A 72,089-nucleotide genomic window follows, 5' to 3' on the forward strand; every position below is an offset into this window, starting at 1 on the left:
TTGCATTGCATAATATGTTGTTGATGTGGATGAATGTTGAATGATCCATTAGCCCTCATATGTTATGACATGATGATATGATATGGAAGTCCAGGTGTGGCCTGCACTACACCCCTGGCACTATGTAAGAGAAAGACCGGATGTGGCCTGCACTACGCCCCCGGCACCATTGGTTATGTATGTTATGTTATGTATAAGAGAAAGACCAGGTGTGGCCTGCACTACGCCCCTGGCACGATTGGAATATGTAGAGGCCTAAATGGTGACAAGTTCATCCTTGATATGATTAGTTGTGATGTGATGCATTTCATGATAACATGTGTTTGAAATGCTTTATTATTCTGCTCACTGGGCTCTAGTAGCTCACTCTTTCCCCTTATCCCCCAGGTTTGCAGGTACAGGGTAGACCAGGAGGTCAGCAGGAGTAAAGTCTGTTTGTATGTGATAGTTAGAAGTTGTGGACATGATGAATTTGTAATGTAATGTCTTATGTAGTCATGATATGTAATAATGATATTGAGGATTAGAGGTTGTGCTTGACCCTATGTATATGGTTATCCCTTCTGATACATGATCCTAGATCTTTTAGGATATTTATGTAAACCAACTCAACATATGTTGTATCGCCCTTTGGGGCATTGATGAGATCCCACAGAGGGGTCATGGTTATGATTATGAGTATGTATTGTGCATGCACAGGTTGAGTTTGGTGTATGAATGAATAGAAAAGTTTTAATTTTTACGTATGTTCTTGATCATGTATGGGATTAAACAGGTTTACAGGTTGTATGTTGGGCTTGCTACGGGTCCCGGCGGCTTTAAGCCGACCTGGATCGTAGAGCCGGTAGCGGTCCGATTTTCGGGTTGTTACAGAATGGTATCAGAGCCCTAGGTTCATATGGTCGGACCTAGAGTGTTGGGCTCATAGATGTTATAGAAGGTCAAGCACAATAGGAAAGATCATGTCCACTAGGATAGGATGTGGAGTCCTGTCTTGTATAATGGTGTGAAATGCCATGATAATATGCATGTGCATTAATGTTGTGATTGTTATGTGATGTATGTGATGCGGGTTCATGTGTTCCCACATGAACCATATGATGCTAATGTTTATGTATTTTGTGCTGTTTCTCAGAAAACAGGATGAGAGGAACTCGTCGATCTGCACGATTGACTGGAGTACCACCTGAGGATGAGGGCATGAGCGCCCGTCCTCCTACATTGCCTAGGGCAATGTCTAGTAGGTCTAACAGAGAAAGAGCAGTAAGAGACCCTAGAAGGTCTCTGGATCTGGGTAGAAGCAGATCAGTGAGGGGAACAGTTCAGGGAGGAATGTCAGAGGACATGGGGGATGATATGGATGTAGAGCAGAGGAGGGATGACAGTCTGGGAGTTAGCATGTCCGAAGAGGGAATGGGAGAGTCCCAAGGAGGCACTCAGGCCTCGGGATTTGTTCAGCCACCCCACTACCCACACTTCTCCCAAAATCCCGGGTATTCGATGGGAGGTACATCGGATTACTCTAGCTTTACCCCTTATCCCACACACATGCCATACCCACCCTACTACCCACCATACTCACAATACCCAATGTATCCACCCCCACCTCACTATCCAAATCCAGCAAACCCTACCTCAGAAAATGTTGCACCTCCTCCACCACCAGCAGCCCCCACTGTCCCTATGACCCAAGACCCCAAGCCTAGCTCATCTGGTGGGAGCAAGGTCAAGATGACCGACTATATGAAGCTGGGTGCTCCCCAGTTTGAAACCGGTGATGACCCGTTTGTGTACCTTGAGAGAGTCAAAACAATTATAGATGAGATAGGAGCTGATGACAACAGAGCCATTCAGATGGCTGAGTTCAAACTCAAATGCAAAAAGGGTCGTGAGTGGTTTAAGAACTATGTGAGCCCAAGGTTGGACAACCTATCATGGGAGGAGTTTGCAAATGAATTTGCAGGATGGGCTTTTCCTGACAGTTCAAGAGAATTGAAGATGATTGAGTTTGAACAGTTGAGGTAGACAGAGGAAATGAGTGTAGAGGAGTACACCGACAAGTTCTTGGAGCTGTTGCCATTTGCAGGGCAAACTCTTGACACAGACCAGAAGAAGTCAAGGAGGTATATCATGAAACTTCACTCCAGCTATTCCTCCTTGATCCAGTCCGCAGATAGGGAGAGCTTCCATGCCATAGTGGATATGGCTAGGAGGATGGAGGCTAGTGCTATCATCGAGGGGAAAGTCAAGCAGTCAGTGGCACAGCCTTCTGGTTCTAAGACCCCAGGCTTTTCTTCTATGAGTGCAGCAGCTTCAGGTAGTAAAAAGTGGGACAAAGGCTCTAGGAAGTCTAAGAAGAACAAGTTCTGGAACAAGGTTAAGTCCAGTATGGGATTTGGAGGTGGCTCAAGCTCTGGTGTGGATAATGCAGTTTGTGCAAGGTGTGGTAAGCCACACAGGGGAGTATGTCGGTTTGGGACGACAGCCTGTTACAGATGTGGTTAGGAGGGGCATATGTCTCGAGAATGTCCAAGAGCAGCCCCGATGGCACAGTCCCAGCAGACAGCTTCAGGTAGTGTAGCGCAGCCAGCAGCTCCAGCCACGACTCAGGCCAGTGGCAGAGGCAGAGGGAGAGGGGCAGCCTCTTCTTTGGCGGGTTTCAGAGGTGAAGGTCCATCAGCTCCAGCACGGATCTTCACAATGACACATCAGGAGGCAGATGCATCTAACACCGTGGTGGCAGGTAATTTAGTCATTGGTTGTTCAGATGTGTATGCCTTGATGGACCCTGGTGCATCTCATTCCTTTGTTGCTCCGAGAGCCGTCGAGAGGTTGGGTCTGATGATCTTTGGGTTAGAGTGTCCTCTCTGGGTCAGTGGACCCAAGTATGATCCATCGGTGGCAGAGTCAGTCTGCCAGTGTAGTCCTGTGTTTGTTGAGGGAAGATGCTTGTCCGCCGATCTGGTGGTTCTAGATTTGATAGACTTTGACGTCATTCTAGGGATGGACTGGCTATCTACCCATGGTGCTACCTTGGACTGCAGGGACAAGGTAGTCAGGTTCAGAGGTCAGGATGGGTCAGAGGTCGTCTTCAGGGGAGACAGGAGGGGTACACCTAGAGGTCTGATATCAGCTCTTCAGGCTCGTAGGTTGCTTAGGAAGGGATGTCAGGGGTATTTGGCTCATGTGAGAGAGCTTAGCAGTCAGGTTAGAGAGCCCGCCTCGGTGCCAGTGTTTAGAGAGTTTCTAGACGTCTTTCCAGACGAGCTGCCAGGTTTACCACCTGCTAGGGAGATAGAGTTCGAGATAGAACTGATGCCTGGAACCCGACCGATCTCTATCCCTCCCTACAGGATGGCTCCAGCCGAGTTGAAAGAATTGAAGTAATAGTTGCAAGAGCTGGTAGAAAAGGACTTCATCCGACCGAGCACCTCACCTAGGGGTGCACCAGTTTTGTTTGTGAGAAAGAAGGATGGATCCCTTAGACTTTGTATCGACTACAGGCAGTTGAACAAAGTCACTACCAAGAATAGGTACCCATTGCCAAGGATCGACGATCTATTTGACCAGCTAGCCGGAGCGGGTTATTTCTCCAAAATAGATCTGAGATCTGGGTATCATCAGCTGAGGATCAGGGAAGAAGATGTGCCAAAGACAGCTTTCAGGACCAGATATGGGCATTTTGAGTTCCTTGTAATGCCGTTCGGGTTAACCAACACTCCTGCAGCATTCATGGCTCTCATGAACAGAGTGTTTAGCCGATACCTGGATCACTTTGTTATTGTCTTCATAGATGATATCTTGGTGTATTCCAGGAATGCAGAGGAGCATGCCCATCATCTGAGGTTGGTTCTGCAGACCTTGAGGGAACATGGCTTGTATGCCAAGTTCTCTAAGTGTGAGTTCTGGCTGAGGAGCATTTCATTCTTGGGGCATGTAGTGTCAGAGAACAGGATAGAGGTGGACCCCAAGAAGGTAGAAGCTGTGGCTAACTGGCCTAGACCCACTTCAGTGTCAGAGATCAGAAGTTTCTTGGGTTTGGCAGGTTACTACAGGAGGTTCGTTCAGGACTTCTTGAAAATTGCATCTCCTCTGACCAGGTTAACCAGGAAGAATCAGAAGTTTATGTGGACCGACCAGTGCGAAGAGAGTTTTGAAGAGCTTAAGAAGAGGTTGACTTCAGCACCAATGTTAACTCTGCCATCTAGTGATGAAGACTTTACAGTCTTTTGTGATGCGTCCCATGTGGGACTGGGCTGTGTGCTAATGCAGAATGAAAGGGTAATTGCTTATGCTTCTAGACAGCTGAAGAAGCACGAGTTGAATTACCCCACACATGACCTAGAGATGGCAGCAGTAATCTTTGCACTCAAGATGTGGAGGCACTACCTCTATGGGGTAAAATGTGAGATCTTTACAGATCATAAGAGCCTGCAGTACATCCTGAGTCAAAGAGATTTGAACTTGAGACAGAGAAGATGGGTAGAGCTGCTGAGTGACTATGATTGCAAGATTCAGTATCATCCGGGTAAGGCGAATGTCGTGGCAGACGCCCTAAGCCGGAAGTCAATAGGTAGCCTATCCCACATCATGGCAGAGAGGAGACCAGTGGTGAAGGAGTTTTACAGGCTCATTGATGAAGGTCTACAGTTGGAGTTGTCTGGTACAGGTGCTTTGGTAGCCCAGATGAGAGTGGCACCCGTGTTTCTGGAGCAGGTGGCTCAGAAACAGCATGAGGACCCAGAATTAGTGAAGATTGCCAGGACTGTTCAGTCAGGCAAAGACAGCGAGTTCAGATTCGACAGTAAGGGGATCCTCCGCTATGGGAGTCGATTGTGTGTACCAAATGACATAGGGCTAAAAGGAGACATTATGAGGGAGGCTCATAATGCAAGATACAACGTTCACCCCGGAGCCACCAAGATGTATCAAGATCTGAAAAAGGTTTACTGGTGGCCAGCGATGAAGAAAGAAGTGGCACAGTTTGTGTCAGCCTGCGAAGTGTGTTAGAGGGTGAAGCTGGAACATCAGAAGCCGGCTGGAATGCTTAATCCACTACCTATTCCAGAGTGGAAATGGGAGAATATAGCTATGGACTTCGTGGTGGGGTTACCGGCGACGTCCAACAGATTGGACTCCATATGGGTGATTGTGGACAGACTCACCAAATCTGCTCACTTCATCCCTGTCAGGAGTGGCTATTCTGTGGATAAGTTGGCGCAGGTGTATGTAGATGAGATCATCAGACTGCATGGGGTTCCTTTTTCAATAGTATCCGATAGAGGGCCCCAGTTCACCTCCAGGTTTTGGCAGAGTCTGCAGAATGCCATGGGTACCAGGTTGGATTTCAGTACTGCCTTCCATCCACAGACGGACGGACAATCAGAGAGGACCATCCAGACCATAGAGGATATGCTTAGAATGTGTGTGCTGGACTTTGGCGGTTCTTGGAGGCAGCATCTACCCTTGGTGGAGTTTGCCTACAATAACAGCCATCATGCTAGCATCGGGATGGCTCCATATGAAGCTTTGTATGGGAGGAAGTGCAGATCACCTGTATGCTGGGAAGAAGTTGGAGAAAAGGCCTTGGCAGGGCCTGAGCTAGTAGAGATCACCAGCAGGGTGGTACCCATAATCAGAGAAAGGATCAAGACTGCTCCAAGCAGACAGAAGAGTTATGCAGACATCCGCAGAAGACTGGTAGAGTTTCAGGAGGGGGATCTGGTATTGCTCAAGGTGTCTCCTATGAAAGGAGTGGTTCGCTTTGGGAAGAAAGGTAAACTAGCCCCACGATACATCGGACCCTTTGAAATCTTGCAAAAGATTGGGAATGTGTCGTACAAGCTGGATTTACCTACTTCAATGGAAAGAATCCATCCGGTTTTCCATGTTTCTATGTTGAGGAAATTTGTGTCAGATCCGGGCAAGGTTCTTAGTGAGCCTGATGTGGAGATCCAAGAGGATCTCACCTATGTTGAGCAGCCAGTGCGGATCATAGACACCCAGATCAGGAAGCTTAGAAACAAGGAAATCCAGATGGTGAAAGTCTTGTGGAACCACCACAATATGGAAGAGTGCACCTGGGAGACACGGGAGTCCATGCTCCATCAATACCCTTATCTTTTCTGAGGTTAGTCTCTTGTGAGTTCTATGTGCTTTGTATGTACGTTATGTGTATGCCATGCTATGTGCTAGTTGAGGAACATTCGGGGACGAATGTTCTTAAAGGGGGAAAATGTAATATCCGGCTAGACTCTGGTATCGGAATTCCTACCGTCCGGTGGAATCTCGGATGTCGGAGACCTCTAGAAGGGTAAAACCATGTTTTCATAAAATGTTTTAATGTGTTCTATGATTTTAAGTAAAAAGGAAAATGGGTTTTGAATGAAAATATCCTTGGAGGGAAACTCAGGTTCGGCCGCCGAACATGCATGCACTTCGGGTGTGCCTTAGGCCCCCGAAAGCATACGTGAGGGAACATGGCATGCATGCGGAGGCACGTTCGGCCCCCGAACCTCAAGTTCGGCCGCCGAACATGGCATGCATGCGGAGGCACGTTCGGCCCCCGAACGTGCCCTGGCCAGCCACTATAAATAGGTTTATGCATGATTGGAAAGTTTGGGAGGCGTATATGCATAGAAGAGCTGAGTTTCTGCCACAAAGGGAGAAACCAGGTTCGGCAGCCGAAGGAACTTTCGGCCAACGAACATGCTTGTGGATGCAGCCTTCGGCTGCCGAAGCTTGCCCCCGAAAGAGGACTTTCGCCTCTGTCTGGGAGTTTCGGCCGCCGAAAGTGCCGCCGAACATGCATGAGTTTCGCCTCTGTCTGGCAGTTTCGGCCGCCGAAGGTGCCGCCGAACCTGCCTGACTTTCGGCTCTGAAGAGACTTTCGGCCGCCGAACCTGCCGCCGAAAGTGCCCTGTCTAGCCCTCTTTTGCATGTTTTTCTATGATTGTTTCATGATGTTTTAGGGGGTTTTTGGGGATATTTTTAGAGTTATGTTCTAGTTGTTTGGTCCCTCATTTGAGTCCACCTGTGTAGGTTCGGACCCGAAGAACCGAGGACCCCAGCAGTGAGTTCAGCTGCTTCTGAGTCAGTAGAGCTTCAGCCAGAGGTGAGTGGAATAACTTTCTATGCTTTAAAATAAATAAATCAGTTTTAGCATGATTCACGCATCATGAATGCCATGTGATATTTTAGGTTGTTTGCATTAGAAATCACGAACATGTTGCATTGCATAATATGTTGTTGATGTGGATGAATGTTGAATGATCCATTAGCCCTCATATGTTATGACATGATGATATGATATGGAAGTCCAGGTGTGGCCTGCACTACGCCCCTGGCACTATGTAAGAGAAAGACCGGATGTGGCCTGCACTACGCCCCCGGCACCATTGGTTATGTATGTTATGTTATGTATAAGAGAAAGACCAGGTGTGGCCTGCACTACGCCCCTGGCACGATTGGAATATGTAGAGGGCTAAATGGTGACAAGTTCATCCTTGATATGATTAGTTGTGATGTGATGCATTTCATGATAACATGTGTTTTAACTGCTTTATTATTCTATTCACTGGGCTCTAGTAGCTCACCCTTTCCCCTTATCCCCCAGGTTTGCAGGTACAGGGTAGACCAGGAGGTCAGCAGGAGTAAAGTCTGTTTGTATGTGATAGTTAGAAGTTGTGGACATGATGAATTTGTAATGTAATGTCTTATGTAGTCATGATATGTAATAATGATATTGAGGATTAGAGGTTGTGCTTGACCCTATGTATATGGTTATCTCTTCTGATACATGATCCTAGATCTTTTAGGATGTTTATGTAAACCAACTCAACATATGTTGTATCGCCCATTGGGGCATTGATGAGATCCCACAGAGGGGTCATGGTTATGATTATGAGTATGTATTGTGCATGCACAGGTTGAGTTTGGTGTATGAATGAATAGAAAAGTTTTAATTTTTACGTATGTTCTTGATCATGTATGGGATTAAACAGGTTTACAGGTTGTATGTTGGGCTTGCTACGGGTCCCGGCGGCCTTAAGCCGACTTGGATCCTTGCGCCGGTAGCGGTCCGATTTTCGGGTCGTTACACAGGCAGAGTCCAGTGAAAGGCAGAAACAGCAATCAGCAGAAAAATTCAAGGTACCTCCCCCCTTTCCCAAAAGATTTGCAAGATCTCAAAAAGAAAAAGAGGAGAAAGAGATACTTGAGACACTCCGCAAGGTGGAAATCAATATACCTCTACTTGATGCTATCAAACAAATACCAAGGTATGCTAAATTTCTCAAAGAGCTATGCACCAATAGGAGAAAACTTGCTGAACATGAAAAGGTAAGTGTGGGGGAGTCTGTCTCATCTGTCATTCAAAGGAAACTTCCCACCAAGTGCAAGGATAGAGGAATGTTCACTGTTTCATGCAAAATAGGCAACGTTGGGATAAAGAAGGCCATGTACGACCTTGGGGCATCAATCAATGTTATGCCACTTTCCATCTTTAACTTGTTGAATGCAGGTACACTCAAAGGCACCAGCATAGTAATCCAATTGGCCGACCGATCGGTTATTTACCCCAAGGGAGTCCTAGAAGATGTGTTAGTACAAGTTGACCAACTAGTCTTCCCAGCAGATTTTTATGTGATTGACATGGAGGAGGATAAGGGCAACATCACCTCTAACATCCTACTTGGAAGACCATTGTAATACCCGGCTAGACCTCGGTATCGGAATTCCTACCGTCCGGTGGAATCTCGGATGTTGGAAGCCTCTAGTAGGGTAGAATCATGTTTTCATAAAAGGTTTTAAGGTATTTTATGGTTTTGAAGTAAAATGGAAATGAGTTTTTACATGAAAACAACCTTGAAGGAAAACTCAGGTTCGGCCGCCGAACCTTAAGTTCGGCCGCCGAACATGCATGCCTTCGGGAGCGCCTTTAGGCCCCCGAAAGCATAGGTTGAGGAAAGTCCAGGTTCGGCCGCCGAACATGGCATGCATGCGGAGGCACGTTCGGCCCCCGAACGTGGCCTGGCCAGCCACTATAAAAGGGTCCCTTAGCCGAAAACGGGCGAGCTTTTTCCCCATTTCCGGCCAAGGTGAGTTCTCCGCCACCCCTCACCGATCTTGAGTCTTTTCCTTCAGATCTTTCAAGTTTTTCACTAGTTTTCATCTTGTTTTGAAGATTTCCGAGTTTTGAGCAAGTTTTGGAGCTTTGAGGTTCAAGAACTCAAATCTCTTCCAACCCCAAGTTAGATCGCCTCCACCCTCGATCTTCAAGAGGTAAGAGTCGATCTCTAGCTTACATTATGTTTTAAACAAGTTTTATGCAAGTTCATGGGGTAGAAAATGCATGTGTAGCTTATGTTGAGTTTATGGGTTTTTGATGTGATTTTGAACAATGTGGCTTGCAAATGTATGTTGAATGTGTTATAGATGGGGTTTTAGCTAGTTGATGCCCCTAAGAACTTGTATGCTTGTGTATGAGTGTTGTAGATTAGGTTTATGCATGTTTGGATGAGATTGGAGGCATAAATGCATAAGGGAGCTGAGTTTCTGCCATTCTGGGAGAAACCAGGTTCGGCAGCCGAAGGAACTTTCGGCCGCCGAACGTGCTTGTGGAGGCAGCCTTCGGCTGCCGAAGCTTGCCCCCGAAAGGAGACTTTCGTCTCTGTCTGGGAGTTTCGGCCGCCGAAGGTGCCGCCGAACCTGCCTGACTTTCGGCTCTGGAGGGACTTTCGGCCGCCGAACCTGCCGCCGAAAGTGCCCTGTCCAGCCCTTTCTTGCATGTTTTTCTATGGTTATTCCATGATGTTTTAGGGGGTTTTTGGGGAATAGTTTAGAGTTATGTTCATGGATGTTTGGTCCCTCATTTGAGTCCACCTGTGTAGGTTCGGACCCGAGGAACCGAGGACCCCAGCAGTGAGTCTGTTGCCCCAGTGTCTGGTTAGAGCTACCCAGAGGTGAGTGGAATAACTTATTATGTTTTAAAGCAAATAATGGACTTTTCAGCATGTTTCACGCATCATGAATGCCATGTGATGAATTAGGTTGCTTGCATTAGAATTCACGAATATGTTGCATTGCATATTTTAAATGTTGATGTGGATGAACGTTGGATGATCCATAGCCCTCGATCTATGATATGACGATGTGATATGTACGGTACGGAAAGTAAGACCAGTGGGACCCATTCTACGTTCGCTGGCACTATGTAAGAGAAAGACCAGGACCCATTCTACGTTCTGGCACAGTTGGACCATGTTATGTTATGCTATGTAAGGGAAAGACCAGGACCCATTCTACGTTCTGGCACAGTTGGACCATGTAGAGGGCTATTGGTGACAGGTTCATCCTTGATTGTGATTAGCTGTGATGTGATGCATTCCATGATCCATATGATTTAAATATTTTTATCATTCTGCTCACTGGGCTCTAGTAGCTCACCCCTCTCCCAATTTTCCCAGGATTGCAGGTACAGGGTAGACCAGGAGGTTTACAAGAGTAATGAAGTCATGTGAATGTAATAGATAGTGTGGACATGATAAATGTATTAATGTTATGTAAAAGTACAGTTTCAGTCATGTAATGATATTGAGGATTAGAGATTGTGCTTGACATTATGTATGAGGTATCCCTTTTAATACATGATCTTGGATGTTTTATAATGTTTATGAAAGCCAACTCATCTTATGATGTATCGCCCATTGGGGCATTGATGAGATCCCACAGAGGGGTCATGATTATGATTATGAGTATGTTCAGTGCATGTTCAGGTTGAGTTTGGCTTATGAGTGAAAGAAAAGTTTTAAATTCTTATGTATGTTGTTGATCATGTATGGGATTAAACAGGTTTCCAGGATGAATGTCAGGCTTGCTACGGGTCTTGGCGGCCTTAAGCCGACCCGGATCCTAGCACCGGTAGCGGTCCGATTTTCGGGTAGTTACAGAATGGTATCAGAGCCCTAGGTTCATAGGATCGGACCTAGAGTGTCGGGCTCATAGATGTTCTAGAAGGTCAAGCACAATAGGAAGATCATGTCCACTAGGATAGGATGTGGAGTCCTGTCTTGTATGATGATGTGAAATGCCATGATTATATGCATGTGCATTGATGATATGATATGAATGATGTATATGTGATGCGGGTTCATGTGTGCCCACATGAACCATATGATGCTAATGTTGTGTGATGTGTACTGTTTTTCAGAAAACAGGATGAGAGGAACCCGTCGATCTGCAAGATTGACTGGAGTGCCACCTGAGGATGAGGGCACGAGCGCCCGTCCTCCTACATTGCCTAGGGCAATGTCTTGTAGAGCCAACAGAGAAAGAGTGTCAAGGGACCCTAGAAGGTCTTTTGACGCTAGCAGAAGGGGGACAGATAGAGGAGGAAGTTCTTCAGATGTGAGGGAGGTTATGGAAGAGGATCAGAGGAGGGATGGGAACCTGGATGTGAGCATGGAGGAAGAAGGGACAGGGGAGTCTCAGGGAGGCGTTCAGGCCTCGGGGTATGGTTTTCCACCCCATTATCCACCCTTTCCACAGGGTTCAGGGTATCCGATGGGAGGTACATCGGACTATTCCAGCTTTAACCCCTACCCTACCTACATGCCTTATCCACCTTTCTATCCACCTTATACACAGTACCCAGCTTATCCACCTCACCCTTCTATCCTAACCCGGCAAACCCCACCTCGGGGAATGCTGCACCCCTACCTCCACCACCCACAGAACCAGCAGCCCCAGTTACTCAACCTCCTAGACCTAGCTCAGTCGATGGGAGCAAAGTGAAGATGACAGATTACCTCAAGCTGGATGCTCCCAAGTACAAGTCAGGGGATGACCCCTTTGAGTATCTGAGAGTAGTGAAGACAATAACTGATGAGCTATGTAATACTCGGCAGATTCAGACATCGGAATGTCTACCGTCCGGTGGAATTCAGAGATGTCAGAGGTTCTCGAAGGGTAAAAGGAAGTTGTTTCTACACTGTGAAAATGTTTTCAGCTTTTGATTTAGAAACAGGTTGAGTTTTGTGGAGAATTGGCCAAAGGAGTTTCTGTCATGTTCGGCCCCCGAAGGTTAAGTTCGGCCGCCGAAAGTGCCCAATGTTCGGCCCCCGAAAGTTGCATGGTTTTGCATGCAGTTTCGGCAGCCGAAGCTGAGGTGATCGGTTAGTTGTGCACACTCCTCAGTCCGTGGTTTGGCCAGGTGTTCACCTCCAGATCATGACCAGAGGTTAGGCCACGTCTCCCTTGACTCATCTGCAAGCTTTTATCAGCTTATGCAGAAGGTTGAGTGTGTTTCACCGAGTTTTGAAGGTTTTGAGAGAAAAGAGAGGTTTTGGTGGTTTGAAGCTTGTAAAGGGGATTTGCTGAGTTCAAGTTGTTCCTCTTCTAGTTTCAGGAGGTAAGAGAGTGCTTGCTACTTGTTTTAGTGGTTTTAACAACTTTGAAAGAGGTTAAGGGTAGAGTTGCAAGTTTAGGTTTTAGAGTTTAGGTTTGATGTTTTAATGGTGAAAGCATGATTGTGTGTCTTGTGAGCTTGTTTTTGTTGGAGTTTACGTTGTTTTAAGCTCCTTTATGCTTGTTAAAGTGTTTATGCATGTTTTAGAGGGGTTACATGTATGTATTAAGGGCTGAGCAGGTGATGGAGGGACTGGCAGGCGTCCTTGTGCACGAAACTGAGTTCTGGATGAACTCAGGTTCGGCCGCCGAAAGTCCAAGTTAGGCCGCCGAACATGCCTGACTTTCGTCTCTGGAGGAGACATTCGGCCGCCGAAGGTGCTGCCGAAGGTGCCCTGTCCAGCTTTTCTTTGCTTGTTTTGCATGCATGTTTTGAGATGTTTTAGAGGGGTTTTGGGAAGGTGTATAAGAGATGTTTATCTGTTGTATAGTGTATGTTTGGTACCTCATTTAAGTCCTCCATTGTAGGATTGGACCCAAGAAAACAAGGTGTTTAGCAGTCTTCAGAGTTAGAGTTGGTCCAGAGCTAGTTAGCCTAGAGTTAGCCAAGCAGAGGCTACAGGTGAGTGGAACTACACTTTATAATTTTAAATGCAGAAATGACATACTTCTAGCATGTTCCATGCATCATAAAATGCCATGTTTTATATTAGGTTGTCTTGCATTCGTTTCACGAATTTGATGCATTGCATAAGATGATATTTGTATGGATGAATGTTGGATGATCCTTAGCCCTTGATAGAGCACAGAGTACAGATACAGAGTTATGGCATGAGGTAGCCATACCAGGTCGCTCCTGGATAGGCCAGGTCGCTCCTGGTACTATGAGTTAGACAGACAGTCTGTCATATCAGAGATCAGAGTAGTCCAGGTGAGGCCTAATCGCCCCTGGCACAGTTGGACCTGTTATGATATGAGTTATTTCAAAGTAGTCCAGGTGAGGCCTAATCGCCCCTGGCACAGTTGGACATACTATTATGTATGTAGAGGGCTATGGTGACAAGTTCATCCTTGAGGTGATATGTTTGTGATGTGATACATTTCATGAAAGCATGTAATTAATGAACTGTTTACTGTTCCTTCTCACTGGGCTGTAGTAGCTCATCCCACTCCCTTAACCCCAGTTTTGCAGGTTCTGAGATAGCTATGGGAAGTCAAAGTCAGCAAGAGTACAGAGAACAGTGTTGTCATGTAATGTATCGATATGTACTGTCAGTTACTGGATAGACTTGTGCTTTCTCTAGTGTCTTTGCCATAGTGTGATGTATGATTAATCCCTTTGTACATGCATCCTGTTTTACGTTTCTTGATGAGAAATGTGTGAGTTGGGCTTAACGTATGGCTTTGATGAGATACCAATGGGATGTGTTACAGATTAAAAGGGTTTCAATCCCTTGACCCACAGTAGATAGTAGTCCCTGGTATAAGCCCTGAGGGCCATTTCAGATTGACATATCTGAGTAGCAGCAGTTAAGCCTACAGAGTTTTACAGGATTGTTGAGTCGTTTTGTATCATGTATGGGATTTATCAGGTACACAGAGAGTATAGTTGGCTGACTACGGGTCCCGGCGGCCTTAAGCCGATCTGGATCCTAGTGCCAGTGATGGTTCGGACCGTTACTAAGGGGTACCGGTTTCCGGGTCATTACAAGCTAGGGGCAAATGACAGCAGGGCCATTCAGATGGCAGGGTTCACCTTAAATTGCAAGAAGGCACGGGAATGGTTCAAGTGTTATGTGGACCCGAGACTAGACGGCATGACATGGGAGGAATTTGCGAATGAGTTCGCTGGATGGGCTTTTCCAGACAGTTCCAGAGAACTGAAAATGATTGAGTTTGAGCAACTGAGGCAGACAGAACACATGAGTGTGGAGGAGTTCACGGATAAATTCTTAGAGATATTGCCTTTTTCAGGGCAAGCTCTAGATTCAGATACGAAGAAAGCCAAGAGGTATGTTATGAAGCTGCATTCTAGGTACTCCTCGTTGATTCAGTCCGTTGAGAGGGAAAGTTTCCACATTGTGGTGGATATGGCTCGAAGCATGGAGGCGAGTGCCATAGTTGAGGGGTCAGTGAAGCAGTCAGTGACCCAGTCTTCAGGGGTTAAGACCCCAGGCAGAGGAGGGCCAGGTCTCTCTTCTCAGAGCTCAGGTAAGAAGAGGTGGGACAACACCACTAAGAAGCTGAAGAAGAATAAGTTTTGGAATAAGCTGAAGTCCGGTCTGGGATTTGGAGGTGGCTCGAGCTCAGGCTCAGATGGTACAGAATGCCAGAGATGTGGAAGACTGCACAGGGGAGTGTGTCGAGCTGGGACTAATTCATGTTTCAGATGTTGACAGGAGGGACACATAGCTCGGGAGTGTCCTAGAGCACCTTTTATGGGCCAGCCCCAGCAGACAGCTTCTGGTAGTGTGGCACAGCCAGCAGCTCCAGCCACAACTCAGGGCAATGGCAGAGGTAGAGGGAGAGGGGCAGCCTCTTCTTCTGGTTCCCGAGGTGAAGGTCCATCAGCTCCAGCCAGGATCTTCACCATGACTCAGCAGGAGGCTAACACATCCAACACCGTGGTGTCAGGTAATCTCGTCATTGGGTGTTCTGATGTGTATGCTTTAATGGACCCGGGTGCATCTCATTCATTTATTGCTCTGAGAGCCGTCGAGAGGTTGGGTCTGATAGTCTCTGGGTTAGAGTGTCCCCTATGGGTCAGTGGACCCAAGTGTGACCCGTCAGTGGCAGTGTCAGTTTGCCAGTACAGTCCAGTTTTTGTTGAGGGAAGATGCCTCTCCGCCGACCTTGTGGTTCTAGATTTGACAGACTTTGACGTCATTCTAGGGATGGATTGGCTATCTACCCATGGTGCTACCTTGGACTGCAGGGACAAGGTAGTCAGGTTCAGAGATCAGAACGGGTCAGAGGTCGTCTTCAGAGGAGACAAGAGGGGCACACCTAGAGGTCTGATATCAGCTCTTCAGGCTCGTAGGTTGCTTAGGAAGGGATGTCAGGGGTATTTGGCTCATGTGAGAGAGCTTAGTAGTCAGGTCAGGGAGCCAGCCTTGGTGCCAGTTGTTAGAGAGTTTCAGGATGTCTTTCCAGACGAGCTTCCAAGTTTACCACCTGCTAGGGAGATAGAGTTCGAGATAGAGTTGATGCCTGGAACTAGACCGATCTCTATCCCTCCCTACAGGATGGCCCCAGCCGAGTTGAAAGAGTTGAAAGAACAGTTGCAAGAGCTGGTAGAAAAGGGTTTCATCCGACAGAGTACCTCGCCTTGGGGTGCTCCAGTCTTGTTTGTAAGGAAGAAGGATGGGTCCCTTAGACTTTGTATCGACTACAGGCAGTTGAACAAAGTCACTACCAAAAATAGGTACCCTTTGCCAAGGATCGACGATCTATTCGACCAGCTAGCCGGAGCGGGTTGTTTCTCCAAAATAGATCTGAGATCTGGGTACCATCAGCTGAGGATAAGGGATGAAGACGTGCCAAAGACAGCTTTCAGGACCAGATATGGGCATTTTGAGTTCCTTGTAATGCCGTTCAGGTTAACCAACGCCCCTGTAGCATTCATGGATCTCAAGAACAGAGTGTTTAGCCAATACCTGGATCACTTCGTTATTGTCTTCACAGATGATATCTTAGTGTATTCTAGGAATGCAGAGGAGCATGCCCATCATCTGCGGTTGGTCTTGCAGACCTTGAGGGAACATGGCTTGTATGCCAAGTTCTCTAAATGTAAGTTCTGGCTGAGGAGCATTTCGTTCTTGGGGCATGTAGTGTCAGAGAATGGGATTGAGGTGGACCCCAAGAAGACAGAAACTGTGGCTAACTGGCCTAGACCCACTTCAGTGACGGAGATCAGGAGTTTCTTGGGTTTGGCAGGTTACTACAGGAGGTTCGTTCAGGACTTCTCAAAGATAGCAGCTCCTCTGACCAGACTAACCAGGAAGAATCAGAAGTTTGTGTGGACCGACCAGTGCGAAGAGAGTTTTGAAGAGCTTAAGAGGAGGTTGACTTCAGCACCAGTTTTAGCTCTGCCATCTAGTGATGAGGACTTTACAGTCTTTTGTGATGCGTCCCGTGTGGGACTGGGTTGTGTACTAATGCAGAATGAGAGGGTGATCGCTTATGCTTCTAGGCAGCTGAAGAAGCATGAGTTGAATTACCCCACACATGACCTTGAGATGGCAGCAGTAATCTTTGCACTCAAGATGTGGAGGCACTACCTCTATAGGGTAAAATATGAGATCTTCACAGATCATAAAAGCCTGCAGTACATCCTGAGTCAAAGAGACTTGAACTTGAGACAGAGGAGATGGGTAGAGCTGCTGAGTGACTATGATTGCAAGATTCAGTATCATCTGGGTAAGGTGAATGTCGTGGCAGACGCCCTAAGCCGGAAGTCACTAGGCAGTCTATCCCACATCACGGCAGAGAGGAGACCAGTGGTGAATGAGTTTTACAAGCTCATTGAGGAAGGTCTACAGATAGAGTTACCTGGTACAGGTGCCTTGGTGGCCTAGATGAGAGTGGCACCCGTGTTTCTGGAGCAGGTGGCTCAGAAACAGCATGAGGACCCGGAGTTAGTGAAGATTGCCAGGACTGTTCAGTCAGGCAATGATAGTGAGTTCAGATTTGACAGCAAGGGGATCCTCCGCTATGGGAGCAGACTATGTGTACTAGATGACATAGGGCTAAAAGTAGACATTATGAGAGAGGCTCATAATGTAAGATACAACATTCACCCCGGAGCCACCAAGATGTATCAAGATTTGAAGAAGGTTTATTGGTGGCCAGCTATGAAGAAAGAAGTGGCACAGTTTGTGTTAGCCTGCGAAGTGTGTCAGAGGGTGAAGCTGGAATGCTTAACCCGCTACTTATTCCAGAATGGAAATGGGAAAATATAGCTATGGACTTCGTAGTTGTAACGACCCGGAAACCGGTACCCCTCAGTAACGGTCCGAACCATCACTGGCACTAGGATCCAGATCGGCTTAAGGCCGCCGGGACCCGTAGTCAGCCAACTAGACTCTCTGTGTACCTGATAAATCCCATACATGATACAAAACGACTCAACAATCCTGTAAAACTCTGTAGGCTTAACTGCTGCTACTCAGATATGTCAATCTGAAATGGCCCTCAGGGCTTATACCAGGGACTACTATCTGCTGTGGGTTAAGGGATTGAAACCCTTTTAGTAACACATCCCATTGGTATCTCATCAAAGCCATACGTTAAGCCCAACTCACACATTTCTCATCAAGAAACGTAGAACAGGATGCATGTACAAAGGGATTAATCATACATCACACTATGGCAAAGACACTAGAGAAAGCACAAGTCTATCCAGTCAATGACAGTACATATCGATACATTACATGACAACTAATCTTTTAATTACATCATGTCCACTATGCTATTACAAACATACATTCATGCATCACTGTTCTCTGTACTCTTGCTGACTTTGACTTCCCATAGCTATCTCAGAACCTGCAAAACTGGGGTTAAGGGAGTGGGATGAGCTACTACAGCCCAGTGAGAAGGAACAGTAAACAGTTCATTAATTACATGCTTTCATGAAATGTATCACATCACAAACATATCACCTCAAGGATGAACTTGTCACCATAGCCCTCTACATACATAATAGTATGTCCAACTGTGCCAGGGGCGATTAGGCCTCACCTGGACTACTCTGAAGTCACTTATATCATAACATGTCCAACTGTGCCAGGGGCGATTAGGCCTCACCTGGACTACTCTGAAGTCTGATCTGACAGACTGTCTGTCTAACTCATAGTACCAGGAGCGACCTGGCCTATCCAGGAGCGACCTGGTATGGCTACCTCATGCCATAACTATGTATCTGTACTCTGTGCTCTATTAAGGGCTAAGGATCATCCAACATTCATCCATACAAATATCATCTTATGCAATGCATCAAATTCGTGAAACGAATGCAATACAACCTAATATAAAACATGGCATTTTATGATGCATGGAACATGCTAGAAGTATGTCATTTCTGAATTTAAAATTATAAAGTGTAGTTCCACTCACCTGTAGCCTCTGCTTGGCTAACTCTGGGCTAACTAGCTCTGGACCAACTCTAACTCTGAAGCAGCTACTACTGCTAAACACCTCGTTTTCTCGGGTCCAATCCTACAATGGAGGACTTAAATGAGGTACCAAACATACTCTATACAACAGATAAACATCTCTTATACACCTTCCCAAAACCCCTCTAAAATACCTCAAAACAGGCATGCAAAACAAGCAAAGGAAGGCTGGACAGGGCACCTTCGGCAGCACCTTCGGCGGCCGAATGTCTCCTCCAGAGACGAAAGTCAGGCATGTTCGGCGGCCTAACTTGGACTTTCGGCGGCCGAACCTGAGTTCATCCAGAACTCAGTTTCATGCATGAACAAGCCTGCCAAGCACTAACTCCACTCCACAAGAGGTTCGGCGGCCGAATCTTCACTTCGGCGGCCGAAGCTGGGTTCTCCAGAAGGCAGAACCTTGCTTCCTCTCATGCACAACGTCTCCAACACACTCTTAACATGTATAATCTCACATATACACAAAGGGGTCCAAAACTACCTATTAACCCCAACAAAACAACTAACACAACACATAATCATGCTTTCACCATTAAAACATCAAACCTAAACTCTAACACCTAAACATGCAACTCTACCCTTAACCTCTTTCAAAGCTGGTAAAACCCATAAAACAAGTATAAAGCCCTCTCTTACCTCCTGAATCTAGAAGAGGAACAACTTGAACTTAGCAAATCCCCTTCACAAGCTTCAAACCACCAAAACCTCTCTTTTCTCTCAAAACCTTCAAAACTCGTTGAAACACACTCAACCTTCTGCATAAGCTGATAAAAGCTTGCAGATGAGTCAAGGGAGACGTGGCCTAACCTCTGGTCATGATCTGGAGGTGAACACCTGGCCAAACCACGGACTGAGGAGCGTGCACAACTAACCGACCACCTCAGCTTCGGCTGCCGAAACTGCATGCAAAACCATGCAACTTTCGGGGGCCGAACATAACCTTCGGGGGCCGAACATTGGGCACTTTCGGCGGCCGAACTTAACCTTCGGGGGCCGAACATGACAGAAACTCCTTTGGCCAATTCTCCACAAAACTCAACTTTTTTCTTAATCAAAAGCTTAAAACATTTTCAAACATTTTAGAAACAACTTACGTTTACCCTTCTAGAACCTCTGACATCGCTGAATTCCACCGGACGGTAGCAATTCTGATGTCGGCAGTAGCAATTCCGATGTCTGAATCTGCCGGGTATTACAGTAGTGGGGTTACCGGCGGCGTCCAACAGATTGGACTCCATATGGGTGATTGTGGACAGACTCACCAAATCTGCTCACTTCATTCCTGTCAGGAGTGGCTATTCTGTGGACAAGTTGGCGCAGGTGTATGTTGACGAGATCGTCAGGCTGCATGGGGTTCCTGTTTCGATAGTGTCAGATAGAGGGCCCCAGTTCACCTCCAGATTTTGGCTGAGTCTACAGAATGCCATGGGTACTAGGTTGGATTTCAGTACTGCCTTCCACCCACAGACGGACGGACAATCAGAAAGGACCATCCAGACCATAGAGGATATGCTCAGAATGTGTGTGCTGGACTTTAGCGGTTCTTGGAGGCAGCATCTACCTTTGGTGGAGCTTGCCTACAATAACAGCCATCATGCTAGCATCGGGATGGCTCCATATGAAGCTTTATATGGAAGGAAGTGCAGATCACCTGTTTTCTGGGAAGAGGTTGGAGAAAAGGCCTTGGCAGGGCCTGAGCTAGTAGAGATTACCAGCAGGGTAGTACCTATAATCAGAGAAAGGATCAAGACTGCTACAAGCAGACAGAAGAGTTATGCAGACATCCGCAGAAGGCAGTTAGAGTTTCAGGAGGGGGATCTGGTATTGCTCAAGGTGTCTCCTATGAAAGGAGTGGTTCGCTTTGGGAAGAAAGGTAAACTAGCCCCACGATACATCGGACCCTTTGAAATCTTGCAAAAGATTGGGAATGTGTTGTACAAGCTGGATTTACCTGCTTCAATGGAAAGAATCCATCCGGTTTTCCATGTTTCAATGTTGAGGAAGTTTGTGTCAGATCCGAGCAAGGTTCTTAGTGAGCCTGATGTGGAGGTCCAAGAGGATCTCACCTATGTTGAACAGCCAGTACGGATCATAGACACCCAGATCAGAAAGTTAAGGAACAAGGAAATCCCGATGGTGAAAGTCTTGTGGAACCACCACAATTTGGAGGAATGCACTTGGGAGACACGGGAGTCTATGCTCCAGCAGTACCCTCATCTCTTTTAAGATTAGATCTCTATGTGTTTATGTGTTATGTATGTATGTTATGTTTTATGCCATGCTATGTGCTAGTTGAGGAACATTCGGGGACGAATGTTCTTAAGGGGGGGAGAATGTAATACCCGGCTAGACTCCGGTATCGGAATCCCTACCGTCCGGTGGAATCTCGGATGTCGGAAGCCTCTAGTAGGGTAGAATCATGTTTTCATAAAAGGTTTTAAGGTATTTTATGGTTTTGAAGTAAAATGGAAATGAGTTTTTACATGAAAACAACCTTGAAGGAAAACTCAGGTTTGGCCGCCGAACCTCAAGTTCGGGCGCCGAACATGCATGCCTTCGGGAGCGCCTTTAGGCCCCCGAAAGCATAGGTTGAGGAAAGTCCAGGTTTGGCCGCCGAACCTCAAGTTCGGCCGCCGAACATGGCATGCATGCGGAGGCACGTTCGGCCCCCGAACGTGGCCTGGCCAGCCACTATAAAAGGGTCCCTTAGCCGAAAACGGGCGAGCTTTTTCCCCATTTCCGGCCAAGGTGAGTTCTCCGCCACCCCTCACCGATCTTGAGTCTTTTCCTTCAGATCTTTCAAGTTTTTCACTAGTTTTCATCTTGTTTTGAAGATTTTCGAGTTTTGAGCAAGTTTTGGAGCTTTGAGGTTCAAGAACTCAAATCTCTTCCAACCCCAAGTTAGATCGCCTCCACCCTCGATCTTCAAGAGGTAAGAGTCGATCTCTAGCTTACATTATGTTTTAAACAAGTTTTATGCAAGTTCATGGGGTAGAAAATGCATGTGTAGCTTATGTTGAGTTTATGGGTTTTTGATGTGATTTTGAACAATGTGGCTTGCAAATGTATGTTGAATGTGTTATAGATGGGGTTTTAGCTAGTTGATGCCCCTAGGAACTTGTATGCTTGTGTATGAGTGTTGTAGATTAGGTTTATGCATGTTTGGATGAGATTGGAGGCATAAATGCATAAGGGAGCTGAGTTTCTGCCATTCTGGGAGAAACCAGGTTCGGCAGCCGAAGGAACTTTCGGCCGCCGAACGTGCTTGTGGAGGCAGCCTTCGGCTGCCGAAGCTTGCCCCCGAAAGGAGACTTTCGTCTCTGTCTGGGAGTTTCGGCCGCCGAAGGTGCCGCCGAACCTGCCTGACTTTCGGCTCTGGAGGGACTTTCGGCCGCCGAACCTGCCGCCGAAAGTGCCCTGTCCAGCCCTTTCTTGCATGTTTTTCTATGGTTATTCCATGATGTTTTAGGGGGTTTTTGGGGAATAGTTTAGAGTTATGTTCATGGATGTTTGGTCCCTCATTTGAGTCCACCTGTGTAGGTTCGGACCCGAGGAACCGAGGACCCCAGCAGTGAGTCTGTTGCCCCAGTGTCTGGTCAGAGCTACCCAGAGGTGAGTGGAATAACTTATTATGTTTTAAAGCAAATAATGGACTTTTCAGCATGTTTCACGCATCATGAATGCCATGTGATGAATTAGGTTGCTTGCATTAGAATTCACGAATATGTTGCATTGCATATTTTAAATGTTGATGTGGATGAACGTTGGATGATCCATAGCCCTCGATCTATGATATGACGATGTGATATGTACGGTACGGAAAGTAAGACCAGTGGGACCCATTCTACGTTCGCTGGCACTATGTAAGAGAAAGACCAGGACCCATTCTACGTTCTGGCACAGTTGGACCATGTTATGTTATGCTATGTAAGGGAAAGACCAGGACCCATTCTACGTTCTGGCACAGTTGGACCATGTAGAGGGCTATTGGTGACAGGTTCATCCTTGATTGTGATTAGCTGTGATGTGATGCATTCCATGATCCATATGATTTAAATATTTTTATCATTCTGCTCACTGGGCTCTAGTAGCTCACCCCTCTCCCAATTTCCCCAGGATTGCAGGTACAGGGTAGACCAGGAGGTTTACAAGAGTAATGAAGTCATGTGAATGTAATAGATAGTGTGGACATGATAAATGTATTAATGTTATGTAAAAGTACAGTTTCAGTCATGTAATGATATTGAGGATTAGAGATTGTGCTTGACATTATGTATGAGGTATCCCTTTTAATACATGATCTTGGATGTTTTATAATGTTTATGAAAGCCAACTCATCTTATGATGTATCGCCCATTGGGGCATTGATGAGATCCCACAGAGGGGTCATGATTATGATTATGAGTATGTTCAGTGCATGTTCAGGTTGAGTTTGGCTTATGAGTGAAAGAAAAGTTTTAAATTCTTATGTATGTTGTTGATCATGTATGGGATTAAACAGGTTTCCAGGATGAATGTCAGGCTTGCTACGGGTCTTGGCGGCCTTAAGCCGACCCGGATCCTAGCGCCGGTAGCGGTCCGATTTTCGGGTCGTTACAACCATTCTTGAGCATGGCTAGAACAAAAATTGATGTGCATGATGGCACATTAACCATGGAGTTTGAAGGGGAGATTATCAAATTTAATGTTTATGATACCATGAAATTCCCCAATGATGTTTCTCCTGTTTATGGCCTTGATGTTATTGATGATTTAAGTCAAAAAAATCTTTGATTTTGATCTAGATAACTCACTTAATGCTGATTTATGCAGATCTGAAAAAATGGACAGCACCAGCACCAGCACCGAAAAAGACACAGACCAAACAGTTATTTAGGCAGTTTCTGCGAGTGATTTGCCCAAATCACCTAAGCAAACAGACCCCGTCTCGCCCAAGTCACTGGAGCAGACAGACTTGACAGATAGTGATTTGCCCAGATCACCAGATGATTTGCTCAAATCAACACTAAATCTGCCCCCATCAGCAAGCAGACAGCAAGCAAACCAGCAGACAGAAAATGCACCAGATCTGAAGCCCTTACCAGAACACCTCAAATATGCCTACTTGGGAGCTGGAAATATACTTCCAGTAATTATTTCTAACCAGCTCAGCCAAGGAGAAGAGGAAAAACTCCTAAAGGTGTTGAGGAAGCACAAAGAAGCAATTGGGTGGACCTTGGAGGACATAAAAGGCACCTCAAGACCATTTGGTGGAGGCTCATCTCATCAGAATCAAGGACAGAATGCAGCATATAGAGCACTTGATGCAGCTGCTGGTGGACCATTTTCTGCCCCACCACCATGACAGACAGTGATTTGGCGAGTGATTTGCCCAAATCACTGGCCAAATCACCCCCAGGCCAGGAAGTCTCTTTCCCTTTCCTTCTTAAATTTTTTATATAAATGTTTAACCATTGAGGACAATGTTTGGGATAGGTGTGAGGGTATTTACTGTTAGGTTATATTTTTTTTCGTTTACATTATCTTTTTACTCTCTTTTTGTTTCTTTTTGCATTTTTTTGCCCCATAAACACACACCAAAATTTTTTCACACATTTTTCACTTTTTGCACACACACACAGAATTTTGACTTAGCTTTTGCTCTACTCAGCATAGCTAACAAGGTTAAAAGAGCTTCCTATCTCATGACCCCATTGATTTTCCACCCCTTTAGGCCTAAATTGAATCAATTATAGTGTGCTACCTTCACTTTGGAAGTTCTTTTCTTGAATTGAATCTCTAAATTTGCATTGGTCAAGGGAAATAAAAATATAAATACATGCAAATAAAAAGTTAGTGTAACTCCTTATGAGGTGAATTGCCCAAACTATCATAAAAGAAAAGAAAAAGAAAAACCAGCACAAAAGAACAAATCATAAAACCTGTTCCTATGGCCAAATAAGCTATGAACAGAGCTAGTAGCCACTTGAACAAGTGACTAACTGAGTAACCGGGGGTGGGTATCACCAATATGCACCTTCGCGTAAAAAGGTTAGTGACTTTTTCAGGCAAGAATAAAAAAGTGCTGCTGAATAAAATAAAATGCTCAAAGAAGGGCAAGTCACTTTTAGAGGTTGCATTGAGCTTATACAAAGAGAATAAGCATGATTGAACCAAAAACCTTTCTCTTGGCCATGGTAGGTGAAGGGAAACAAGGTAAAGAGAGAACAACCTTAGTGCATGTAATCTACACTGTGTTGCTTCAATTTAGGAGTCTAGGGGGGCTGATTAAGTGGTACTTAGGCTCAAAAGAAAAAGGAGCTTGATTGACTAAGTTGTTTGTTGCTTGAGGACAAGCAAAAAGCTAGGTGTGGGGGTATTTGATCAAGCATAATTTAGCCACATTTTTATTATATTTATTACTGTTTATTTACACATTTTTCTAGCTTAATTTGTGTTTTTGTTATGTTTTTACAGAAAAGGAAGAAATTGGAAAGTTGGAGAAAAGTGATTGGGTCAGAGTGATTTGGCCAAATCACTCGCAGAAACTGGCCAAATCACTCGCAGATACAGAGACAGAAACTAGACTGAATCCCAGAGAGCGATTGGGCAGATCGAGCAAGTGATCTGCCCAAATCACCTTGACAGCAGAAATTGACAGCAGAGGCGGAAAAACAGCAGGAAACTGAATTTCGAATTTTCAGAAGTCCAAATCCAACTCAATCACTACCAACACAATTTCAAGAGCCACGAAAGAGTTTCTCACCTAAGGAATTCCAGTTGCAATTAAATTCAACATCAAAAGAGGAATCACAAGCCAAATTAAAAAGGGATTTCAAAACCCTAGAAGGATGGAATTCTTCAGCTATAAAAGGGCAGCCTCCAAACCAGCAAGGGGCATCTCTTCTTCATCTGCCATTCTTGGCAAACCTGCAGAAATCCAGCAGACTCCTCTCCTTTTCCTTTTTTTCATTCTTTTGTGTATTTTTGTCCACCATGAGTGGCTAAACTCCATTATTTTCTAGTTGAAGTTGGAAATTACAGATTTGTGATGAATTGGGAGATTTAAAACTCCATTGTTAAACTCTTATTTGATTTCAATATTTATGCAACATTGATCATTCTATAATTATTGCTTTGCTTTTAGAATCAATAAGGGCCCATTGCTTTTAAATTGCTTGACAAATAAATTGTTTGAATAATTTAGGTCCGTAATTGCTTAGATTATTTAAGCACACATTTAATCAAGTTTCATAATCTAGACTTGACCACGCGGTTGGCAAGGATAGAATTGGGTTTCTCTAAGTCTTAATGCAGTCAACAGTTGCTCGATACTAAATGCCCCAAGGACGTTCCTTGGCAATTTGTTGATTAGTGTTTGATTAGCGAATGTTTCCTAATCGAACTAGAACTAAGGAGGAATTTGGATTGTGAGAAGCGTCTTCCACATCCTAAACTAGTTTATTGAATTAAAATAGGAGTACTAAATAATCAATGATCAATTCTGAACAAACTGAAATAGATCCATGCTTCAACTAGAATTCTTCTCCCATTGAAATTCTCATTAATTTAAATTATTGCTTTGTCTTGCTCTTTAAGATTTAATCATCAAAACAAAACCCCCTCTTTTATTTATTTGCTATTTATTTACCTAGTCATTATTAGGAAAATCTTTGGTGTCAAGTCCCTGTGGTTCGACCCTATTGCCACTATCTGCAAATTAATTGTTGATTGTCTAATAGGTTTATTTTTTACGGCTTCGACAACCGCTATAAAAAATGTATACTATTCTTTAAATCTTTTAAATCTTCTGATTTAGATTTTATTATGGAATTTATTTCCATTGTCCTAATGGAATGTGCCTTGATCAGGTTTAAAGTTTTTCTCTTAGGCTTTTCTATGAAGTCTATTTTAATCCTTTTACCATTTGTTTTAACTTCTATACAATCTTCTTTTACCAAATAGGGTGTTATTAGATTTATAAATGGGGTTCCGAGTATTACTGTATGGTTTATCTGTTGTGATAATAAAAATACAGTTTTTTATTTCTAAATCCTGATTTATAATTAATGCTTCTGTCTTTTCTAAGATATTTAAACTAGTTTTATTTGCTGTTTTTAATTTTTCTTTGGTCTCTTGCCAAAACCTTTTAGGTACTAAGCTTGACTTTATACAATTTAGGTCTGCTCCTGTATCAAACAGTGCTATAGTATTTATTTTAAAGTCTTCTGATAATTTAATTGTTAATTTTATCAAATATTTTCTAGAAGTTATTTCCTGTAATAATAATATAAAATTATTATCTATTTCTTCACTCTCCAACTGATTTATTTTATCATCTTCTTCCTCATCCTCATTCTCCTCATTAGTCGAAGATGATTCAGAAATTAATTGTTCTTCTAAAAATTTTATTCTCTTCGAATCCTTTTGAAGTTGATTCTTTAATTCTTTTACTTCACTTTTTATTATCCTGATTTCCTTTTGCAAATCTTCTATAGAGGTTGTTTCCTTTGGTTTTTTGTTTTTACTTAATATTTTAATTTAAATAAATTTAAATTATAAGATTATTAAGAGACTTCTAAATTAAATTTTTTTATTTAATTGAAATCTCTCAAACCCAAAACTAATGAAAAAGAATGTAAAAGGGTTGTAAAATAGAAAAATATATTAAAAAATAACAGATTTAGTTATATTGAGGAACAAGTAGCAAAATGTTTATACATTTTAGGTCATAATGAAAAAAAAAATTATGTTGTGAATTTCTTCTTTCAACATAGTGGAGAGACGGTGAGTCATTATTTTTACAATGTTTGAGGGCAATTATCTCTCTAGATGATGAGTTTTTACTACAATCAGATGGTTATACAATCTCTTCAGAAATAATACATAGTGGAGAAAGATTTTATCCCTATTTTGAGATTAGTAACTTTAGGATTATGAGCTTAATTTTTTTATTTATTATATTTATTTTATTAATATTTTTATACAATTAGTTTCATAATCTAAAACTGCATTGGTGCTATTGATGGAACTTATAGTCGTGTTAAAGTTTCAAAAGCAAATGTGTTTAAGATATAGAGAAAGGAAAGGATTTTCCACCATTCACTCATGTGTTACCAGGTTGGGAAGGATTAGCTTCAGATTTACACATATTAGAAAATACTTTAACTATGGGAAGATATACTGAAAATTTCACGAGATAAATATTGAATACAATTTAATAAATTTATTTATTCATCATTACATGAAAGTTAAATTAAATGAATATTTTTTACTTTACGGTGTAGGCAAATTTTACTTAGTAGATGTTGGTTATCCACTGAGGTCTGGTCTCATAATTTCATACAGAAGTACTAGATATCACTTGAAAGAGTATTCATATTGTGCTCTTTAAAATATAAAAGAATAGTTCAATATTCAGCATTCATCATTACGTAATGCAATTGAGAGAGCTTAAAAAGATATTTTCCATTATAGCTAGTAGAATAGAAGCACATTATGGTGTTGATACAGTTTCAAAAAGTGTGCTTGTGTGGTGCATTTTGCATAATTATCTTATGATGTATGATCCAAATGAAGATATTTTATGCCAAGTTAATTATGGGCTAATGCAAAATCCTATAGAAAAAATTCATAGTGTTGAACGCATAGTTAGAGATATAGATGCTAGACAAGGAGAGAAAATAATAAATAATATGGCTTCTTATATGTGGAATGATCATGTATTGCAATCTTAGGTTAATATATGTGGTTGACAATTATATTAGAGAAGCATTAATATTTTAGGATATGTATTGCCACTATTTTATTTTGTTTAATGTAAATCACTAAATATTGAATATAATTATTTTGTTTTTCAATATATTTATATCGTTAATATATGGAATCACCACTTCAAGAAAAAGTTGAACTTATCAACAATTCTATTAGAAAAACGGACAAGTTTTACAAGTGGCAAAAAAAAAGGATCAACTTTTGTTTGATCTTTTAAAAGAAAAAGAAAAAAGAAAAAGGAAACAAAGACTAGAAAAAATTTAATAGAAGAGCTTGGAATACTGTTATCATCGCTCTTAACAATGAGTTTAAAAAGTTGGAAAAGTTATTGACAAGGCAAAAGCTATTAACAGGTTAAAACTATCCAAAAGCAAATAGGCTTAACTATTGAGATATTGGATAAAAAAAAAAAAGTGGTTTGGCATGGAATAATGTAGCCAAAAAAATTGAAGCTACACCAACCGTGTGGGAAAGTGTTATTAAGGTATTATATGGTTTTTTTAATTTAATAGAGTTAAATTGTAGAATTTATATAGCAATATAGATAAACATGATATAAATGTTATTATGTAAGTAAAGCATGATTACAAGTTAGTTTGTGATAAAGAGCTATATTTTTACGAAGCTGCTCAAAAATTATTTGAAAAAGATAGTGCAAATGGAGATAGTGCTGAAAGTACATGGGAGAAAGTTTGCAAGTGGCAAGCAGAACATGATATAAGCATTGATAATATTGATGATATGTAAATGAATAATTCAGTGTTACAAATGAATAATACAGTGCCATCGTCAACAGTTCAAGATTCATCAATGAATCAAAATAATGTTTCATCGATTAGTACACAATCAAAAACTAATTCTAGAGGAGTTAAAAGGAAAAAGTATGATGCAATTATTAAGGAAATAACAAAGATGACTATTTCAATAAAAGAGATTATACAAGCTATAACAAATAGTATTAGAAGGATATATACAACTATTAAAATTACTACATAGCTCAAAAATTAAGCTTGAATAAGTGGGAGGTTATGAAGGCACTTGATATCTTAAAAGATAATGAACATTTGGTTGAGAGATTTTTTGCATAAGATAACGATATCAAACCCCATTGATTAAAGAAGAAAATGGAAACGACAAATTAGCTATCTATCTATTTTGCTATTAACGTGTCTAGAACATTATTTAAAGTATCTTATTTTTATCTTAGTTTTATAATACCCAAATTAACTTATCATGCATCTAGTAATGGAGTTCTTATATTATTTATAAATTTCTAAAATCATGAGACATGTTAATTTATTTTGATTTTATCAATATATTATTAGTGGTTTTATATGTTTCTTAGTAATGAATTTCCTTTAATTTTACTATTAAGGATAGGTTAGGAATTGAGAAAAATAAAATTTTAATTATGAAATTAAATCAAATAGAAATTTTATGGAATTCAATTGAATTGTATATTTTAAATTATATCAAACCAAACAGTGGAATTTATTTCAAATGAACTCTATCTGGAATTCAATTGAATTTTACATAATTCTAATCATAGAATTGAACAAAAAACTATGTAAAAAACTTGTTCTTTATCTAATAAACTATAATATTGTTGTAGGGCATTAACATACATCTATTTACTATAAAAAGAACCATCCCCACAATATTATTGCATCTTTTTTTTACATATGACAATCTAGTCTTAAAAGTATTTTTAATATCCTTAGCCTAATCCAAAAGAATACAAGAATGGTGATGTAAATATCCAAAAAATGGAAGAGAAATACCTCTTTGTCAACCATTTTGCACGATCTCACGACACCCAGCTTCTAATAACCAACAATGTTCGAACTTAAGAGAGATGCTATAATAGTTCACAATCAGATTTTGTTTTAGAAGAAGAGCAACACGGTTAAAACAATCTATTTGGAAAGTGTGGACTTTAGATTATGGAAATAAACCTCTTTAAGAACTATTTCCAAAATAGCGATCAAGGTGTTCTCAAATCTAATGACTAGTACCCTTGCTATGCTCCCATGTAAAGGCATTTCCAACATACACCAAATCAATTAAACCACACTTGGAAATGGCATCACAAAAACCTGTAAGCAACCACCGAGGATGAGGAAGCCTTTCGTTAGCATGGAGAATGTCATTGAAGTCAATAATCACACACCATGGAAGGTTTGACCTATCAAAAAGAGAAGGCAACAAGTCCCATGATTCCTGATGATGTTGCCTTTCAGGGAACCCATAGAAGCAGGTTAGCCACCATTGTTGCATTCTCTCCATACTCACAACTGCATCAATAAAGTGCAAGGAATAATTAAGCAGCCATACAAAACATCCTTATATTGCCAAAGAAGAGCTAAGCCTTCTACCATGACCAACCGGACCTGGAACAAAAAGACCATCAAAACCAATATGCCTTTTTAACATACTCTAACTTCAAATGAGGAACTATAGTTTATTAGAAAAACAAATAAGAGACGATAATCAGAAACAAGATCCTTCGATACCTAAATTATATGTGGGTTCTTTAGCTGATAATCCTAATGATATAAGAAAATTAATAAATAATGGATGAATATTGATTCCTTTCAATAAAAAATATTCTTAATTTTAATTATAATAACAATTATGAGTATATGTAAACTCTAGAAAGTTTTACATGGTATATAATCTGATATCTTATTTGTTTATGCTTTCTATAGAAAAAATTTTATGAGTTAATGGCAAAAAAAAAGCATGCTGCAATTACACTCTATACTTTTTTTTTTATCAATTAAAATTTGACTTTTTAAAGTTGCTCCAATTGTACTCTGCTATTACTTGTGCCGTTAGAAAACTAATGACATTGCTACGTCAACGCCACGTCACTACACCATGTCATTACGCCATGTCAGCAAAGTTTAGAATTAATCGCAAAAATATTTTGTACTTTACTTTTGTTGCAATTTCAGCCTATATTTTTTATTTTCTACCAATTAAACTCTGTTCTTTTAATGTCTGACCAAATACATTCTATCGTTACTATATTAGAAACTTACAAAATTATCAAGTTACTCTTTTTCACTATTAAATATATTTAAAAATTACTATTTTATTATTCCTCAATTTATTTTTTAATTTATATAAGTAATTTTATAATAATAATTTATCTTTGATCTTATTTTGACTAAAATTATTATCAATAGATTTTTTTTAAAATTTGTCTAATATGCTTGCTATTTAACATTATTTTTAAAATTATCGTTAAGAAAATAACCTTATTAAATACATTAGTTATAAAGTATTAAAAAATAATTTAAAATAATATCTAACATGATTCAGTTTGAAAATATTAAAAATAATAAAATACTTTTTTTTTAATTTTTTTAAACTCCCAAGTACAATACTAATCCACCATATTTTTCTAAATTATATTAATATTTAGAGTGAATTTAAAAAAATTAATAATATATAAATTAAATATTTAATTATCTAATTTGACTCGATTAAGTGGTTAAAAGAATATATAATTCATCTAAAATTATAAATTCAATTTTCGTTCCTTCATTTTCTAAAAAAATTATTAATAAAATAAATAATTATCAAAAAAATCCTATACTTTTAGTTTTGTTATAATTCTACCCTAAATTTTTAAATTATTATCAATTTTACTTTAAAATTTACTGATGTGACATGCTAATGTGGCATTGACGTGGCGAGTGACCTATTAATTCTGTTAGTTTTTAACGGCACAAATAACGACAGAATATTATTGAAACAATTTAAAAAAGTCAGATTTTAATTGATAAAAAAAAAATATAAAACTTTTTTTAATTATTAACTCAAATTTTATTCAATCAAAAATTGAATACAAATAGAAATGTATAATTATACATAATTGCACTCACATTATTAACCTGATGGTAAGTGCATCTAAATAAATATAAGCATCTAAATAAATATAAGAGATTTCAGGTTCTACACCCCAATTCCCAAATTCCCATTTTAAAAAAAAAAAATACATAATTATAGCTATTTCTATATATGTTTAATAAACTTCTTTTTATGCACTTCAACTCTTTTTCATTGCTTGCCAGTTGATGGCTTTTTATGCACTTACAACTCTTTTTCATTGCTTGCCAGTTGATGGCTTTAGAAGTAGGGAACATACCCACTATACACCATTTAAAACCTTCATCCTTAGAGCCAACACGTTGTGGATCACCTTCAAAATATTTTCGCACATTGCATGAAGCGGGAAATGGTAGTTACCATGACTTTGCCTTCCCTTTTAATTCCAGTGCATATTTAGGCTTAAACCATTTTGACATGTTTGCAAGTTCCCACACACACCTCTCATATCCAGAAATATTCCTTCCACGTCGATGTATTTTTCTGAAATTTGATGCAAAAACAGACCAAAGATAATTTAATTTCCTAGGTAAGCATCAATTAAAACAACAATCCCTAGCAGAAAACGAATTCCTTCAGCCATTCCATATTCACACTAAATATAAACAATCAGAGTCACCCAATTGATTTACAATATTTAAAATTTGAAGATGAAGAAAACAAGTTAACCGGAAATTAGTAATCGTTGCAAGCTCGTGCTTTCCGCAAACAAACAGGATGTCATGATTGTGTCCGAATATCCCCTTCGCAGAACTTCCATGAACCATCGTCTTGCCTTCTAAGAACATAATGAGTTTTGTAGGTGCTGCATGGTGAATCAAAAGTTTAGAACAAAAATTTGTCAAAAGAAATAATGATATTAAATACCAACTTTGATTTCTGAGAAAAGAAGTTTACTGAAACAAATTATATAAGAACCATGCAAGATACTTATTTAGGAATACTATTAGATAGGCAAAATTGTTGCACCCTCATACTATTGTCATTAGAATGTATACAGTTACCTATGATAGTTTGGATTCTTTTGCTGAGATTCATCAACAAGCTGAGCTGCTTCCTCAAGAAGGGCTTCAATTTCTGCCATTTCCACACCATATTCATCTAATAGAATGTCTGCTTGCAGCACTGATAATTGCAGCAAAACAAATCTCCAATAACAGGACTTGGATTTTGCTGCATTAGCCAAAACTTGCCACTGCAATCAAAAAACCGAACGAAGTTGATTTGTTAACAGCTTGAAACTTCAGGAATTAAAATTAGTAGAAAGTAGTAGAAACTCAACATTTGCAGTGTACTCATGTATTACTCCATACTTTGTCCGTCAAAGGTGGAGGTCTTTTTTATAGAATCATTCTAGTAATAACTAACAAACAATTCAAAAATTGCAGGGGCTCAAAAGCAGATGAGGATCTACCAATGAAACATAACAGTCAGGTAACTGAACCGACCAATTGTCTTCACTTACAATAAGACAAACCCTTCCCTCTGATTTTCTCATCAAATATTGTCATCCCATAGCAACACTAATGAAACCTAGAAAATGGCTCAAGAGAACACCCCTGTTGCTACACATGAATGCCAAAAGCTGCATCAGCATCTGCAGCTCCCATCTCTGTTACTGTCTTCTCTCCTTCACTTTGACACAGGCTTAGTTTTAACAATCATAATAGCAGCTTGCTCAATTAGCTCAGTTCCACTCCCACATCAATCTGTCTCTGATTCTAGTTGGTGGGCAGCAGTGCAATGATCTTCTTGCTGGTTTATTAAATATTTTAAGGGCTTATATGGTTATTAATGTGGGATATACGGTTAAAGAGTAAAGGAGAACTATCAGAGAGGAAGAGGGTGAGACTCTGTGAAGAGGAGAGGTAAAGAGAGATGAAGTTTAGTTGCCGCCAAAACAACAGTCCCACTATATTGGATCACATATTAAAACAAGAAGTTAACTAAACATGCACTAATCTTGCCGATTTGTAAGTCCTAGATTATGAGAAATAATAGCCCAAAAACTAAAAGAACCAACAGAACATTTTTGCATGAAGCTTTTGAGGCACCACTTGTAACAGCAAACCATGTGTTTTAATGTCAAATCACTATTTTGAAGCTAAAACTTTAATCTAGAGGACTGAAATGAAAGAAGTGGACAAAATGGCTTAAAGCTCTTAGGTGAAAATAAGGTTGTCAGAATTTTTTCAATTTAAAAATTGTAGTAGTTGTTCTTTATATCAAGCAACAACCAATACAGCCGCTATTAATCAGTGTACTGGACCACCATCTTACAACTAACCAACCAAAGTTGTCTTGAAGCCATTTACTCAACTTTTCCAAATTATGATATAGGCAACTCAAAAATAGAATGATGTTACAGCAATCCATATATTTTACCTGAGCTAGCATTGACTCATCAAGGACTTCAGAGAGGCTATGTACTTGGTGATTAGGCCCCAAAGCTTCAGCTTTAATTGCTTGCCATTGCAGAACAAGTGCTTCAGCTTCTTCAATAGGCATCTCCTTCCTAGATACTGTTGTCATACGAGATGACTGATTGGCAACAAGCCCTGAGCTGTGCAATTTTCTATGATTTGATTGTTTCTGGAACTGCTTCCTAATCGTTGCCAACAGTTTTTTCATCCTTCCAGTAATGCTTCTTCCGGAAATACAAGCAGGCTCTACATTGCACTCAAAAGAGAGATCTGTTGTGCAATCAAGGAATCTACTATTCATACTAGGTTTACTGAAGGGCAAATTAGATGCAATCCTCATCCTTTTCAAATTCATGCCAGACAACTTGAAGACAAAAAACACAATGAAGCTCAGTACTCCAACGAAAGTAATCTTTCCAACAACATCACTATAGGTTAACCATCTTTCCCAACCTCTAGCATTTTGCACACCAAGATTCCTTTTCAATTGAACTGATGCTTCACTAACATTGCCTCCACTAACATTCTTCTCCAATATCAATGAGCTTTGCAGATCAGTTGGAGCCAACTGCTTAACAGTGGAACTGAGCTGTTGAGTAGAATTCATATTTGGAAGAGATTCCCTGCGCTCCATTTGTTTCAATGCAATAGCAGACAATGGTTTGTGGTCTAGAGCAGGTGTCATTTGCGGATATACTTTCTTTTTTTTGCTTGCAAGAGTTCTTTTTTCATCACCAAAAAACTTCACCTGTTGAAATGTGATTTTTGTAAGCTAAAACTCCTGCTAAAAATGGAAGTCATTTATTCGTTTATGGTCCATATTCAGGCATCTCACCAAAGACGGAGAGCAATCTCTAGTATCTGGAAAGATAGAAAGCACAGCATCCTTCAACCATGTTTCCTGGTCAAGTTCACCATGCATTCTGACATGAGAAAGTGTCAAACATTCAAAAGAAGCATCATGCACATAAGTGTACAACTGTAGTTTTGAAAGGGCAGTGTATATATACATGTATAGTAAACTGAACAGTTTATATTTTAAAATACATTGCACAACACTAAATTGTTTCATCAATTCATTAATCCACCATGATTAGGATCAGTGGTAAAACATAGTCCTTTATCAAACAGGGTAAGTTACATGAAGAAGAGAAAATCAAACAAGGTCTATTCAGTAAAGACACGTACTTAGGCAGGATAAATAAAATGATATCCAACATAGTTTGCAGGCACCACAGTTCAATCATAATAAAGATTCATTAAATAATTTCCAGATGAAACTTATTGCGTTACATTGTTACAAGCAATAACAACCCCTTTACATATCATTGATCACCAGCCAGAACAGCTTCAAAAGGGCACCAGGCAACAAAGAACCTGGAGAAAATGCACACTGCATCCCAAAATTACTCTTACCATTCTACCACCATCTATCATCCAACAAGGAACTCCAACTATATTACTGTGATGGTATCTTAATTCTATTATCTTTGCAATGAAACCATGAAAAAAAAAAAAAAAAAAAGATAATACACACACACACACAAAACATATGTGTGTGTGTGTGTGTGTGTGTGAGATAGCACAGTAAACTGCAGGCCTTTTATTTAACAATACTTTTTATCGCACTATATGGTTTCATCAATTCATTAATCAACCATGATTGAGAGCAGTGATAAAACATAATGCCTTATCAAACAGAGTAAGTTACATGAAACAAGGTCCATTCAGTCAAGACACATACTTAGGAAGGATAAATACAACAATAGCCAAAATAGTTTACAGGCACCATAGTTCAATCATAATAAAGATTCAGTAAATAATTTCCAGATGCAACTTATTGCATTACATTGTTACAAGGAAATGAAAGCTTAAGCAATTTCCTTAAGAAGCCATAAACTCAAGTAAACCCAAGCTCAGGCTCCCTGTATACACTAATCACCCCTTTCACATATCATTGATCACCAGCCAGAACAGACTCAAATGAGCACCAGGCAACAAAGAACCTGAAGCAAATGCACACTGCATCCCAAAACTAGCCTCTTACCATTCTAGCACTTCGAAAACCTAAAAGCTTAAATTAGTATGTTTAAACATACATAAAGTAATCAATGCAATACCATCGTATATAACCACAGTAGAATCCTTAAATACTCTACAGAACATAATACATCAGCAAGCTATAATACTGGTTGAAGGAGCCAAAATAGTCGCGTTACAAAAATAAGACTTGAGCTAAGACACTTTAACATAAACATAAACAGATTATAAATGCAGCTGGACACAAAGTAGTATTAAAATATTAACATGCACCGAATACTATTGCAAGAGTGGCACACTCTTAGCAATCAAGCTCTCAACCTAAAGTTGTTTCAAATGCATGTGTAAATGGACAACTAATATTTCCAATATATAAGAAAGATGTACCAATGATGGCTTTACACCAGAGACATCTGTAATCTCCTTTCCTGGAAGTAGACTCCGTGAAGCAGGATTTGAGTTTAATTCTAGCTGATGAAGCTTTTCAACAGCTTGGGACTCATTACCCTGCAAATCAATATGAAAAATTCCTTGAGCGTAATAAATAATTATAGAAAGGAATACCAAGTGAATAAAAAATTATATGAATGGCACAAGTGAAAAACCCAGATATACTTCTGAAATGAACTAGAATGGTAGCATACCTGGCCAAGAAGAAACAGGCACAGCGCTTCCTCAAATTTTAGATCAATACCTTCAGAGGTCATCAAACACTCGCACAAAATCTTTGCTTTGTTGATCTATACAATGAAAAGAAATTTGGCATCAGCAAGGTCAAACATTCAAACAGGAATATCACTGTTTATACATCACAAACTTGAAATATCAAAACAAAGGTACATTTATCTATTATACCAATTCTGTTCGCCTGCTTGAAAAACCAACAGCAATATGAGCTATTAGTGATAAGTAGAAGCAGTTGAAGTCGATCACAACCCTTTGGTTCTGTGATTCAAGTGATTTCTTATTCTTCCGTACAAGGGCTAAATCATCCCAGGGAATAAGATCAACTATTTCTACAGCCATGAGCCTATTAAGTGCTTGGCTCAGAAAAGCTGGCCAGTCTTGAACTCTGCATGAGGTTTCCACATCAAGGCCCTGCCTGAGCAACTCACGCAGCGCTGCTATTGCTCCTCGTCTCCGTTCAGCATTTTCAGGAGAGTGCGGCAAGCCTAATAATTCCAATGTGCAAGCAGGCGCAAGCTCCTCAAGAGATTCTTCTATCTGTCAACCAAGAAAAGAACAATAAAACAGACAGTAGATAATGAGAAAGTAGTGTTCTATGACAAGAAATTATTTTTTGATTTGAATTTTACAGTTTTCACTGTTCACTTCTCTTTATAAAATTTCTAGAACTAAAGATGCAAATTTATACTTTCCTTTTTCTAGAACTATAAACCAGAGTAAAATTTATTGCCGATTTGGTTTGAACTCCAAAATCAGGATTAGTATCCAGGGAATCAGAAACAAAATGAATAAATTCCTAGGTGTTTGGTTCAACAAAGAATCGGAATTTGATTCCCTTTGGGGTGTTTTTTTCCTTGATTATTGGAATTGGAATGAATACTAAAATATGAAGTTTCATTGAAATCCATATAATTCATTTTTTTTGTATAATTTGATAATTGAAATTTATTTATCCTTCCTAAGATATCCTTGATAGTAAAACCACACTGTCATCTATCAAAATGTTTGACTGTCAAACCAGGGTTTTGAAGTTGATACAGAGGTAATGCTTTTGTCAAATTGTTTCTGTCAAACTATTGATTATGATGTCAAGCTGCAAAATCGAAATTGATTAACAGAGGAACAGGGTGAGACATGGTTTTAAATCGCGGTCGCAGCCACGTTCGCAGTCGTGGTTGTCGCGGATAATGGAAATAGACCCATAACGGCGTAACATAATGGTAACAGCCTGACACTACGCAAATTTTTTAAAAAAATTTGCAAAGTTCATAAATAAATTGATATTGATTAGATTTCATTCTGAACAATGTATATAAATGCCTAATAAACATAAATATATAAAATATAAATTATTTAACTTAAGTTAAACATCATATAGTTTAAAATATAAAAAATCAACATAATCTTTATAGATCGAGTAAACTAATAGCTCAAAATACAATTTTAACTCCAAACTAACACTTTAATCCATAAAAACTTACAAAAAAAAAAAGGAAAAAAAAACAACAATTAAAAACTAAAATAGATAGAATTTAACTAACTTTTTAGAAGAAATAAGCTTAAAAATAGAGTAGTTTATAATGGATCTAAGTTTATACGAGAAATATGCAAGGAAAGATTGAAATTTGAAAGAAAAAGAGAAGATAAAACTTAAAAAATATAGTTTTTGAAGCTATTGAAAAGTGTAGAAACTAATGAAAATGAGAATAGAGAGCAGAAGATAAAGGATATAAAAGAATTTTAATGGTCGGTAACAGCCGTTACCATTACGTAACGACCATAACGGCCGTTACGCTTGCAAATCAGGAGGGGCCGTTGTATAACGGGGATTAACGGGTAACGACCCCCCCCAAAACCCATTACGTAACGGCCATTATTTAAAACCATGGGGTGAAATGAACCAATTTCCTTTCCAAGGTTTTCATTTTAATTTTTGCCCAACAAAACACCACATTCTATTTCCTGGGTGCTTTTAACTCTCATTCCTTGGTGTCTTTTCTCCCAACCAAAAGGGTCAACTACTTTTTTCTTCCTTCAGGGAAAACCAAAACAAAAACAAAAGCAAAACAACAAAACTTGACCGTTTCAGTTAGAACTTCATAACCACCATCTTTGGCACAAGCAACATAGAAACATGCCTCACATGTAGAATCAATCAACATGTTTAGATCCTGTGATAAAATGTACAAATACCTCATATAACAACGCCATCTTCTCAAGAGAGATTTTGCTCCTAAGGAGGCATTGAGCCCGAGCAAGAGCTTCAAATCCATGGGACACTTTATTCTTCTCAAAACCAATCTTAGCAATCGCACACTTCAAGAAAGCACCTATGATAAGAAAAGGAGAAATAACAGGACTGCTACTGCAATTTGCTTCAACTTACTGACCTCTTAGCTTGTTTGTCTTACCTCTGCTAATGCCATAGATAGAAGCAAATCATGGATATATGGCTTAGCATCAGGATGGTGGAGAGCTGATCGGCCAATATCCAACACTAATTTGTCTTCTCCAGCCTGGATTAGAGATATATAGATTTTATCATATTTATTCCCGAAACCTAGTCCTCTAGGAAGGAAGATGTTTACTACAAGAACAATAAATATGAAGAAAAGGATGCTAGATTGGAGTCAGAAATCATGAAAAAGAAACAATTGATGCAGAAGCAAAATGACAGGTTGGTGAAGCCAAAGATCTAGCAAAAAAAGCAACCTCCACTAAAAGTGAATTATTGACTCAAAGCACAAAAATTACCTGTAGCAAATAACTAAATATAACAATAGAGGCTTGTACCTCTAGAAGCAGACAGAGAGCACCAGACAACCAAGCCCATGGAATTCGAAGAGAAGCTTTAGGTGGGATCTTCTCCCTCACATTCCCAGCATATTCAGGTTCAAAAAGTAGCTTGTCCCTTACATCCATTAGAAGATCCTGAAAACAAAAATATGAGAAAAAAGGTGAAGTCAAAATTCAGCTTCTAACTCACCAAAAGACAATTCTGTGGAATCAACATAAATTACCAAAAAAACAAGTTTCAATCTCAAGTCTCTACCTGACGAGCTATAACAGCTTCCATGGTATAACCTTCTTCTACATCAGCGCTTTTCAATTGCATCACTGACTTAACGATCTCATCTTTCTCTGCTTGATCAGGAACCCCGACAAGCTGTAAATTTAATCATTTAACAGCAGGTGACTAACTAAGCATAGTTCGGAACCGAATTGCTAAGAGTTGAATGAGATTACATAAGTAGAAATTCACATGTTACTTAAATTTTTGAATGTTCCTGCATAAAGCTAACTGGTAACAAAAAAATTCTAATAAACTTGGTAGCTAGAGCAGGACGTTCAAGATAACAAGTCCAGTAAAGAGAACCACACGCGTTCATAATTTGTATTAATTGTCAAACAGATCCTTCTAATGTATGAGAAGCAAAAATGCCAAGTGACTTTGGATCGGCTAAAAAGACAATTGTAATGCCAAGGAAAATTGTGCAATGGAGAATATTTTCCATAAGAAGTCATCAAACCCATTGGTCTAATTCTCCAAATTAGATAAATGACAATCCCAAATACGCAAGTTAAAAATATTCTTCAGGTGGATGGATAAATTAACTTGACTGTTGAGACATTTATAAGAAATGGGAAAAATGCTTCGAGTATGAAATACCAATTATTTACAAAAGACTAAGGAAATTAAAAGAAAGCGACCCTTAAAATGAGTAATAGATCCATAGACATCCGAGAAAGATTATAACCTGGTAACAAGTGACCGGGATTTCCACGGTGAAGGTAGTGGTGGTGAGAGTCGGAGCGGGGACATTGTCGACAATGCGAGTGACGGCAGCGTGCAAAATGGATCGGGTAAGCGTGAAATCACCACTGTCGAAAACCCTAGAAAGAGAAATTGAAATTCTTGGATTGGAAAAACCATAAGGGAAAACATGTTTCAGAAATCTGGTGGTGGAATGGGAAGGAGGAGTAGAAGGAAGAAGAATTGGTAGGGATTTTGCAGGAGCCAAAGCCATTTTGGCACAGAAACCTCACATTGAACTAACTGCTTTCGGCCGTTGGGTAAGTATCAGAAACAGAGTGAGGAGTTCCTTTTTGTTGCATTATAAAATCGTTTGAATCGTTGCTCTTTTTTCCTTTTCACATGCGCTGTTCCCTGGTCCAAGCAGTTCCTTTAATCGCGAAAATAATTTATATGCAATAAATATTTTTTAAAAATATTACAATAATTTATATTTAATTATTTTGCTGTAATTTTAAAATTATATATATATATATAAGTATTAATAAATTAATAAAAATCTTAAATATAGAAAATAATTTTTAACTTAAAAAGTAAATTCATTTCCCTATTAAAAAAAAAGTAAAAGGCATATTTTTAGCTCTTGAACTGTAGGTCAAATACCATATAAGTGCTTAAACTTTTTTAATCCCAAATAAACCTTACAATTATTAAAACAGATCAATTAAAATCTTTAAATTTTGGCCAAATTTCACTTACAATCTTTCAATTTTAGATATTGTTTAATGACCGTCTCTGAATTTTAATTTCATTTACAAAAGTATTGTGAGTTTAATTTCTTTCTAAAGTTCATAATACTATATTCTTGAAATATCTCCACGTTGGAGCTCACATATATATGCCGATATAGATAAAAGTTATTAAATTTTTTTTTTCTCTCTCATGAGGCAAAAAACCTTTTCTCTCTCCTTCATGCATGAGACCTCTTCTCTCGCTCTTATTTTAGTTCTCAAGAATTCTTTGATATTGTAATCTAATTTTCTCTCCTTCTCCAACCTTAAAACCCTAGCCCAGGCAAAGTTTTGACTACTACAGATAAAAGTAGAGGTTTATATAGCTTGAAAGGTATAATATTTTCGTTTACGATTTATTAATACTAGTTGGTTTGACCTTATTATTTTAAATCTTCTTCTCTATCAACATCGATGGTAGGAAGAGGAACCACAACTGGAGCAAGCTTTTGAGAAGTAAAAGAGAACATAATAGTGTGCAGACAAGACAAAAAATCTATAAACCCATGTTCCACAATCTCACAATTGGCACTCTACATCCAATAACACATATACATTATTTTAAAATTTATTGTTGTATGTGTTGTAAATACAAGTGGAAGTAAATATTTAGTAGATATTATAATTAGAATAATGTTTTTAGAATACATGCACATCTTGACATTGAGTTAAACTAATGACAATGGCATGAGATAGGTCTTTTACTATACTATGGCATGTTAAAGGGAAGAGGCAGATTGGGCCTACTAGGATGGAGTAATTTTGCACATTTCCAAGTGTTCGAAAGATAGATTATTATTAGTTAATAGTGATGGATATTGTCAAGAGGTTGAAAATGAATGGTATATTTAAATACTATTGAAGTGTCCTTAGTATGCCTTATAAGGAAAGATTGAGGCCATTTGGTTCAAATGGTGATGTTTTAGAATAGGAGAGGAAGTAGAAAGGATTGGTGAAATTGATATTTATATTGAACAATTAAATATTGATGATTTGAGAAGAGAAATTGATGCATGTATGAAAGAACAATAAAGAATTATGAATAGAAAGGGTATGATTACTGAAGAGATAGTTGTTGGAACACCTAATAAGTCTAAAACTAGTGGGAGGAGGTGTAATCAATTAGTTTTGACATGTGTCAAAGATGTAGGAAATGTAAGAATTATATATGATAATACTCGGGTAGAAAATGTGGTACCACCTATTGATAATGTCGTAGAATATTTTGTTCACCAAATTGAGGAAACACTAGTTATTGAATATACTAAAACACATGTGCACATACTTGAAAATGTGGATACCATTAATGAACCAACTGAAACACATAAGCACAAACCTGAAAATGCAAACTTTTAAATGCCAAGTGATAAGTTTTTTATGGATAAATGAGGTTTTAGAGAATATTTTGTAGCAAAATGCTGATACTGTAGCATAAATTGTTAAGGAACTATTGAATGAAAATATAGCATATGTATCCACATGTTTTGAGTTTCAATCACAAGATTTGGGCGAGTCAACATTATTTTTGGTAGAACCTAAACCACATGATAATAGAGGTTGATGTTAGTTCAAGTGAAAATAATTTAGATGATCAAGACTCTAATATGGAGGTAGGTGATGATGATGTGTAAGTGATTTTGGAGGAAATAAATGTTGGCTTAAATAAATCTATACCTGATACAACTAGAAATAATAAAAAAATATAAACTAAATTATGAATGTGGTAGGTGGAGTTAGGAAGACTTGAAGATTTGAAATTGTAGGTTCTAATTATGAATATGGTGATTCAAATGAGTCATATATTGAACTAAATTCTGATAGTGAAGACGGTATGAGATTCCTTTAATTTAATATTGAGAGGAACATTAGAGATATGACATTCAAAATAGGCATGTATTCTCAAATTAAAAAAAAGTTTAAAGATGCTTGCATGGCTTATGAATCAAGCATAAGTATCAATTTTACTTCCCCAAAAATGAAAAAATAAGTGTCCAAACTAGATGTTTTAAGGAGTATAGATAGAATATTTGAACTAGCACAATGTACTCAAAGGATCCATATGATCTTACCATGCAAATCAAGACAGGGTGCTTTTGGTAGTTTCGAATAAATTATATACTAACTCTCTTTCTCTAAAATTATATATATATAAAAAGGAATTTGCGTACTAATATCTGCCGTACAAGGGCAAGCCAAGATAATTAAGGTAAAATATTTAATAACTTCCATGTCACCTTCAAGTGGATAGTATAACACCCTTTACTCTGTTTAGGTGTAGACTGAGCAAAAATTATCACAAGCTATATTATTCTACACTACAAGAATTTTTAAAAATACTAACAGAAATTTCCGTTAGTAAACAATAATATTCCGTTAGTAAAATATTTTACTAATAAATCAGTGACGGATTAATTCTGTTGTAAAAAACCTCATTGGTAAATTATTCACCAACGGAATTTAATTCCATTAGTGTCACTAACGGATCACCAATGGATTTGTCTGTTAGCGTCACTAATGGATACTATGTTCGTTAGTATTGGAATAGAATTTTTACATATGCTTCACTAACGGAATTTACTTTAGTAATCCGTTAGTGAATATAAAATGGTGTTGTTTTCCTTTACGATGGAATTGTTCCGTTTGTAATACCAATGGAAATTCTGTTGGTAATCCGTTAGTAAATCATATAATTACAAAATCATCCCTATATTTTTAAATATTATCAAATACACTATGTACCTGTACCCTGTACATTCATTCGTATATATCCATCATCACCCTGTACATTATTCAACTTGTACATTATTAACTATATACGTAAAAAATCAAATCAATCATTATATAAAGTAAAATATATTTAAAACTTAAAGATTTCATAATTACATATACTAATTTTGTACAACAGTTATAAATTAAAAATAAAATTACCAACTGGTCAGAACAAAAGATACATACTAAACTAAACTAGCAAGCTCAGCATTTGTATCATCATCACTCTCTATATGATGATCACCAATGACAGGGGCATCATCATGCTGCTGCTGTGGAGACGGAGCTGGAGGTGTTGGAGGAGCAGATGTTTGAGTGGATGTCCCAACACCCTGTTGTACCATCATCCTATGCATAAACGCCTGCAACTCCTCCACCACTGTGTTAAGTTGACCATTCTCTATCTCTAACCGATCAATTTTATTATGCATCCTTTTCATTGCTTCAATGGTAGGAGGATCCACTTGGGGTGCAGATGTGTATTGTAATACCCGGCTAGACTCCGGTATCGGAATTCCTACCATCCGGTGGAATCTCGGATGTCGGAAGCCTCTAGTAGGGTGGAAACATATTTTCATGAAATGTTTTAAGGTATTTCATGGTTTTAAGTAAAATGGAAATGAGTTTTTGCATAAAAACAACCTTGGAGGAAAACTCAGGTTCGGCCGCCGAACCTCAAGTTCGGCCGCCGAACATGCATGCCTTCGGGAGCGCCTTTAGGCCCCCGAAAGCATAAGTGAGGAAAGTCCAGGTTCGGCCGCCGAACATGGCATGCATGCGGAGGCACGTTCGGCCCCCGAACGTGGCCTGGCCAGCCACTATAAAAGGGTCCCTTAGCCGAAAACGGGCAAGCTTTTTCCCCATTTTCGGCCAAGGTGAGCTCTCCGCCGTCCCTCACCAATCTTGAGTTCTTTCCTTCCAATCCTACTCGATTTTCATGAGTTTTTACTTTGTTTTGAAGATTTTCAAACTTTGAGCAAAGTTTTGGAGCTTTGAGATTCAAGGGAACTCAACCCCTCCCATCTCCAAGTTTAGGTCGTCTCTCTCTCGATCTCCACGAGGTAAGAGCCGATCTTAAGCTCATTGCATGTTTTAAGTAGGTTTTAAGTGGATCTATGGGGTAGAATGCATGTTTAGCTCATGGTTAGGTTTATGGGTTTTATATGTGTTTATGAACAATGTGAGTTGATTGTTGTGTTGTAGTTGGGGTTTTTGTTGGTTTGATGCCCCTAGGAACTTGTATGCTTGGTTGTGTATGTTTGGGAATGTTGTAGAATAGGTTTAGGCATGATTGGGTAGTTTTGGAGGCAATGTGTGTAGAAGAGCTGAGTTTCTGCCACTAAGGGAGAAACTAGGTTCGGCAGCCGAAGGAACTTTCGGCCACCGAACATGCTTGTGGAGGCAGCCTTCGGCAGCCGAAGCTTGCCCTCGAAAGGAGACTTTCGTCTCTGTCTGGGAGTTTCGGCCGCCGAAAGTGCCGCCGAACATGCATGAGTTTCGCCTCTGTCTGGGAGTTTCGGCCGCCGAAGGTGCCGCCGAACCTGCCTGACTTTCGGCTCTGGAGGGACTTTCGGCCGCCGAACCTGCCGCCGAAAGTGCCCTGTCCAGCCCTCTCTTGCATGTTTTTCTATGATTGTTTCATGATGTTTTAGGGGGTTTTTGGGGAGTAGTTTAGAGTTATGTTCATGTCTGTTTGGTCCCTCATTTGAGTCCACCTGTGTAGGTTCGGACCCGAGGAATCGAGGACCCCAGCAGTGAGTCAGCTGCTCCAGTCTCTGGTCAGAGCTATCCGGAGGTGAGTGGAATAACTCATTATGTTTTAAAGCAAATAATGGACTTTTTAGCATGTTTCACGCATCATGAATGCCATGAGATGTACTAGGTTGTTTGCATTAGAATTCACGAATATGTCACATTGCATACTTTATTGTTGATTGATGTGGATGAATGTTGGATGATCCAAAGCCCTCGATCTATGATATGACGATGTGATATGTACAGTACGGAATGTAAGACCAGTGGGACCCATTCTACGTTCGCTGGCACCATGTAAGGGAAAGACCAGGACCCATTCTACGTTCTGGCACAGTTGGACTGTTATGTTATGCTATGTTATGTAAGAGAAAGACCAGGACCCATTCTACGTTCTGGCACAGTTGGACTATGTAGAGGGCTATTGGTGACAAGTTCATCCTTGATGTGATTAGTTGTGATGTGATGCATTGCATGATGCCATATGATTTAAATGTTTTTATTATTCTGCTCACTGGGCTCTAGTAGCTCACCCCTCTCCCATTTTCCCCAGGATTGCAGGTACAGGGTAGACCAGGAGGTCCATAAGAGTAATGAGGTCATGTGTATGTAATAGATAGTGTGGACATGATAAATGTATTAATGTTATAAAAAAGTACAGTTTTAATCATGTAATGACTTTGAGGATTAGAGGTTGTGCTTGACTATATGTATAAGATATCCCTTTTAGTACATGATCTTAGATATTTTATGATGATTATGCAAACCAACTCAACTTACGATGTATCACCCATTGGGGCATTGATGAGATCCCACAGAGGGGTCATGATTATGATTATGTTTATGTATAGTGCATGCACAGGTTGAGTTTGGTGTATGAACGAAAGAAAAGTTTTAAATTTTTATGTATTTTCTTGATCATGTATGGGATTAATCAGGTTTTCAGGTTGCATGTTAGGCTTGCTGCGGGTCCCGGCGGCCTTAAGCCGACCTGGATCCTAGCGCCGGTAGCGGTCCGATTTTCGGGTCGTTACAGAATGGTATCAGAGCCCTAGGTTCATAGGATCGGACCTAGAGTGTAACGACCCGAAAATCGGACCGTTACCGGCGCTAGGATCCGGGTCGGCTTAAGGCCGCCAAGACCCGTAGCAAGCCTGACATTCATCCTGAAAACCTGTTTAATCCCATACATGATCAACAACATACATAAAATTTTAAAACTTTTCCTTCAAACATCCAACTCAACCTGAACATACACTGTACAAAGTCATAATCATAATCATGACCCCTCTGTGGGATCTCATCAATGCCCCAATGGGCGATACATCATAAGATGAGTTGGCTTTCATAAACATTATAAGACATTTTTTATCATGTAATAAAAGGGATACCACAAACATAATGTCAAGCACAATATCTAATCCTCAATATCAATACATGACAGAAACTGTACTTTTACATAACATTAATACATTTATCATGTCCACACTAACTATTACATACACGTGACTTCATTACTCTTGTAAACCTCCTGGTCTACCCTGTACCTGCAAACTTGGGGAAGTTGGGAGAGGGGTGAGCTACTAGAGCCCAGTGAGAAGAATAATAAAAACATTTAAATCATATGGATCATGGAATGCATCACATCACAGCTAATCACATCAAGGATGAACTTGTCACCAATAGCCCTCTACATGGTCCAACTGTGCCAGAACGTAGAATGGGTCCTGGTCTTTCCCTTACATATCATAACATAACAGTGTCCAACTGTGCCAAAACGTAGAATGGGTCCTGGTCTTTCTCTTACATAGTGCCAGCGAACGTAGAATGGGTCCCACTGGTCTTACTTTCCGTACCGTACATATCACATCGTCATATCATAGATCGAGGGCTATGGATCATCCAACATTCATCCACATCAACATAAAAATATGCAATGCAACATATTCGTGAATTCTAATGCAAGCAACCTAATTCATCACATGGCATTCATGATGCGTGAAACATGCTAAAAAGTTCATTCTTTGCTTTAAAACATAATAAATTATTCCACTCACCTCTGGATAGCTCTGACCAGACACTGGGGCAACAGACTCACTGCTGGGGTCCTCGGTTCCTCGGGTTCGAACCTACACAGGTGGACTCAAATGAGGGACCAAACACACATGAACATAACTCTAAACTATCCCCCAAAACCCCCTAAAACATCATGGAATAAACATAGAAAAACATGCAAGAAAGGGCTGGACAGGGCACTTTCGGCGGCAGGTTCGGCGGCCGAAAGTCCCTCCAGAGCCGAAAGTCAGGCAGGTTCGGCGGCACCTTCGGCGGCCGAAACTCCCAGACAGAGGCGAAACTCATGCATGTTCGGCGGCACTTTCGGCGGCCGAAACTCCTAGACAGAGACGAAAGTCTCCTTTCGGGGGCAAGCTTCGGCAGCCGAAGGCTGCCTCCACAAGCACGTTCGGCGGCCGAAAGTTCCTTCGGCTGCCGAACCTGGTTTCTCCCAGAATGGCAGAAACTCAGCTCCCTTATGCATTTGTGCCTCCAAACTCAAACCAACATGCATTTAGCTCAACCAAAACATGCATTCAAGCTCCTAGGGGTCTCAAACTACCTTAAGCCCCAACTACAACACATCAAACACACATTACAAGCCACATTGCTCAAGGACATACATTTATACCCATAAACATAACTATAACCTAAACATGCATTCTACCCCCATGAACTTCATAAAACTTACTTAAAACATACTATAAGCTAGAGATCGACTCTTACCTCTTGAAGATCGAGAGTAGAGGCGACCAAACTTGGAGTTGGAAGAGATTCGAGTTCTTAGACCTCAAAGCTCCCAAAACTTTGCTCAAAAGCTCAAATCTTCAAAACGAAGTTAAAACAAATGAAAAACTTGAAAGATCTAGAGGAAAAACATCAAAGATCGGTGAGGGGCGGCGGAAAGCTCACCTTGGCTGAAAATGGGGAAAAGCTCACCCGTTTTCGGCTAAAGGACCCTTTTATAGTGGCTGGCCAGGCCACGTTCGGGGGCCGAATGTGCCTCCGCATGCATGCCATGTTCGGTGGCCGAACTTGAGGTTCGGCGGCCGAACCTGGACTTCCCTCACTTGTGCTTTCGGGGGCCTAAAGGCGCTCCCGAAGGCATGCATGTTCGGCGGCCGAACTTGAGGTTCGGCGGCCGAACCTGAGTTTTCCTCCAGGGTTGTTTTAATGCAAAAACTCATCTCCATTTTACTTAAAACCATGAAATACCTTAAAACATTTTATGAAAGCATGTTTCTACCCTACTAGAGGCTTCCGACATCCGAGATTCCACCGGACGGTAGGAATTCCGATACCGGAGTCTAGCCGGGTATTACATAGAGTGTCGGGCTCATAGATGTTATAGAAGGTCAAGCACAATAGGAAAGATCATGTCCACTAGGATAGGATGTGGAGTCCTGTCTTGTATGATGATGTGAAATGCCATGATTATATACATGTGTATTGATGCTATGATATGAACGATGTCTATGTGATGAGGGTTCATGTGTGCCCACATGAACCATCTGATGCTAATGTTTTTGTGATGTGTACTGTTTTTCACAAAACAGGATGAGAGGAACTCATCGATCTACACGATTGACTGGAGTACCACCTAAGGATGAGGGCACGAGCGCCCGTCCTCCTACATTGCCTAGGGCAATGTCCTGTAGAGCAAACAGAGAAAGAGTGTCAAGGGACCCTAGAAGGTCTTTTGATGCTAGCAGAAGGGGGACAGATAGAGGAGGAAGTTCTTCAGATGTGAGGGAGGTTATGGAAGAGGATTAGAGGAGGGATGGGAATCTGGATGTTAGCATGGAGGAAGAGGGGACAGGGGAGTCGCAGGGAGGCGTTCAGGCCTTGGGGTATGGTTTTCCACCCCATTATCCACCCTTCCCACAGGGTTCAGGGTATCCGATGGGAGGAACATCGGATTATTCCAGCTTTAACCCCTACCCTACCTACATGCCTTATCCACCTTTCTATCCACCTTACACGCAGTACCCAGCTTATCCACCCTCACCCTTCTATCCAAACCCGGCAAACCCCATCTCGGGGAATGCTGCACCCCCACCTCCACCACCTACAGAACCAGCAGCCCCAGTTACTCAACCTTTTAGACCTAGCTCAGCCGGTGGGAGCAAGGTAAAGATGACAGATTACCTTAAGCTGGATGCTCCCAAATACAAGTCAGGGGATGACCCCTTTGAGTATCTGAGAGTAGTGAAGACAATAACTGATGAGCTAGGGGCGGATGATAGCAGGGCCATTCAGATGGCAGGGTTCACCTTAAAGTGCAAGAAGGCACGGGAATGGTTCAAGTGTTATGTGGACCCGAGACTAGACGGCATGACATGGGAAGAATTTGCAAATGAGTTCGCTGGATGGGCTTTTCCAGACAGTTCTAGAGAACTGAAGATGATTGAGTTTGAACAGCTGAGGCAGACAGAACACATGAGTGTGGAGGAGTTCACGAATAAATTCTTGGAGCTATTGCCTTTTTCAGGGCAAGCTCTAGATACCGATTCGAAGAAAGCCAAGAGATATGTTATGAAGCTGCATTCCAGGTACTCCTCGTTGATTCAGTCAGTTGAGAGGGAAAGTTTCCACACTGTGGTGGATATGGCTCGAAGGATGGAGGCGAGTGCTATAGTTGAGGGGTCAGTGAAGCAGTCAGTGACCCAGTCTTCAGGGGTTAAGACCCCAGGCAGAGGAGGGCCAGGTCTCTCTTCTCAGGGCTCAAGTAGTAAGAGGTGGAATAACACCACCAAGAAACCGAAGAAGAACAAGTTTTGGAGTAAGTTGAAATCCGGTCTGGGATTCGGCGGTGGCTCGAGCTCAGGTTCAGACGGTACAGAATGCCAAAGGTGTGGGAGGCCGCACAAAGGAGTGTGTCGAGCTGGGACTAATTCATGTTTCAGATGTGGACAGGAGGGACACATGGCTCGAGAGTGTCCTAGAGCACCTTTTATGGGTCAGCCCCAGCAGACAGCTTCTGGTAGTGTGGCACAGCCAGTAGCTCCAGCCACAACTCAGGGCAGTGGCAGAGGTAGAGGGAGAGGGGCAGCCTCTTCTTCTGGTTCCCGAGGTGAAGGTCCATCAGCTCCAGCCAGGATCTTCACCATGACTCAGCAGGAGGCTAACACATCCAACACCGTGGTGTCAAGTAATCTCGTCATTGGGTGTTCTGATGTGTATGCTTTAATGGACCCGGGTGCATCTCATTCATTTATTGCTCTGAGAGCCGTTGAGAGGTTGGGTCTGATAGTCTCTGGGTTAGAGTGTCCCCTATGGGTTAGTGGACCCAAGTGTGACCCGTCAGTGGCAGAGTCAGTCTGCCAGTACAGTCCAATTTTTGTTGAGGGAAGATGCCTCTCCGCCGACCTTGTGGTTCTAGATTTGACAGACTTTGACGTCATTCTAGGGATGGATTGGCTATCTACCCATGGTGCTACCTTGGACTGTAGGGACAAGGTAGTCAGGTTCAGAGATCAGAACGGGTCAGAGGTCGTCTTCAGAGGAGACAAGAGGGGTACACCTAGAGGTCTGATATCAGCTCTTCAGGCTCGTAGGTTGCTTAGGAAGGGATGTCAGGGGTATTTGGCTCATGTGAGAGAGCTTAGTAGTCAGGTCAGGGAGCCAGCCTCGGTGCCAGTTGTCAGAGAGTTTCAGGATGTCTTTCCAGACGAGCTTCCAAGTTTACCACCTGCTAGGGAGATAGAGTTCGAGATAGAGTTGGTGCCTGGAACTAGACCGATCTCTATCCCTCCCTACAGGATGGCCCCAGCCAAGTTGAAGGAGTTGAAAGAGCAGTTGCAAGAGCTGGTAGAAAAGGGCTTCATCCGACAGAGTACCTCACCTTGGGGTGCTCCAGTCTTGTCTGTAAAGAAGAAGGATGGGTCCCTCAGACTTTGTATCGACTATAGGCAGTTGAACAAAGTCACTACCAAGAATAGGTACCCTCTGCCAAGGATCAACGATCTATTCGACCAGCTAGGCGGAGCGGGTTGTTTCTCCAAAATAGATCTAAGATCGGGGTACCATCAGCTCAGGATAAGGGATGAAGATGTGCCAAAGACAGCTTTCAGGACCAGATATGGGCATTTTGAGTTCCTTGTGATGCCGTTCGGGTTAACCAACGCCCCTGCAGCATTCATAGATCTCATGAACAGAGTAATTAGCCAATACCTGGATCACTTTGTTATTGTCTTCATAGATGATATCTTAGTGTATTCCAGGAACGCAGAGGAGCATGCCCATCATCTGAGGTTGGTTCTGCAGACCTTGAGGGAACATGGCTTGTATGCCAAGTTCTCTAAGTGTGAGTTCTGGCTGAGGAGCATTTCATTCTTGGAGCATGTAGTGTCAGAGAATGGAATAGAGGTGGACCCCAAGAAGGTAGAAGCCGTGGCTAACTGGCCTAGACCCACGACAGTGACAGAAATCAGGAGTTTCTTGGGTTTGGCAGGTTACTACAGGAGGTTCGTTCAGGACTTCTCAAAGATTGCAGCTCCTCTGACCAGGTTAACCAGAAAGAATCAGAAGTTTGTGTGGACCGACCAGTGCAAAGAGAGTTTTGAAGAGCTTAAGAGGAGGTTGACTTCGGCACCAGTGTTAGCTTTGCCAGCTAGCAGTGAGGACTTCACGGTCTTTTGTGATGCATCCCGAGTGGGACTGGGTTGTGTGTTAATGCAGATGAAAGGGTGATTGCTTATGCTTCTAGGCAGCTGAAGAAGCATGAGTTGAATTACCCCACACATGACCTAGAGATGGCAGCAGTAATCTTTGCACTCAAGATGTGGAGACACTACCTCTATGGGGTTAAATGTGAGATCTTTACAGATCATAAGAGCCTGCAGTACATCCTGAGTCAAAGAGATTTGAACTTAAGACAGAGAAGATGGGTGGAGCTGCTGAGTGACTATGATTGCAAGATTCAGTACCATCCAGGTAAGGCGAATGTTGTGGCGGACGCCTTAAGCCGGAAATCACTCGGCAGTTTATTCCACATATCGGCAGAGAGGAGGCCAGTGGTGAAGGAGTTTTACAAGCTCGTTGAGGAAGGTCTTCAGTTGGAGTTGTCTGGTACAGGTGCTTTGGTAGCCCAGATGAGAGTGGCACCCGTGTTTCTGGAGCAGGTGGCTCAGAAACAGCATGAGGATCTAGAGTTAGTGAAGATTGCCAGGACTGTTCAGTCAGGCAAAGATAGTGAGTTCAGATTCGACAGCAAAGGGATCCTCCGCTATGGGAGCAGACTATGTGTACCAGATGACATAGGGCTAAAAGGAGACATTATGAGAGAGGCTCATAATGCAAGATACATCGTTCACCCCGGAGCCACCAAGATGTATCAAGATCTGAAGAAGGTTTATTGGTGGCCAGCTATGAAGAAAGAAGTGACACAGTTTGTGTCAGCCTGCGAAGTGTGTCAGAGGGTGAAGCTGGAACACCAGAAGCCGGCTGGAATGCTTAACCCGCTACCTATTCTAGAGTGGAAATGGGAAAATATAGCTATGGACTTCGTAGTGGGGTTACTGGCGACGTCCAACAGATTGGACTCCATATGGGTGATTGTGGACAGACTCACCAAATCTGCTCACTTCATCCCTGTCAGGAGTGGATATTCTGTGGACAAGTTGGCGCAGGTGTATGTCGATGAGATCGTCAGGCTGCATGGGGTTCCTGTTTCGATAGTGTCCGATAGAGGGCCCCAGTTCACCTCCAGGTTTTGGCGGAGTCTGCAGAATGCCATGGGTACTAGGTTGGATTTTAGCACTGCTTTCCATCCACAGACGGACGGACAATCAGAAAGGACCATCCAGACCATAGAGGATATGCTTAGAATGTGTGTGCTGGACTTTGGCGGTTCTTGGAGGCAGCATCTACCTTTGGTAGAGTTTGCCTACAATAACAGCCATCATGCTAGCATCGGGATGGCCCCATATGAAGCTTTATATGGAAGGAAGTGCAGATCACCTGTTTGCTGGGAAGAGGTTGGAGAAAAGGCCTTGGCAGGGCCTGAGCTAGTAGAGATTACCAGCAGGGTAGTACCCATAATCAGAGAAAGGATCAAAACTGCTGCAAGCAGACAGAAGAGTTATGTAGACATCCGCAGAAGACAGTTAGAGTTTCAGGAGGGGGATCTGGTATTGCTCAAGGTGTCTCCTATGAAGGGAGTGGTTCGCTTCGAAAAGAAAGGTAAACTAGCCCCACGATACATCGAACCCTTTGAAATCTTGCAAAAGATTGGGAATGTGTCGTACAAGCTGGATTTACCTGCTTCAATGGAAAGAATCCATCCGGTTTTCCATGTTTCAATGTTGAGGAAGTTTGTGTCAGATCCGAGCAAGGTTCTTAGTGAGCCTGATGTGGAGGTCCAAGAGGATCTCACCTATGTTGAACAGCCAGTACGGATCATAGACACCCAGATCAGAAAGCTAAGGAACAAGGAAATCCCGATGGTGAAAGTCCTGTGGAACCACCACAATTTAGAAGAATGCACTTGGGAGACACGGGAGTCTATGCTCCAGCAGTACCCTCATCTCTTTTAAGATTAGATCTCTATGTGTTTATGTGCTATGTATGTATGTTATGTTTTATGCCATGCTATGTGCTAGTTGAGGAACATTCGGGGACGAATGTTCTTAAGGGGGGAGAATGTAATACCCGGCTAGACTCCGGTATCGGAATTCCTACCGTTCGGTGGAATCTCGGATGTCGAAAGCCTCTAGTAGGGTGGAAACATGTTTTCATGAAATGTTTTAAGGTATTTCATGGTTTTAAGTAAAATGGAAATGAGTTTTTGCATAAAAACAACCTTGGAGGAAAACTCAGGTTCGGCCGCCGAACATGCATGCCTTCGGGAGCGCCTTTAGGCCCCCAAAAGCATAAGTGAGGAAAGTCCAGGTTCGGCCGCCGAACCTCAAGTTCGGCCGCCGAACATGGCATGCATGCGGAGGCACGTTCGGCCCCCGAACGTGGCCTGGCCAGCCACTATAAAAGGGTCCCTTAGCCGAAAACGGGTGAGCTTTTTCCCCATTTTCGGCCAAGGTGAGCTCTCCACCGTCCCTCACCAATCTTGAGTTCTTTCCTTCCAATCCTACTCAATTTTCATGAGTTTTTACGTTGTTTTGAAGATTTTCAAGCTTTGAGCAAAGTTTTGGAGCTTTGTGGTTCAAGGGAACTCAACCCCTCCCATCTCCAAGTTTAGGTCGTCTCTCTCTCGATCTCCACGAGGTAAGAGCCGATCTTAAGCGCATTGCATGTTTTAAGTAGGTTTTAAGTGGATCTATGGGGTAGAATGCATGTTTAGCTCATGGTTAGGTTTATGGGTTTTATATGTGTTTATGAACAATGTGAGTTGATTGTTGTGTTGTAGTTGGGGTTTTTGTTGGTTTGATGCCCCTAGGAACTTATATGCTTGGTTGTGTATGTTTGGGAATGTTGTAGAATAGGTTTAGGAATGATTGGGTAGTTTTGGAGGCAATGTGTGTAGAAGAGTTGAGTTTCTGCCACTAAGGGAGAAACCAGGTTCGGCAGCCGACGGAACTTTCGGCCGCCGAACATGCTTGTGGAGGCAGCCTTCGGCTGCCGAAGCTTGCCCCCGAAAGGAGACTTTCGTCTCTGTCAGGGAGTTTCGGCCGCTGAAAGTGCCGCCGAACATGCATGAGTTTCGCCTCTGTCTGGGAGTTTCGGCCGCCGAAGGTGCCGCCGAACCTGCCTGACTTTCGGCTCTGGAGGGACTTTCGGCCGCCGAACCTGCCGCCGAAAGTGCCCTGTCCAGCCCTCTCTTGCATGTTTTTCTATGATTGTTTCATGATGTTTTAGGGGGTTTTTGGGGAGTAGTTTAGAGTTATGTTCATATTTGTTTGGTCTCTCATTTGAGTCCACCTGTGTAGGTTCGGACCCGAGGAATCGAGGACCCCAGCAGTGAGTCAGCTGCTCCAGTGTCTGGTCAGAGCTATCCAGAGGTGAGTGGAATAACTCATTATATTTTAAAGCAAATAATGGACTTTTTAGCATGTTTCACGCATCATGAATGCCATGAGATGTACTAGGTTGTTTGCATTAGAATTCACGAATATGTCGCATTGCATACTTTATTGTTGATTGATGTGGATGAATGTTGGATGATCCAAAGCCCTCGATCTATGATATGACGATGTGATATGTACAGTACAGAATGTAAGACCAGTGGGACCCATTCTACGTTCGCTGGCACCATATAAGGGAAAGACCAGGACCCATTCTACGTTCTGGCACAGTTGGACTGTTATGTTATGCTATGTTATGTAAGAGAAAGACCAGGACCCATTCTACGTTCTGGCACAGTTGGACTATGTAGAGGGCTATTGGTGACAAGTTCATCCTTGATGTGATTAGCTGTGATGTGATGCATTGCATGATGCCATATGATTTAAATGTTTTTATTATTCTGCTCACTGGGCTCTAGTAGCTCACCCCTCTCCCATTTTCCCCAGGATTGTAGGTACAGGGTAGACCAGGAGGTCCGTAAGAGTAATGAGGTCATGTGTATGTAATAGATAGTGTGGACATGATAAATGTATTAATGTTATAAAAAAGTACAGTTTTAATCATGTAATGACTTTGAGGATTAGAGGTTGTGCTTGACTATATGTATAAGATATCCCTTTTAATACATGATCTTAGATATTTTATGATGATTATGCAAACCAACTCAACTTATGATGTATCGCCCATTGGGGCATTGATGAGATCCCACGGAGGGGTCATGATTATGATTATGTTTATGTATAGTGCATGCACAAGTTGAGTTTGGTGTATGAACGAAAGAAAAGTTTTAAATTTTTATGTATTTTCTTGATCATGTATGGGATTAATCAGGTTTTCAGGTTGCATGTTAGGCTTGCTACGGGTCCCGGCGGCCTTAAGCCGACCTGGATCCTAGCGCCGGTAGCGGTCCGATTTTCGGGTCGTTACATGTATGAAGCGGAACAATATGATGATTCATGAAAATATGCAGAAGCCTGGGACCCTAATCCATAAACTCGACTATTTTTTTGCCCGCCAACCGCCTCGTAGTAAAGCTGGGCCTCATTCATGGGTGTCGGCTCATTGCTTCCCTCATGTTGCTGTGTTGCTGCCTCCTTTAGTTGTATGTATTTATCCTGCATTATAAATTGTAAATAACTTATTACTAATGCGATTTAATTACATCAAAATTGTTTATAACTACATTTATTATCAACTTATATAAATAGCTTTTGACCTAGCATCAACAAACTCCTATGTCCCCTTTCTCTTATGTGTGGCCTCGAAAAGCTCATGAGGATGTGGTTCTCTTCCTAGTCTTTCTCTCTGTTACCAAGTACAATTGGTAAAAAATTAGCACCGCAATAAAATACATATCATACATGTAACATCCGCTGGGCCCACAACAGTAGATATTGTCCGCTTTGGGTTCGAGGGCCTTTGCCCAGCCTTCCCCTCACGGTTTTGTTTCTCAGGATTCACGCAAGCGTCCTTCCCTTGAAAACGCGTCTACTGTGGTCTCTTGGGGCTTGCCCTTATAAGGCTTCCCCCCTCCTTACCTCTTTCCGATGTGGGATACTTTCAATCCACCTCATAGGGCTTCTACCCCCCATAAGGCCTGAGCGTCCTCGCTCAGCACACCGTACTCATGAGGCCCAGGCTCTGATACCAATTGTAACATCCGCTGGGCCCACAACAGTAGATATTGTCCGAAAATTGTAACATCCGCTGAGCCCACAACAGTAGATATTGTCCGCTTTGGGTTCGAGGGCCTTTGCCCAGCCTTCCCCTCACGGTTTTGTTTCTCAGGGTTCACGCAAGCGTCCTTCCCCTGAAAACACGTCTACTGTGGTCTCTTGGGGCTTGCCCTTATAAGGCTTCCCCCCTCCTTACCTCTTTCCGATGTGGGATACTTTCAATCCACCTCATAGGGCTTCTACGCCCCATAAGGCCTGAGCGTCCTCGCTCAGCACACCGTACTCATGAGGCCCAGGCTCTGATACCAATTGTAACATCCGCTGGGCCCACAACAGTAGATATTGTCCGCTTTGGGTTCGGGTGCCTTTGCCCAGCCTTCCCCTCACGGTTTTGTTTCTCAGGGTTCACGCAAGCGTCCTTCCTCTGAAAATGCGTCTACTGTGGTCTCTTGGGGCTTGCCCTTATAAGGCTTCCCCCCTCCTTACCTCTTTCCGATGTGGGATACTTTCAATCCACCTCATAGGGCTGTTCGGCTGCCGAACCTGGTTGTGGAGGCAGCCTTCAGCTGCCGAAGCTTGCCCCCGAAAGGAGACTTTCGTCTCTGTCTGGGAGTTTCGGCCGCCGAAAGTGCCGCCGAACATGCATGAGTTTCGCCTCTGTCTGGGAGTTTCGGCCGCCGAAGGTGCCGCCGAATCTGCCTGACTTTCGGCTCTGGAGGGACTTTCGGCCGCCGAACTTGCCGCCGAAAGTGCCCTGTCCAGCCCTCTTTTGCATGTTTTTCTATGATTGTTTCATGATGTTCTAGGGGGTTTTGGGGGGATATTTTTAGAGTTATGTTCTAGTTGTTTGGTCCCTCATTTGAGTCCACCTGTATAGGTTCGGACCCGAGGAACCGAGGACCCCAGCAGTGAGTTCAGCTGCTTCTGAGTCAGTAGAGCTTCAGCCAGAGGTGAGTGGAATAACTCTTATGCTTTTAAATAAATAAACCAGTTTTAGCATGATTCACGCATCATGAATGCCATGAGATATAATAGGGTGCTTGCATTAGAACTCACGAATATGTTGCATTGCATAATATGTTGATGATGCGGATGAATGTTGAATGATCCTTTAGTCCTCATATGTTATGATATGATGATGATACGGTACGGAAGACCAGTGAGGCCCATTCTACGCCCCTGGCACAGTTGGAATGTTATGTTATGCTATGTTATGATTATGTAAGAGAAAGACCAGTGAGGCCCATTCTACGTCCCGGCACAGTTGGACCATGTAGAGGACTATTGGTGACAAATTCATCCTTGATGTGATTAGCTGTGATGTGATGCATTTCATGTTATCATATATTTTAAATGTTTTATTATTCTGCTCACGGGGCTCTTGTAGCTCACCCCTCTCCCTTAACCCCCAGGTTTGCAGGTACAGGGTAGACCAGGAGGTCAGCAAGAGTAATGAAGTCTTATGTATGTAATAGCTAGAATGTGGACATGACGAATTTGTAGAATGTTGTAATGTAAAAGTACAGTATAGTTACGTAATGTATTGATGTTAGAAATGTGCTTGACCATAGTATGTTGTAATCCCTTTCTAATATATGATCTTAGATGTTTTATAATGCTTATGTAAACCAACTCAACACATGTTATGCCACCCATTGGGGGCATTGATGAGGTCCCACAGAGGGGCCAATGTTTATGATTATGTTTATATTCAGCGCATGCACAGGTTGAGTTGGTGTATGAGAGAATGAATGAAAGAAAAGTTTTAATTTTTATGTATATTGTTGATCATGTATGGGATTAAACAGGTTTACAGGTTACATGTCAGGCTTGCTACGGGTCCCAGCGGCCTTAAGCCGACCTGGATCCTAGCGCCGGTAGCAGTCCGATTTTCGGGTCGTTACAATACAGTTCTTATGCAGTGAAATTTGGCATCTCATATGTCTCATTATTTATCACATGACAGCTTATTGCATCCATGACCATGTCCTCCAACCGATTAAATTTTGGATGATTAATACTATCAGAACCATAAGACATGTCTAATAGTGCATCACCAGAACTGTCATGCACTTCAGTTTCACCGTGCAAGTACCAAACAAGGTAATTTTGCACAAAATCATGCTTTATTAAATGATATTTGACTGTATTTTCATCTTGAAAGCTACGGTTCTAACACTTAAATCGATTGCAAGGACAACGAATCTGATCACTATTTAAATAATCTAGGTAGTTCTTAGCCTTCTTTATAAATTCATTGATTCCCTCTAAAAATCTGGGGTTCAGTAAACCCTCTCTGAGATGGGCATACATCCAACTTCTTTCAGTAGACATATTAACTACAATAACTATGCTTATACAAAAACATAATACTTATAAACCCTATCTTCGAACAGAGCCTAAAAAGTGGCAATTAAGTTATGCATTATATGCAAAATATGCAGTAATAATATTAATTTTCCTTGGCAAGAAAAAGATACAAAAAATGCAGTAATAATACCAAAATATGCATTACATGTTAATTAATTAATATTTCTTGATCTCCAGGCATTTAATTAATTAATTAAATTTTCTTGATCTCCACTGCATAATGCACCTGCTAGTGCACTTGGCAAAATGCACCAATAGGTGCACGAAAAGGTGCACTCGTCAAGTGCACCAGCATTTTGCCAAGTGCACCAAGTGCACCAGTAGGTGCACTGCATAATGCACCTACTGGTGCACTTGGCAAAATGCACCAACAGGTAATGCACTTGCCAAGTGCACCAGCAAGTGCATTGCATAATGCATTTGCCAAGTGCACCAGCAAAAAATACATATCATACAGTTCTTATGCAGCGAAATTTGGCATCTCATATGTCTCATTATTTATCACATGACAGCTTGTTGCATCCATGACCATGTCCTCCAACCGATTAAATTTTGGATGATTAATACTATCAGAACCATAAGACATGTCTAATAGTGCATCACCAGAACTGTCATGCACTTCAGTTTCACCGTGCAAGTACCAAACAAGGTAATTTTGCACAAAATCATGCTTTATTAAATGATATTTGACTGTATTTTCATTTTGAAAGCTACGGTTCTAATACTTAAATCGATTGCAAGGACAACGAATCTGATCACTATTTAAATAATCTAGGCAGTTCTTAGCCTTCTTTATAAATTCATTAATTCCCTCTAAAAATCTGGGGTTCAGTAAACCCTCTCTGAGATGGGCATACATCCAACTTCTTTCAGTAGACATATTAACTACAATAACTATGCTTATACGAAAACATAATACTTATAAACCCTATCTTCGAACAGAGCCTAAAAAGTGGCAATTAAGTTATGCATTATATGCAAAATATGCAGTAATAATATCAATTTTCCTTGGGAGGAAAAAGATACAAAAAATGCAGTAATAATACCAAAATATGCATTACATGTTAATTAATTAATATTTCTTGATCTCCAAGCGTTTAATTAATTAATTAAATTTTCTTGATCTCCACTGCATAATGCATCTGCTAGTGCACTTGGCAAAATGTACCAATAGGTGCACGAAAAGGTGCACTCGTCAAGTGCACCAGTAAGTGCACTGCATAATGCACCTACTGGTGCACTTGGCAAAATGCACCAACAAGTAATGCACTTGCCAAGTGCACCAGCAAGTGCATTGCATAATGCACCTGCTGGTGCACTTGGCAAAATGCACCAACAGGTGTACGGAAAGGTGCATTTTGCCAAGTGAACCAAGTGCATCAGCAGGTGAACTGCATAATGCACCTGCTGGTGCACTTGGTAAAATATACCAACAGGTAATGCACTTGGCAAAATGTACCAACAGGTAATGCACTTGCCAAGTGCACCAGCAGGTTCACTACATAATGCACTTGCTGGTGCACTTGGCAAAATGCACCAACAGGTGCACTTGTCAAGTGCACCAACATTTTGCCAAGTGCACCTGCTGGTGCACTGCATAATGCACCTGCTGGTGCACTTGGCAAAATGTACCAACAGGTAATGCACTTGGCAAAATGCACCAACAGGTAATGCACTTGGCAAAATGTACCAACAAATGCACTTTAAGGTGCCCTTGTCAAGTACACCAGTATTTTGCTAAGTGCACCAAGTGCACCAGTAGGTGCACTGCATAATGCACCTGCTAGTGCACTTGGTAATTTCATATGCTGGTGCAATGCAAGTACATTAGTAGAAACTTATTGGCTTCCATGATTATTAATATTTATTTTGATGCAAACATCATGCTGACAAGTAAAAGTATATAAAAAAAGTAATTACTCAACACTTTCCCAACTAAATTGATTACAACGCAAGAAATATCAGACTATACGGCAAGTAAGAGCAAAATTAACAATCGTGAGGAATACAACAAAATTAAAATTAGGAAAAATTAAGTTACATCAACCAGCTAGAGCATACCTTAATAGAAAATAAACAATTTTCAACTAGCGAAAGCCAAATTATTTGAACCAGCAAAAATAATCAACCTCTTTCCTCTTCAAATACCACAATCTCTATCAATTTTCAGACTTTGGTGATGAATCCCTTGATTTTCAGACTTTGATGATGAATCCCTTGATTTATCTTAACTTTTAGTCGATCCATACGTCTTTGTTTACCAATTAGCAGGGCTGCGATGGGGGTTTAGAGAGGTGTGTTTGTAGATGATGAGGTTGTGTTGTGGTGAGGAAGCCGTAACGGAAAGGTGGACGGCGTTGGCGGTGGACAGCGATTGCGGTGGAGCTTCACTCGTTCGATGCTAAATGACTTCGCCGAGAATGAGTATGAAATCTGTAAGGAAAAATTACTTTTTAGTCCCTGAGGTATAGCGTAATTAACGGATTCGTCCCTCTATTTTTAGAACCCAACACTTTCGTCTATGAGGTTTAATTCTGTCAAAATTCAAGGTCCCTCCGTCAAAAATTTCTGTTAAGTCAATGATTTTCACCTGGACAAAGGAAAGAGAATAAATATAATCTCAAAAATACCCTTATCAATAATAAAATGAAAAAAAATACTATTTAGTCCTATAGTATGGAAAAGGGAAATTTACTTTTTAGTCCCTGAGGTTTAACGTAATTAACACTTCTGTCCCTCTATTTTGGCGACCCAACCACTTAAGTCCCTCACTTTCTCTTCCGTCCAAATTCGTAGTCCTTCCGTCCATTTAAACCGTTTGGTCAAAGAGTCAAAAGTGAGAGGTGATAATTTTTTTCCAGAAATACCCTTCTCTTAATGTGAAATTCTTTTTTTTTTTTCTCTTTCATGCTTTCTCTCTCCAGTTGCAGAAGAAGAAGAAGAAGAAGAAGAAGAAGAAGAAGAAGAAGAAGAAGAAGAAGAAGAAGAAGAAGAAGAAGAAGAAGAAGAAGAAGAAGAAGAAGAAGAAGAAGAAGAAGAAGAAGAAGAAGAAGAAGAAGAAGAAGAAGAAGAAGAAGAAGAAGAAGAAGAAGAAGAAGAAGAAGAAGAAGAAGAAGAAGAAGAAGAAGAAGAAGAAGAAGAAGAAGAAGAAGAAGAAGAAGAAGAAGAAGAAGAAGAAGAAGAAGAAGAAGAAGAAGAAGAAGAAGAAGAAGAAGAAGAAGAAGAAGAAGAAGAAGAAGAAAGAAGAAGAAGAAGAAGAAGAAGAAGAAGAAGAAGAAGAAGAAGAAGAAGAAGAAGAAGAAGAAGAAGAAGAAGAAGAAGAAGAAGAAGAAGAAGAAGAAGAAGAAGAAGAAGAAGAAGAAGAAGAAGAAGAAGAAGAAGAAGAAAGAAGAAGAAGAAGAAGAAGAAGAAGAAGAAGAAGAAGAAGAAGAAGAAGAAGAAGAAGAAGAAGAAGAAGAAGAAGAAGAAGAAGAAGAAGAAGAAGAAGAAGAAGAAGAAGAAGAAGAAGAAGAAGAAGAAGAAGAAGAAGAAGAAGAAGAAGAAGAAGAAGAAGAAGAAGAAGAAGAAGAAGAAAGAAGAAGAAGAAGAAGAAGAAGAAGAAGAAGAAGAAGAAGAAGAAGAAGAAGAAGAAGAAGAAGAAGAAGAAGAAGAAGAAGAAGAAGAAGAAGAAGAAGAAGAAGAAGAAGAAGAAGAAGAAGAAGAAGAAGAAGAAGAAGAAGAAGAAGAAGAAGAAGAAGAAGAAGAAGAAGAAGAAGAAGAAGAAGAAGAAGAAGAAGAAGAAGAAGAAGAAGAAGAAGAAGAAGAAGAAGAAGAAGAAGAAGAAGAAGAAGAAGAAGAAGAAGAAGAAGAAGAAGAAGAAGAAGAAGAAGAAGAAGAAGAAGAAGAAGAAGAAGAAGAAGAAGAAGAAAGAAGAAGAAGAAGAAGAAGAAGAAGAAGAAGAAGAAAGAAGAAGAAGAAGCTGCTGCAGAAAGAGTAGGAAGAAGAAGAAGAAGAAGAAGAAGAAGAAGAAGAAGAAGAAGAAGAAGAAGAAGAAAGAAGAAGAAGAAGAAGAAGAAGAAGAAGAAGAAGAAGAAGAAGAAGAAGAAGAAGAAGAAGAAGAAGAAGAAGAAGAAGAAGAAGAAAGAAGAAGAAGAAGAAAGAAGAAGAAGAAGCTGCTGCAGAAAGAGTAGGAAGAAGAAAGAAGAAGAAGAAGAAGAAGAAGAAGAAGAAGAAGAAGAAGAAGAAGCTGCTGTAGAAAGAGTAGGAAGAAGAAGAAGAAGAAGAAGAAGAAGAAAGAAGAAGAAGAAGAAGGAAGAAGAAAGAAGAAGAAGAAGAAGAAAGAAGAAGAAGAAGAAGAAGAAGTTGCAGAAAAAGGAGGAAGAAGAAGAAGAAGAAGGTTAATTTTGTCAATTCACGTGTCCCAAACGGCTATTTTGGACGGAAGGACTACGAAGTTCGACAGAAAAGAAAGTGAGGGACTTAAGTGTTGGGTCGCCAAAATAGAGGGACAGAAGTGTTAATTACGTTAAACCTCAGGGACTACAAAGTAATTTTCCCTATGGAAAAACTCGCTACTTAGTCCCTCAATTTTGAAAAAATATATTAAAATGTTCCTAACATTTTAAAAAGTCTACTAATTAGTTCCTCTATTAATTTTATCACTAAATGTTTTACTATTTAATCCCTATAGTTTAGAAAAAAATTAATTGGTCCCTCAAATTATTAAAAAATTTACTAATTAGTCACTCCATATCATGAAAATTTTAGATTTTTTTTTATAATACTTAACGACTAAAATTAACGGAAAGACTAATTAGTAAATTTTTTAAAATATCAGAGACATTTTAATGAATTTTTAAAATGGCGACCAGTAATCCACGATGAACAGCATCACAAAAAATATTTATATTGAGTTTTAACTTCTTATTTTTAATAATTTAAATTTTATATATTTTGATTTTTATTATTTTTGCTGAATTTGAATATTAAATTTATTTAAATTTTTATTTGTTTATGGAGATTGAGATTGAGATTTTCTTTCTTGAATTTTGACAAAATTAAACTTTAAGGACTAAAATGTTGAATTCAAAAAAATAGAAGGACAAATATGTTAATTATGTAATATCTTAGGGACAAAAATGTATTTTTTCCTTCAATTCTTTGAGAGAGGGACCTATAAATTTGTAGGAATTAAATTTCAAGGACTAAAGTATTGGGTTCTAGAAAGGGTAATTCGGTCATTTTTCCTATCACTAACGGCATTTTTAACGAAGGGACCTCTAATTTTGACGGAATTAAACCTCAGGGACGAAAGCGTTGGTTTCTAAAAATAGAGGGACAAATATGTTAATTACGCTATACCTCAGGGACTAAAAAGTAATTTTCCCAATCTGTAAAAAAACATAATTAGGAATTTTGTTAAATTGGGCATCGTTAAATTGGGACATTTCACTAACGGATTACTCTTCCGTTAGTGAAAACAATAAGATATGAAAACAATAAGATATGAAAATATAATTAACTTACTAACGAAAATTTAACGGACCATGTATCCGTTAGTAATTTACTAACAGACCATTTATCCGTTAGTAATTTACTAATGGATCTGCGATGAAAAAGGCATCAGTTAGTATCTCACTAATGGAAATATTAACGGTCTGATTCCGTTAGTGGATAATATAAAATCTTAAATCCGTTAATGAATCCATTACTATCAGTAATTGATTTATTTTCGTTAGTGAATTCCATTAGTAAACAGAATGATTTTTGTAGTGTTAGTTATTTTAAGACTATACCATGTATTTAATAAGTGTTTTGTCAAGTTATTAAATGATTCAAATAAATAACATTATATATTCAAGGTAAATGTGAATAATTTTGAACAAAAAATTTGGCTTAGTTTCCCCTATTTTATTTACATCTATGTCTTTAATAGTATATGTAAAACACTTTTAATGATCATCATTTCTTCTGGTTTACCATATTTTTAATACATAAGATAATCAAATATTTCAAAATATTAACATGTTTTACTATTATTGGTTATTATCATATGCATATAAAAGTAATTAAAGATGCACACATAACCACTTATCTTTAATTTACAAACCTTTATAACCGACTCTATATAATACGTATATGCCAAAATATAACTTTATAAGGACTCAAAGATACTATGGCTTTTGTATTTGATACCAATCTCCGACCACCTCTATAATATAAACTCTATCTACTACCTACATGAGGCAAAAAAAAATAATACGTTGAGCTTATGCTCAATGGTATTGGCAAATAAATAGGAACATGTAATATATAATATAAAGCAAGTATATGAAAGCATTACCAACAAGGCAATCAAATTCAAACATATGAAATACATTAGCAAAGTGAATAACAACTTAATACATATTTGGTGCACATATGCAAGGATGGGTGCCTGTGTTCATGCTTTGTGCAGAATATTGTAAAGTATACATATGATTTATATTTAACTTTATACATCACCATATGCTTATAAGAATGATCTTGTGTTAGAAGTATATATACAAAAGATAGTTTTTGAGTATATGCCAAAGAATATATCAAATTTAATGTCATGTGTTAATTAATTCTCAAATCCTATAAACATAGTGGGATCAACTAGATAGATAAAAAAAATATAATGGTAGGCACAAGGTGCCGACTTAAAAGCCAAAATACTGATAGCAAGACTCTGTGGCCGTACCTATGAGGTACATATTATGTAATCTCAGATATAGATTAAGTAATGATAGCAGTACTGTGGAACTACATATATGTATATGGTATGCCATACCCTTAAACTAAACTCAACTTTTTCTAAGTTTACAAAGGCCAAGCATATTTAATTCAATGTATCAAGTTATTTCAAGAAGACACATGTCATTTGCTACCGCTTTGTCTTTTTCCAAGTACAAATATCAAGATGTTAATGATGGCATACGCATGTCAGATTCCAGATTTTAAATTCTTTAAAGATTTGATTATACATATAAATGCATAATAATTGGGTTTTGCATCCTCTACAAAGTTTTAGCTGTATTTCTCATGGTTAATTTAGTACTAATATTACCTCAATTTAAGTATACAATTAGTTTTGACCTAAATACCATAGGCTGTTTTGGATATACCTATTTTGCATTAGTTTTGATTTTGCATAAATTTTATACTATTTTAGATTGAGAATTATAAATTGGTATCTTCATGAAAGTTTTAAGTATTTTCTTAACTTTCTTTAAGTATTGTTTTCCCTTTATTTGAATTACTACACTCAAGTTATAATGTCAGGAACAAACTGCCCGAGTAGGACTTTAATATGCCAAGTACAATTCCACATTTCTATGCCTTTTAATATTACCTTAAACCTCTTAATTATAATTTCAGGTGTATATTCAAAGGATCAATTCTAGTAACCAAAACCATACTCCAATTGAATATAATCATAAAAAAATTAAGATAAAATAGAAAAAAAAAAACACCAAACATTTTTGTCAATTCTTCTTCCTTTTTACTCTTACTCTTTAATTACCTCTTTCCCTTTAGATTTTCCTTCACATATGTCAATATATGTCTTAGGAAGAATTAAAAAACTTGAAAATTAAAGCTTTACAATTAAATTTTTGCATGAAAGAATGATGTTTCCTACACATTTCTTCAATTACCTTTGATTATTAAGTCTTCCATTACCTTTGATTATTAAGCTTTGTCAATTTGAAATCCTAATATTTTCTTCTTCAAAATTTTCAACATATGACTCTTCCTTCATCTTTTGATTTAGGATGAAATTTAGTTGAAGAAAATAATTGATTTGGTGGAAAAAATGGCTCGGATTTAATGGAAAAAACAAAAGCTCGCACATTTTGGCCATAGAAGAAAACCTTTTTTTTTTGTTTTCTCATCTTCTTTTTATTCCTTAAGTGATATTTGGATAGTTATGATGAAATGGTGGAAGAAAATGAAGGCTAGGATTTAATTTTACTTTTTAATTTCCCTTATTTACACTTTAACCTACTAAAGTTTCAAGATTATTTTACTTTAGTTTTTAAATTTTCAATATTCATAGATGACTTACTAAATTTATACTTTTTTACTTTCGAAGTCCATTACATATAGGTAAGCACATCAAATTCGACAAGCATCTCAGGCTAGCAAGTTGGAAAACCCTTGAGCACCTTTCGAAAGTGACTTATTTCCGACTTACTCATCATACTATTTACTTTATTTTTAGATACATTCGCTTCTTAATTTGAACTTTCTATGGTTTACTTTTTAGCACTTGAAAATATTAAAATATTATTACATGTTTTTTTATCTTAACTCTGTCTTAATATATATTAATTCTATATGCAATGCAAGAAATACCATTAAACACAACTTTAAATCCTATATCTATTGGTAAATTATATATTAAGCAACTTGGATTTAAGCTAGCACCTCCCTTAAAGTCATTTACTCTAGTTGTGAAAATGCTCAATTTAAGTCTAGTGGTATCCCCTCTCTTACCCTAGGATTTTGCAATGTGACATATAGCTTCAACTTGTCTAGAGACTTTTAGGAATGATCCAAATTAGAGTTTAAATGGATTGATTGGGAGAGTCAAAGAGGATCACGATATCACAATTAGATATGTGAAGGTATGGAGAGCTAAGGATATAACATTAAAAAAGATTAATAGTGATGAAGTTAAAGAATATGAGAAACTGAACGAGTATAAAAATGAGTTATTGAGGACAAATCTAGGAAGTACCATACAACTCGGGAAGGATAAGAGATGTATATATGTTTGTCAGTATTGAAAGATGTATTTAAAAGTTGTAGCAATATAATGTGCCTTGATAAGTGTTAGTTGAAAGGGACATTTGGGGGACAATTGCTATCTACAGATGGAATTGATCCTAACGTATGTATTTATCCAATTACATATACAGTCATGTTAGTTGAAAACAAAGACTCATGGCAATGGTAAGTGGGACACAACAAGAGATACCATGAAGCAGTAAAAGGGCAAACATAGTAGGTTGACTTTATAATTTAAGTTTCTAACATATTTTAAATAATTACATTTATTTTCACTTACATGACATTTCTTTAAACGGAAAAAGAGAAGATGTAAGTTGCAAACAAGATGCAAGCATTAACATCAATGGTCTCAAGGAATGAAACAACTGCATCTCAATCTTCACAACTAAGTACAAATGCAAATATCACTCCACCTACAACCATTCAGTGGATGCTGGATGTATGAAATTAGTTAATTGTATTTAATTTGAAACAAAAAAATTTAATAATATTCTTCTTATATATCCATCAAGATTTAAGTCAAAGTCTTCCATCTCAAAGATCAAGGTTGATGGAGGATACTGTAAATGATGAAAATGTATTTAGATCAATTTCCATGATAGGTTAATGAACTTTAATCATTGTTAATTACTTACATTATTTTGTCATTGTTTATAAATCTTAACCATTATTGTAGTCATAACAAAGTACTGTATCAAATGTCAAGGACAATTAAGAAATGATTGGTCAAGTAACTCAATCCAGTGCTATGGCTAATCAAAGGACACAATCACATTCTACAAAGAGAGCTCATTCTAACAGACAAACCAATTTAGTCTAAGGCAGTTAGGAGAGAGAAATCATAATGGCATATGTTGTTGTCATTGGGAATGTTGTGGATATCATAGTTTATTTTAAGACTTAATTGATATTTAGTTTATGTAACTATATATGCCAGTTTAGTTTTGGATAATTTATTTTGAATGATTTTATTCAGGTGGAATCCTATGGATATCACACTATTCAAATAGGGGAAGGATCTTACTTTTATAATAATATTAATTTTGAGCTTCAAGATTGAAACAATAGTATGTATTATTTCATAAATAAAGTGTTAGGCATACTCAAGAACACATTACACATTAATAAAATTTTGTTTTCATTTTAAAATTTTTTGTGGCTTTCATATCAAATTCATCTTATAATTGTTTATATTATTCATTTTATAAACTATGTGCACAATATAAGATTGCAAGAAAAAAATAATAAGATAATTTCATTGCCTTCAATGTAAAGCTTATAACAAAGCTACAACCTTAATATGAGGCAATCCATATAAAAGAAATTCATAATGTCACTTCATAAGCCCTTCACCTCTTAACAAATCTTTTAACCATAATGCACAAAAGTAATTATGCACAAGCAACCTTTCATTTTCTTATACTTGCTTTCGCAGATATAATTTCTTTATCATGTCTATCAATCCTTCTCAAAAGACCATAAATTATGTGTGTTGCTCTAGCTAGTAATTGTTAATCATACCACTTAAAAAATCCACAATGTTCACCATTCTATAATACTAAATAAACAATATCTAATATTGAAACTTCTATGCATATAAATCAAATCACTTACCTAGTTTTTACAGCCAAAGAATCATCTCTTAGGATTGCGTCCAGTCCAAGATGTGCGAGCATATTGCACCTGCTTCTTTCATCCTTAATTCCTCATTTTTTCAGATACCTCATTATAAATGAGTGAATAACCTTCACTCATCCTTAAAATACATTACCATATTTTTAATAACAGAGGTTAATGAAGATTTTTAAGGTTATTTGCTTTTGTTTTTGCTAGAATTTAGAGGGGGGACTTATTGATGGAAGGAGCCACCTTACTCGATCTAGAATCATGTATGTACGAGAGAAATTATTATTTAATACTTTTAATCCACGTCGGCATGTACACGTCAGCTCCAACTTAGAGATATCACCGAAATATAGTGTTAAGGACTTTATATTGGTGGAAATTAAAGTTACAATACTTTTATGAATGACATTGAAATTTAGGGACAATCATGAAAAAATGTTTATAGTTGAGGGATTGTATTCAAAATTTTTCTTATATGATGTATCCTTATTGTAATTAATATTATTCAGTAATATTTGTTCGCTCACATCTCAATATAATAATCAAAATTATATTTCCTTATATTATAATCAAATTAATATTGGTGACTACTACAAGAATAATAAACCTATGGAGATATTTTTAAACCATCCAAGAAAGAGCCTATTATAGGATATAATAAATACTCATTATGATATCACAAATTAGATACATAAGATAGTTAACGAGAATTTTATTTACTAGAAAATTTCATGCATGATATTGACTAAACTTGAATTGACAAAAAAATATATATATAATCTAGTCTCTCTTTTAATTTATTTCAAAAAAGTTAAAATGATTTAGTTATCCCATTATAAATTTTGAATGACAAATATGTCTTTCTAAGACATATTTGATATATTTTAAAAATTTTAAAAATATATTTAGCTTATTTTAATAATTGAAGGGCGTAGTTCGATTAAAAAAAAAATTAAAGGCTTATGCCTAATAGTGTAAGGCTAAAATAAGTCTTTTTCTCTTAAAAATATTCTTTTATTTAACAAAAAAAAGATTTTCTGTAAAATAAATGGAAAATAAATTGATTAAAAATTTATTTTAATCCCTAAATTGTGGATTAA

The 72,089-nt window shown here is 39.7% G+C and overlaps 1 protein-coding gene across 1 annotated transcript; it reads right to left on the reverse strand.

Annotated features, from left to right (window-relative positions):
* Positions 1–32,720: 32,720 nt before the first annotated feature.
* Positions 32,721–41,545, reverse strand: LOC110609449 (plastid division protein CDP1, chloroplastic). The gene is made up of 12 exons (XM_021749024.2): positions 41,140–41,545; positions 40,434–40,547; positions 40,175–40,312; positions 39,793–39,897; positions 39,575–39,697; positions 37,550–37,918; positions 37,339–37,434; positions 37,082–37,201; positions 35,490–35,555; positions 34,617–35,402; positions 33,236–33,426; positions 32,721–33,036 (listed from the first exon to the last, which is right to left on the reverse strand). Exons 1-12 carry the CDS (start codon positions 41,407–41,409, stop codon positions 32,952–32,954), a joined length of 2,463 nt encoding a protein of 820 aa, XP_021604716.1. The 5' UTR covers positions 41,410–41,545; the 3' UTR covers positions 32,721–32,951.
* Positions 41,546–72,089: the final 30,544 nt, after the last annotated feature.

Source organism: Manihot esculenta, chromosome 2 (genome assembly GCF_001659605.2).
Source record: "Manihot esculenta cultivar AM560-2 chromosome 2, M.esculenta_v8, whole genome shotgun sequence".
In the NCBI taxonomy this organism is placed as follows: domain Eukaryota; kingdom Viridiplantae; phylum Streptophyta; class Magnoliopsida; order Malpighiales; family Euphorbiaceae; genus Manihot; species Manihot esculenta.

Bases quoted from the DNA above. Each gene is read 5' to 3' on its own strand.
- LOC110609449 (XM_021749024.2), bottom strand. From the start codon at position 41,409: ATGGCTTTGGCTCCTGCAAAATCCCTACCAATTCTTCTTCCTTCTACT. The intron at 39,698-39,792 runs GTAAGACAAACA...GCTTTCTTGAAG, and splicing joins TATCTATGGCATTAGCAGAG to TGTGCGATTGCTAAGATTGG. The intron at 33,037-33,235 runs GTAACTGTATAC...TTCACCATGCAG, and splicing joins AAGAATCCAAACTATCATAG to CACCTACAAAACTCATTATG.